We start from the raw sequence: 72089 nt of genomic DNA on the forward strand, positions 1-72089 counted from the left end.
TTCTGTAGGCTAAAGTGCTATCAAAATGAAAAGCAGACTTCAGGTGTGTGATTTGTATTTACTTGTTTTATTACATTTTCTCAACGATAGTAAATTATTAGTGTTTAAAGATGTATTATTTAGGTTTTATCCCAGTACTTCAAAGGGAATGGGCACAAGAAAGAGAGAAAAAAAAAGAAAGATGTTGCAATTGAACACAGAGAAAGAAATAAAACAACTACATATCATGTAATGTACATTCAAATTAACAGATTTGTAAAACGAAAAAATCAACGAAATCATCAAGTGAGACAAATGTGAGCTTTCAATTAATAATTTTCCAAACATTCTACTAAACAACTGGAGGCAAAGTTTTTTTTTTTTTAACTGTTTTTTATCCTCTGAAATTGGTTTGTAAGTGAGAACGTTATGGTGTTTTTATTAAGTAAAAACCGCAGCTCCCCCGTTTACTTTCATTTGTTTTAAGGCAGTCTTGCCCTCACTAACATGGCGGACGCGTTGACGTATCGCGGCAACGGCTCAAAGCGGCCAATGAGGCGTCTAGGTATTTATATGTCTATGGTTTTTGACACTTTAACGCCGTCGAAGACAACCAAGAAACTGGCATTCTAAGTAATGTATTATATTTAAGTTAGTCATGTTCGCTACTGTTTTCTGGCAAATTAGCTTTTTGAAATTGAGTCAATAGAAAAAAAAAAAAAAATCAGCATATCGAATGAATCAAACAGTATATGTGATGCAAGTTAGTATGTTTGGGAAAATAATAACTCATAACTGATTTCACCTCTAGCACTCTCTAAACTAATTATATTGCCACTTTTAGACCTGCACTCTTTTCATTTACTAATTGCTTTTCTAAAAAAAAAAAAAACTATTCTTTTTGTATTCTATTGGTTTTCTTTTCATTTATTATACAACCCTTGCTATTTCTGGGTCCTATTGATCTGAGTGCTCTGTTAGGTTTATATTCAGTGAACATATCTGCTATGTATTTAGGTCCTAGGGCATTGATTGATTTATAAACGAGTAAAAGTACTTCAAAATCCACCCTAAGGACCTGAAGACTATAATGATTTATTTACTGCTTTGACATGACTACTGAAACCTGTATCTGTACCTGAATTCCTGACTTGATTTTTAGTTTTTAGACTAGAGTCAAGGTATGCATTCACCTTGAGAACTTCATCTTTGTTTCCAAATGCAATTTTAGTAAGACTTCGGTTTTCTTTAACTAGAAGCTTAACTGTTAATTTCATTCACATAGAGACACGTTATAACATGCATGATTAAGATGATCAAGGTAAATAAAAAGTAAATTTTACAAAATCACACACAAATAATAATTATAATAAGTACATAAATATGCAGAATAAAAAAACACAAATAATAATTATAATAACTACATAAATATGCAGAATAAAAAAAAATCTATGTAAGCTATCTGGACCCCCCCAAAAAAAGTAGTATAATTTTAGGGATCTGGGTCTTTTTTGACCCATGAGGAAAATATTTGTTATAAAATTTGCGGGAAGGAGAAAGGGTACATATTAAATTGTCACATGGTAAATTCTAATTAAATAAGCCAAATGATGTCAGACATTGAGCTCCATTACCCCTAAAAATTCCTGTTTTAAGACAAAATCTCAACACCTTACATATATTTATATATTCCACTTTAAAAAAAAAAAAGTTACATCCCCCTTTCAGAATCTACAAAAAGTTAATTATTTTACAAAAATAAGAGGGATCGTACAAAATGCATGTTATTGTTTAATTAGTACTGACCTAAATACGATTTTTCACATAAAAGAGGTTTATATTTTATTTTAGGTTTATTTGACAAGGACAGTGACCATCAATAATTAAGAAATAAAATTATTTTGCATCTGCAGTCCCTGCACTGATAATGTCACCCAAAAAATATAAAGAATTAATCAATACATTTTATTTACATACTCTAAAATACATATACCATTCACACGATACCTAAAAAAAAAAAACATCTGCTTAAAAGTTATACAGAACCAACAAATCAATATCAGCTCACTCATACAATCCAACTGTCAAACAAAATGACAAACAATGAATCAGTAATATCATAATACAAACAAAGATAATGTAAGCATACAGACAAGTAGCCCTAATCATTTAGTCAGACCGAAACCATACAACCTCATATACATAACATAAAATCTCATACCAGCAGAGCAGAAATGACAAGACAGCAGCAGAGTTTAATTCATAAAACTAATGTTGACAATGCTGACTCTCAGTTAACCACTTCTTTAAGTAAAACTTAAAGGAAACATACGCATTGAAATTTGTAATGTAAGTTGGGATGGAGTTCCACTCTCGTGCAGCCCTAACTGAAAACACTTTTTGACTAAATGCACTTTTTCTAAAAGGGACTATGCCATCACCTCTTTTTACAGTTCTTGTTAATCTGTAACCAGACGGTGATAGGTTTACAAACTGGTTCAATACAGGAGGAGCCAGTCCATGTGTGATTTCATACATTAGATATGTATATATTTTACAAATTTCCCAACTTAAAATATTGTATTTTTTATTGTAAAATATAGTCCAGAAGAGAAAATAGTTGAATTTATAAAATGACCTTGTTCAAAAGTTTACATACACTTCACTCGTAATGTGTTTTTACCTGAATGATCAACAGATGTTTTTTTTGTTTTTTTTGTGTAGTGATGGTTTATCATGAGTCCCTTGTTTGTTCTGAACAGTTAAAACTGTCTGCTGTTCTTCAGAAAAATCCCTCAGGTCCCACACATTAGTTTTTCCAGCATTTTTGTGTATTTTAACCCTTTCCAGTAGTAACTGTATCATTTTGAGATCTATCTTTTAACACGGAGCACAACGAAGGGACCCACATGAAACTATTACAGAAGGTTCAAATGCTCATTGATGCTCCAGAAAAAAAAAACATGAATTAAGAGCCGGGGGTGAAAAAAAAATCCCAGAATGGCGACAATGACCGTATTTTATCACAAACAACATTTTCCAGTTGACACTCAAGAGTCTTAAGGTCTAGCTCATCCAATACAACGGCAACACATGGACCCTGTTCTGACTGGCACTTGAAGGAGGTTGCAATACAGACTCAGGCAGATGGATTCATTTACACATAGACTTCTAGTAGGTTTACATAATCTGATACTTCAGGCCAGCCAGACTATTTTGTGTGGGGTGTACCTCAGGGTTATAGTTTAGGACCACTTTGTTCTTGTTCTGAGAGAAATGTATTTGGGTGAACCTCACAAAACCTTCTAACTCGATTTCTTTGGGGTGTACCTCATGGTTATAGTTTAGGACCACTTTCATTCTTGTTTTGCGAAAAATGTATTTGGGACAAGAACAAATCCAAGTCATATATTATATTAAAATCAAAATGTTATTAGTGTTTTTTTTTTTGTTTTTTTTTACTATTTTCATGACATTTAAGCACATTTTGCTACAAACTCCCATTACCGTAATGCAAAAAACCTGGGAAGACCTGGACACATTTTTGTGAGATACACCGATTTAAGCTGTCAATTGATTCAGGCATGGCTGCCGTTGGTCCATCACTGGGCATGACGTACGTGGACCCCACCCCAAAAGCAAGTCACACAACCATCAAGAGTGAGTACACAATATGAACTACCCGCTTTACGTCTGAATAACCCTGAACACATTAATATTTCTTCCATGTTAACATGCTATGATGGCATAGCCCTACCATTTCTGCACTCAACAACATGTCGCGGCAGCAGTTAGATCTCACTAGAGCATTAATTGACTCCACCACACGTCATTACACGTCAGTGATTGAGTCACTAGGACACGCTGATTATAAATACACCACACTAGAGGATACTAAAGAGATAAGAATTCGACAGGGAACGAAAATGAGGCTGTGAGGGTTAGACGTTCAATGATTGTTGTTTATATATCAAAATGTTTTTAGATTTCTTCAATATCTTTAGTGTTTACAAGCAGGAATTTTTTTTCCTTCTAGTTTATTAGTGCTCACAGGCGACCCAAGACCCACGCAATAGAGGAAGTTCTAGAGGAAATGAGAGACCATCATTAATTGAAAGAACAGATGATCAACATTTTGGATGCATAGTCTACAAATCATAAACAGCCAACATCTTTCAAATCCTTGTTCATGGAATAAGGTGCCTAAATAAACCAGCATTTTTCAGCATTTGTTGTATTTCACTTCAATCATTCATAAATGAAAGTTTGTATAAACACGGTGCCCTTTTCAAAGCATCTTTATTTTGCTTGGACAGTCTCTGGGATTAATCAAAGGAAACATTTGCAATGACGTTGACACCTCTGTAAGTTACAATATGATGCTTGGATGAATTTTTCACTTTCAATAAAACTAAACAAGGGCAAGATAAAATGTCCAACCAAATGTGAAAAACAGCTTTATGACTTCTACAAGAAAAATACAGACCACGTGTGATGGGTGATCACTCTGTGCTGGAGGGATCCTGTGGGTCTCTGCTTACTGAGGATTAAAAACAAAAAAACAAAACAATTTATACTTGGTCATAATACAGAGTTTAATTATTAGGGTTAATAGTTTGAATAAACCCGTAACCCTAAGTATTAGCATCAATATTAGTGATGTTTTACTGGGCAAACAGGCTTCTGCTAACATTAGGATCTCCATTTTACAAAGACAAACACCTTTTTCTCGTGCTTTCATCTTTGTGGCAAAATCGTTGCTTTTGTTTTTCCTGAAGTTCATGTATGGGTCATCCAATGAGACTCCCACTCCTTTATACTGGTCCCACTTATCCCGGACTTCACCTCCTTTGATGGGGTCTTGAATGCCCTGTTCTTTAGCACCAAGACCTCCTGATCCGCTCCAGCCTGCAGGATGAACAGGTGAAGAGTTAGTGCTGCATCAACAGAAAGAGTTGTTCATGCAGTGTTCATTGATCACTTACCCATCTTCATGAGCATCTGATAGCCCTTGTTTTCTTCGCCCAACCTGAGGTCGGCTGGTAACGTAGCAGGGCCTGAACCCAAACCAGATGTGGAGCTGCAGAGAGACCATATATCATGTAAATCGCTATTTATTTATTGTATCAGTTTATTTACATTTATTAGGTGAATTTATCATTATCAGGCAAAATCTGCATTCATTTTTATGCATTTATAAAAAAATTTAATAAATGTTATTTTTATGTCAGAGAATTTCACAAAATAAAAAAAGTCACACTCTTTAAAAAATTTTTTTTTAAATAATCAAAATTATAAAACACAATAAAACTAAATAATCTATAAAATATTAAAATATCAAGAACATAAAAGAAAAAAACGGGTGCAGACAGGATCACACGCACACAAAAAAAAAAATCTGCTTTTCAAATGCGAACTGGATTTGGGTAACAAAGCAGATCATCTTACGGTGGTGTTGGACTGCGTGATTTTACAGTGTGAACATGCTTGTCTGGAGATCGTGACTTAGAGCGAGATCTGGTGCGACTTTGGGACCCGGATCTGGACTGACTCCTGCTTCTCCGGGAGAAAGTCAAAAATGAGTGATTTTTTTTTTATAAAAACAGTGCAACAAATAAAGTAAATGATCAAATCATAAAATATCAAATAAACGTAACAAAAAAATGTTCAAATGTTCAAATGCAAACTGGATTTGGATAAAAGCAGAATATCTTACGGTGGCGCTGGACTGCATGATTTTGCAACGTCAAGATGCTTGTCTGGAGATCGTGATCTGGAGCGACTACGGGTCCTGGATCTGGAGTGACTCCTGCTTCTCCAGGAGAAAGTCAAAAATGTGCGAAACAATTATAAAAACACAATTATACAAATAAAATAAACAAAAAAATATATAACAAAAGCAGATCATCTTACAGTAGCATTGGACTGCAAGATTTTGCAGTGTCAAGATGCTTGTCTGGAGATTGTGACTTGGAGCCAGATCTGGAATGACTCCTACTTCTCCAGGAGAGGGTCAAAAATATGTAAGAAAAAAAAGAGAATAAATAAATAAAAACACAGTAAAACTGATATAATAAGCTATGAAATAAACAAATGTAACAAAAAAACTGATACAGACAGGATTACAACAAAAAGTGGGTTTCAAATGCGAACAGGTTTTGGGAAACAAAAGCAGATGGTCTTACAGTGGTGTTGGACTGCAAGATTTTGCAGTGTCAAGATGCTTGTCTGGAGATTGTGATCTGGAGCAGGAGCGACTTCGGGACCCGGATCTGGAGTCACTCCTGTTTCTCCGGGAGAAGGTCAGTAAAATGTAATTTAATTTTAAAAATTCAATTTAAACAAATAAAATATACTATCAAATAATAAAATCAAAAATAAATAAAAACTGATGCAAACAGGATAACAAAACAAAAAAAGTCCTTTTCAAATGCGAACTAAATTTGTAACAAAAGTAGATCGTCTTACGGTGGTGTTGGACTGCGTGATTTTGCAGCTTCAAGATGCTTGTTTGGAGATTGTGACTCTGAACGAGATCTGGAGTGGGAGCGATTTCGTGACCCGGATCTGGAGTGACTCCTGCTTCTCCGCGAGAAAGTCAAAAATGTATTAAAACGACAACAACAAAATTACAAAAAAAAGGGCTTTTCAAATGAGAACTGAATTTGTAACAAAAGCAGATTGTCTTACGGTGGCGCTGGACTGCGTGATTTTCCAACGTCAAGATGCTTGTCTGGAGATTGTGATCTGGAGCGACTTCGGGATCTGGATCGAGAGTGACTCCTGCTTCTCCGGATGAAGTCAAAAATGTGTAATTTTTAAAATAAAAATACAATTTAAACAAATAAAATACACTATCAAATAATAAAATATCAAAAAAAAATTATGCAAACAGGATAACAATACAAAAAAAAAGGGCTTTTCAAATGTGAACTGAATTTGTAACAAAAGCAGATCGTCTTACGGTGGCACTGGACTGCTAGATTTTACAACGTCAAGATCCTTGTCTGGAGATCGTGATCTGGCGCGATGTCTGTAACGGGAGCGACTTCGGGACCCGGATCTGGAGTGACTCCTGCTGCTCCGGGAGAAAGTCAAAAATGTGTAAAAAAAAATAGTAAGAGAATGAATAAAATAAAAAAAATACAGTGAAACAAATTAAATAAGCTATCAAATAAAAAAAATTAACAAAAAAAAGTGCTTTTCAAATGCAAACTGAATTTGTAACAAAAGCAGATTGTCTTACGGTGGTGCTGGACTGCGTGGTTTTGCAACGTCAAGATGCTTGTCTGGAGATCGTGATCTGGCACGATGTCTGTAGCGTGAGCGACCTCGGGACCCGGATCTGGAGTGACTCCTGCTGCTCCGGGAAAAAGTAAAAAATTAGTAATTAAAAAAAAAAAAAAAAAAATACAATTTAAACAAATTAAAAATACTATCAATTAATAAAATATATTTTTTTTAAAAACGCCACAAACAGGATAACAAAACAACAAAAAAATGCTTTTCAAATGTGAACTGAATTTGTAACAAAAGCAGATCGTCTTACGGTGGCGCTGGACTGCGAGATTTTGCAGAGTGGCGACGCTTATCTGGTGATCGTGATCTGGCGCGATGTCTGGAGCGGGATCGACTTCGGGACCCGGATCTGGAGCGACTCCTGCTCCTCCGGGATAAAGTCAAAAATGTGTTCAACAACAATGTCAAAGCAGATATATTTTTGGGATGGTTAGAGCGAGATCTGGAGTAGGAGCGAGAACGAGAGTGAGATCTGGAGTAGGAGCGAGAGCGGGATCTGGATCGGGATCTGGACCGAGAGTATTTGGAAGATCTGGAGCTAGAACTTGAGATAGATCGCCCTCGGCTGCATGACCGGCTGCCCGAAGGACTCCGTGTGCTGCAAAAAAAAAAATTAATTACATGAAATATTACTGAGGAAATAATGGGAATTACTTTTTTTTTTTTTTTTTGGTTGCATCTGAATTCAGGTGTTATTTTAGAATTAAAAGTTTAATAAATAGTATTTATTAATATTTTATAATATCTTTATAATATCTTTATATTTTCAGTTTTCAATTGAATTTTAGTTTAAAGTTTTACCAATGTTGTGTTTTGTATTTAAATATATTAAGAAATATATTCGATTTTATTTTTCTTCGTCATTCATTTATATTTTAGTTTTCATTCTTTTTTTACATTTTTATTAGTTTGTATATTTATATACAGTTTTTATTTCAGATTTCAGCTAAGCATACTATTATGGCATTTATTTGTATTTAAAAAAATAATTCTAGATTTTAAATTTAATGTTAAAATTGTAACCGTTATGTTCTGTAGGGTTTTTTTTAGCATATACTGTATTTATGTCCATTTTAGTTGTAATGATTTCAGCTTTCATTTTAATTTTAGTTTTAAGTTATGTCTAAATTATGTTGTGTTTTGTTGTTTTTATATTTATATTTAGAATGTTTTTTATTTATTAATATTTTGAATTAGGTTTGATTTTCTGCTTTCATTTAAATTTTCACAAAATTTGCTGATTTGTCTTTAAAATTATTTAGGTTTTGTATTTATATCGATTTTTTTTTTTTCATTTTATTTCAGTTTTAGCAATTTTTGCACACTATTAAAGTATTAATTTAGCTTTTATTTTAGTTTCAGAAATTCTGTTGTGTTTTTGTTTTTATTAGTTTTTTTTATATTAAGCTTTTATTTCAGTTTTAGTCTTAGTAATTTTAGCACTTCAACTTATTTTCAACAGTTTCCCTTCTTCCTTTCATTGCAAAAACACTTGAACGAGCTGTGATCAACCAAGTCTCTGCATTTCTCACACAGAACCACCTTGACAGCAACCAATCTGGCTTCAGAAGTGGACATTCAACTGAGACTGCCTTGCTCTCAGTTGTTGAAGCTCTAAGACTGGCAAGAGCGGAATCCAAATCTTCAGTACTTATCCTGCTTGATCTGTCCGCTGTTTTTGACACTGTTAACCACCAGATCTTCCTATCAACCCTACTGGCAAAAGGCATCTCAGGAACCACACTTCAATGGTTTGAGTCTTACCTATCAGATTGGTCCTTCAAAGTATCTTGGAGAGGTGAGGTGTCCCAAGTCACAACATCTAACTTCTGGGGTGCCTCAGGGCTCAGTTCTTGGACCACTTCTCTTCTCTGTCTACATGGCATCATTAGGTTCTGTCATTCATATACATGGCTTTTCATACCACTGCTATGCTGATGACACTCAACTCTACATCTCATTCCATCCTGATCATCCGACGGTAGCTGTTCGCATCTCAGCTTGTCTAACAGACATTTCTTGCTGGATGATGGACCATCACCTTCAACTCAACCTTGCCAAGACAGAACTGCTTGTGGTTTCAGCAAAACCATCGTTTCATCACAGTTTCACTATCAAGTTAGGCACATCAACCATAACTCCTTCAAAAACAGCTAGAAGCCTTTTAGTTATGATTGATGATCAGCTGACTTTCTCTGACCACATTGCTAAAACTGTCCTATCCTGCAGATTTGCTTTATTCAACATCAAGAAGATCAAGCCCTTTCTTTCGGAACATGCTGCACAACTCCTTGTTCAAGCTCTTGTTCTGTCCAGGCTGGACTATTGCAATGCCCTCTTGGCAGGTCTTCCAGCCAGTTCTATAAAACCTTTACAATTAATCCAGAACGCGGCAGCAAGATTCATTTTAAATGAGCCAAAAAGAATACACATCACACATCTGTTTATCAATTTGCACTGGCTACCAATAGCTGCTCGTATAAAATTCAAGCCATTGATGTTTGCCTACAAAACTACCACTGGCTCTGCACCCATTTACCTAAATTTGTTACTTCAGACTTAGGAGCCCTCTAGAAGCTTGCATTTTGCAAGTGAACGTCGCTTGATTGTGCCATCCCAAAGAAGCACAAAGTTACTTTTACGGACTTTTAAATTAAATGTCCCCTCCTGGTGGAATGACCTGACCAACTCAATCTTAGCAGCCGAGTCATTAGCCATCTTCAAGAATTGATGTAAAACCCATCTCTTCCATCTTTGACCCTCTACTTTTAGCACTCTCTATTCTAAAAAAAAAAAATAATCTAACTACTTTTATAATATTTTTTTGTATTCTATTTTCTTTTCATTTATTATACATTTATATATAAAAAAGACCTCTAACACTAGCTTGCTCTATTCTTTTTCTATTCTATCGGTTTTCTTTTTATTTATTATATTATTTAAAAGCCCTTGCTACGTGTACTGTGTTTAATCTAACTGAGACTGGTTATAGCACTTGTATATCATTGCTCTCTTGCGGTTTTTGATTGCTTCCATTGTCCTTATTTGTAAGTCGCTCTGGATAAAAGCGTCTGCTAAATGACTAAATGTAAATGTTAATGTAAATACAATATTAGAACAGTTCATTTTTTCCACACCTGTTGCGTTTGTCCCGTTCCTTTTTCCGCCTCGCTCGCATTTTGGCCCGGAAGAATTCATACAGACCATTCTGTTCCCAACCCTCACTGGAAAAATGATCAATTTCATATCATTGCAAATTAAATCTTGAATAAATACAGTGAAACAATCAAAAAACAACAACCCAAGACCAGTCACATTGGTGTTCACCTGTTTCTTGGTCTGTCGTGAGACGGTGGGATGTAAAACGCCTCCACCGCAGCCAGCACACGGTCACTGGGAGGCTTTACGGGCAGCAGACGGAGGTCTTTGGGGTCCAGAGGTTTAAAATCATAATCTTCAAGCTATTGGTAAGACAAAGTTTAATGTTACATTTGAGACTGTCAAAAACAAGCATCTACTTCCCAGCTGACATCGAATGTAAAATGACCTTCACAAGTGGCACCATAAGTCCTGCAGGAAGGTCGTAGTAGGGCTCATCGGGCACCAGGCTGGGGTCGTCCTGATTTACGTGAGAAGGGCTCTGACGATGTTTGTGTGACCGCTCGTGTGACCGCTCGTGTGACCGCTCGTGTGACCGCTTGTGTGACCGCTTGTGTGACCGCTTGTGTGACCGCTTGCGTGACGCTTGACCATTATAGCCATGAGGAGGCGACCCGGAATCAGGATGCTGATGTCCACCATACAGAGGAGAATCAGATATCCCAGGAGAAGGAGTCCTCTGGTTTGAGTGGTGATGAGGTGCCGAACTGATCTCTGGTAAAAAGAACAATATATATTACTGTATTTTCCATACTATAACTTGCACTTTTTTCATAGTTTGGCTGGTCCTGCGACTTATAGTCAGGTGCGACTTATTTTATCAAAATTTATTTAAAATGAACCGAGAGAAAAGGAACCAAGAGAAAACATTACCGTCTCCAGCCACGAGAGGGCGCTCTATGCTGCTTACTGCTCCTGTAGTCTACACTGAAATCATAGAGCTCCCTCTCGCGGCTGTAAACGGTAATTTTTTCTCTTGGTGCTTGGTTCTAAATAAATGCGACTTATAGTCCAGTGTGACTTATATATGTTTTTTTCCTCGTATTTTTGGGCTGATGCGACTTAGGTGCAACTTATATTACGAAAAATACAGTATGTCTGACATAAAGCAAGGACTAACCTGGGAATTTAAGTCCTTATTTTGGCAATTTATTTTTCTACCGTAGCATTCTATGGGTTTTTAGAATTTTTTTAAACTTTCAAAACGATCTTACACAATTTGAATGTTTTGTATAAAATAAAACATGCTCAACGAAAAATCAAAAAACTATTTGCCTAATTTAAGATGACTTTTTAGAGCAAAACAACTTTTTTTGTGTGTGTTGGTTTTCAATTTTTTTTTCTAATTAATTCAAGAATTTCAAGACTACAGAACTACAATAGCTACTAATAGTTATTAATATTCAAAATAGTATTTTATAATTTCATTCGTGAATAGTAAACCTCAGTAACGCAACATATTTCTATTACAATACCGTAAAATAAATAACTGTACTGTAAAATAAAAATGAGCAAAAAATTTGATCTGAACTGAAGTATTAATTAATACTTTTTTTAGAATGGCAAAATTACGCTAATAATAAAATACACCAACATTAATATTTACTGCCATCTTAATTTTTTTTCAAACATAAAAACTTGTATTTACGCAATACAGGATGGGATAACAATAATGTGTATAAATACAGAAAAAAAATAAAAATTTTCATGAAATCATAATTTTTGACTCAAGTAGTTTTGCCGATTGAAAAAGCAGAGGTCTCACCTCCAGGGAAGTCTTCCTGTAGGTAGTCGAATCGATGCGGCTGATACGACGACTGTTCGAAGGGATGCCGCGGAGGAAACTCGCCCTGCATGAAGTGTCCGAAGTTGTGTGGTGGTAGTGGCTGCTGAGGAGGAGGGAAGGGCCCGTGGCCCCATGGTAATGCTTGATCCGGCTGGCTACTCCAAGGTGGCTGGTTGAACTGACCGCTCCAGGGGCCTGCGGAGCCCCCGTCCCAAGGGCTGCTCCAGTTCCACATGCCCCCATGGCTGTTCCAGGGGGGCCAGGGGGGCGGGGCTTGATACGGGTCGAAAGGCGGCTGGAGGCAGAAACATATATTAGTATCAGTGCTGGATTGAATAATAATAATAAAAATAAACCTTTAAGAAGGTCAAAGAAAAATATTTTAATCTGAAAACAATGCAAAAAAAATGACACTGCAATAGGTGTCAATTTGATTTTTATTTGGAAAATAAACTCTAATCCATTACTAATTTCAAATAACGTTCCGAAAATAGTAATTAGTAATCTATTGCATCACTTTTCCGATTACATTTAGATATGGCTGGGCAATAAAAGGATAACGATAATTATCACACAATATAAATTCTCTCGATAAACGATAACAAGAGATCGATAAATGTTTGCAATACAAATTTCCTCAAACCATAAGAAGAGTTCGATAAATGTTCAATATAATGTTTATGAGGCAAAGGTGAAATGATAGAGCGCTAGTCGTTCGTGAGCGCATAACTGGGATTGTTTATCTGCTAGGTTCAGAGTGCGGCGTGAGATTCAATAGAGCCGATGCGTTCACTTACGTGAACGATAAACAGTGCTGTGAGATCCAGTGTAAAGCACTTGAATCTAAAGAGGAACACAAATAACTTTTTAAAGCCAGGTGAAACAGTGCTGCTAAAAAAAAACCCGAAAATGCGCAACAAGTCAGAAGACTTTTTGATCTACTAACTGCACAATGTATTATGCCAGAAATGTGGGTTTTCGCATTAAATTTTATTCTATTATTAATGTAGACATATTAAATGTATTGAAGGAGGTTTAAGCTGTATTGTTATATTTTGTAATTAAGCTAAGATATAGCATTTATACTAAATGTATTTAGTCTACTGTTTTTCATACACATAACAGCCATATTACATTTTTACCATGGTATTAAGGTGCTATATTTGTGGTTTTAACTGTGATTATCATAACCTAAATGTACGCTATTATAGAAGAACAATGGTTAAAAAAAACAGCTCAAATAGTCAGAATAATGAAATTTTAGCATATGAAAATGAGATTGCTACAATTTTTAAAGATATTACTGATTTTGATATTGAACATTAATCTGCATCTGAATTTAAGCTACTATCAAATGTGTATTTCTAAAAGACAACTTTTTTATATTATTAATATTATCAGGCAACACAATCCTGTTTCTTGATTTGAAACAATAACACTCATTAGAACATGCAGAACTTAATAAATATTTTTTTTCTATAAGATATTTATTTTGTTAACCTAAAATGACTGGAAAAGTGTAAACGATTAAAAACAAAGTGTTTGTCATGTTCTGGCCATAAAGAACAGTGTAAAACTACAATTAACCATCTGGTTTTTACCACTTCCACATTGGAGCAAAAATCTGCCTTTAAACTTAAAAGAAATAAAAATCGTAATGATTATTGATATCGACTGATATGAAAAACAAAAATTACCGTGAACAATTTTTGCCCAATTCACCCAGCCCTTACTTTGACTTCTGACCTAATTTGTTCATCATATAGTTTTGAACATGATAATCTTGTGTATTAAACATTACAGCGGGTTGGTGAAGAAACAACAGAGGGTTTAAAAGCGGTTTAACTTAAATTGTAAAACTGTAAATATAACTATTTCTAAATAACACAAATATTTATAATATGAAAGGTGGATAATCTTTCAGAATGAAACATTTAAAAGACAGAAAAAAATCAATTACGGACAATTTACTAACATTACGAGTAAAATGTAGGCAATAACAGTCACAGTAATCCGATTATGAGTATTTTAAAACAAAGTATATTTTGATTTACAAATACCTAATATTGGGAATCGGAGTATGTAATCCAGATTTCATGTAATCAGTTACAGAGCTAGTATTAATCTAAGTACTGTAAGATATTCAAGTGTTTTTCCACTCACAGGTTGTTGCGGGTTCCACGCCAGCATGTTGTGCAGCGGATTGAACCAAACGGGCAATGGAGGATTTGGATCTCCTGGAGAAAATTAATAAATTAAATACACCTAATGCAAATGTAAATTTTGGAAAAATGCCGATATATCACATACACACAAAAAAAAATGCGCTCAATGATTCAGTAATTTGATTATATTGCAAAACTGCAATGGAATTCTTTTATAAAAAAACAAGCAATAACAGGAGTTAATGGAAATGCTGTACTTTTAATCAGCATTTATAAAATATTGCGCAAATCTGTAATGGAAATGCACCTATTGTGTTTCAATGTTTTGTCTATTTATGTGAAGCACCTCTGCAGTCATAACACATCACCTCATAAAGACTAATAAAGCTCTAAACTTGGGAATGATATCAAGACAGAAAATGATAAAAAGAAAGATGTTTGGAAATGATGTCACAAGACCACACTCATAAAATAATCATCACAACAAACTAGAGAATAAAAACACATTATGTAAAAACTGACATATGCAATATGGTGTTGGAAAGATGTTCTTTTTAAAAGGAGTCTTTTCTGCTCATCAAACCGACCAAAATTAAAGTCAAAACAGTAAATGTGAAATATTATTATATTTAAAAAAAATACAGTTTTGTAGGTTATGAGCCCGGGGCAGTTGGAAAGAACAATGTTTAATGAAATAGAAATCTCTTGTAACATTATAAATGGATTTTACTGTCACTTTCAATCAACTTGATGCACCCTCGCTGAATAAAAGCATTAAAATTCCTACCCCAAACATGTCAAATGTTTTTACAAAGCTGACCTAACACTTAAGATAATTAAAAAATGAAGACAAAAAAATATATAATTACATTATAATATTTTAAAAATAGATAATCAAATAGTAAAAACCTTATTAAAACATATTATTAAAAATATTATTAAAATTATTTTTTACCAAGCTGAGAGGTCACCGCTGCTGTCTGCTGCTGCTTCAGATTGTTCACGAACTCCTCGTGCTGTGTCTTCAGAGCCTGGATCTGCTGCTGGAAGGCCATCTGGATGGGCTGCACCACCGGAGCATACTCTGTGATGAGCGACGCCTGGACCAGACACATAAGAGACAGCATGAGGAACACATCCTCCAGAGTTAAGCAGAAAATAAACATTGACAGCAAAAGTTGCACCTGATATTGTCTCAGACCCAGGTCTGGACTCTGAAGCTGCTGAATCGTGATGTTATCAAAGTAACCGTTCTTCTCCCAGAGCACCAGCAGCTGAAAACATGAAGAGCAACCACTCGTTTTCTGCTACAAGTCAAATTGGCACCATAAAGAAAATGCAAAAAGGGAAGAAATGGGAATGATCTTACGCGGGTGATATTCTGCCGCTTTTCTTCCTCTACTTCCAGGAAGCTGGTGCAGTAAATGGGAACCACGACCTTCTGAAGAGCCGCCAACAGATCCTTCTGATTATTCCTCTGACTGTGGAGAAAAATTAAGGGTTTGCTCAATACAGCTTTATACAGAAACTGCTAAATTAAATTCCAGGACTTTCAAGACTTTCAAAGAGCTACATTTTTGGTCTCACTTGTTAAACAATATCGTTATTATCTTTAAAATGATTTATGTTAAATTAAACTAATAAAACTAAATGGTACAAATAAAACACAGCACAAAATCATGCAACGACTGTGGCAACTTTAACATTTGAAAAGATATTATGACAAAGTTATCGCTTTCCTTATTCAAACTGATCTATTTTTCATGAACATATGATTGGGGTGGAGTAACCCTTTAAGCATATTGTGTATCATAACAAATACGTTTAAATCCATGTAACTGTAATATTTGGCCACATGCAAACTCGGAGGAGTGTTTGAGCTTTTATTTTGATATCGCGATGTACAACAAATCACATATTTAGAAATATTGATCTATTCTCCTGTGTTGGCATTAGGGCTGCACGATATTGGGGAAAAAATTACATTGCGCTAATTTTTTGTTCTTCGATATATACTGCGATATGAAATCTAATTAAATGTTTTCTTACAAACAAAAATGGGTTGAGCACACTTACATTCTCATTTTAAATGATTTAAACATCGACACCATCGTGTCAATTGATTATTATGCGCGAGGGAGAGAGAGAAAGACAGCACTCGTGTTGTTTGAAGACAGTGAGCGTGCGGCCAGGGCTCGCTCGCTCGCTCTCTCTCTCTCTCTGTGTCTCGCGCACTCTCACTCAGCCCAGTTAAACTGACAGGACTTAAAAACACATGCAAATAATAAACTTTCACTCTATGATGGTTAAGCTGTGCAATTAATCCGCGAATCACATTCGTCAAGGGCCGGGGAGCAGCTGGCCCGTACAGTTAATGAATAACGGACTAACTACGACAGCCTACACCGCACATCCTGCGATGTGACTATTGTGGATTCGTACATCGCGATAACGATGCTTAAACGACACATCCTGCAGCCCTAGTTGGCATAGTTTTATACATGATTTACGTAATAAATCTAGTGAGATAATGCACACTGTTTTCCCAGATGAACATTAAGAAACCCAAATTCACAGCAGAGGAACAGTTTGTGAACTAAGAAATAATATAAATAAATATTTTCTATATTATATAAATATATGTAAATACTTATATGTAAATCTAAGAAAAATGGCACATGCATAAAATACAAAAACTAATTAAAAATATGAATGTTTTAATACTATCATAAAATAATAAAAATACTAAAATAAAACTTCCCAAACAAAAATATATTCAAAAAATGTATTCAAAATGCTTTATAATGTGACTAATTCAAAATATGAATGTTTTAGTACTATCATAAAATAATAAAAATACTAAAATAAAACTTCCCAAACAAAAATATATTCAAAAAATGTATTCAAAATGCTTTATAATGTGACTCAACAGTTCAGATAAAATCTCCATCTCTCACCAGTGATGCAGGACGCAATTGGTCAGATAGATGAGATGTAGGCGGAGCTCGAATTGAGCCCCGTCTGCAATGATGCGGTCTCTGAGATGCGACGCCATCAGCTCGCAGTGCGGCTGGGTTTTGGCATTACTGAGCATCCAGTCCTTTCCAGCCTGGGAACGAGAAATAACCAGATAATGACTAATCTGAGGCGTATCAGACAGAGCGGGCGTGCCCTGAGCGAAGCAAGTTTCCTGGCTCGTACCGCTATGACTTCTTTGGTGCAGGTGTCTATGATGGGTTGCAGCAGGTTATCAAACTCGTTCATGTCCAGCTGTGTCTCCACCTGCAGCTTCTGCATCTGCTGCTCCATCGCCAAAGAGATGGCTGCCGTCACTTGCTCCTGAAACCCCAAAACACATTTACTTAACCCTTGTGCATTGTTCAAATTCACTACCCTTTCGTAATGTTCGGGATGAAAACATACACTCAATTAAACTGCTATAAAATTTGTGTCAGATTCATAATTTTTCTCAATTTGTTTTGCCTAAATCTGTTAATCAACCTTAGTCCTGATCAAAAACACCAAATCTTTTTTTAAAAATCCAAGATTTTAACTCTTTAATTGCCAAGTTCCTAAATGATGTCACTGATTTGGAGGGGGGGGCACACAAAATGACTTATTTTCAATATAAAAGTAATTCTGGCTGGATTTTTTTTTACTTTTTATAACAGTCTTGGGCATGTCAAAGATTAGTAGCAACATTGGCTTTGATGCAATTTTAGTTTTTGTGCAGATTGGGGTTTGATTGTTTAAATCTAATGCTGCAAAAAAACTAACAATGCAACAAAGCCAATCTTGTTACTAATCTTTGAGATGCCCAAGACTGCAATAAAAGGTAAAAAAAAAAAATCCAGTCCACAATCACATGGATATGTAATTTGTGTTTTTTTTCCCACATCAGCGACATCATTTATGAACTTGGTAATTAAAGAGTTAAAATCTTGCATTTTTTTTTAAACATTTGGTAGTTTTGATCAGGACTGAAGTTGATTAATAGATTTATGCAAAAAAAAAAAAAAAAAAAAATTTGTCTGATACATTTTTACATCAGTTTAATTTAGTGGATGTTTTCATCCACGAACATAACGAAAGGGTAGTGAATTTGCCAGAGTGTACCGTTGAGTTTTTGAAAAATTTCAAAGCATTTTCCCAAAATATGGGTAAAAATAAGATTTGTCACCAAAAATCATTCCATTAGCTCAAACACAGAGAAAGTTGTGACCAAAATAAGACTCAACTTTACCCCCTAGTGGACGAAAACGTCCCCAACAATGCATAAGGGTTAAAATATATCAATGTGCAATAGTATGGGATCAGTAAGACTATTTTTGGGTACGAAACTAAAGGGGTCATCGGATGCTCATTTTCATTTTCATGCTCAAGTTAAAGGTTGATGATTCTTTAGGGTTTAATGAAAAGTCTATAACATACTTTGTTATGTTTCTCCTCTATGACCCGCATTTCTGAAACGCGTTGATTTTTAGAAAGCTCATCGGTCTGAAATGTGAGGTGTGCTCTGATTGGCCAGCTATCCAGTGCTTTGTGATTGGCCGAATACCTCAAGCATGTGACGGAAATAATTGGCGTGATGTTACTCCTACTGACTTTGCGTGAAGATTTAGGCGGCGTTATGCAAATCTTCCCACATCGTGATGTAGACATTTGGAGGCATGTTAGAACGAGCCGTTTTGGGGAATGAGCCATTTTGACTTTTATCAGGAAAAGAAAACAGATCTTCTTTATGCACCAAGAGCTTGTAACACTCCATAAATCGCACATCTTATGAACACTTTCAAAACAAAAACAACAAGTGAATTTTGCATCCGATGACCCCTTAATACTCTTATAATACTCTTAAAAAAAAGTGACAGTAAAAGACATTTAAATTGATTTCTATTTTAAATAAATAGTGTTCTTTTTAAACGTTCTGTTCATCAAAGAATCCTGAAAAACAATTGTATCACAGTTTTTACAAAAATATTCAGCAGCACAACTGCCTTCGCCAATCAGAGACGGAATAACGGTACTCAGTATCGGCGAATACCAAAAATAAAAGTATCGTATCGGACGAGTACTGGTAAAAGTGGTATCGGTGCATTCCTACTAAAAATAAGATTAAAGAGTGCACACACCTGTCCGAGGCTGAGCAGGTGTTGCTCCTGCTGCTGCAGGTTACACTGGCTCTGCTGGATCAGCTCCTCCACAGACGGCGTGGACGGCGGCGGGAGCATCGGCACAGGAACATCTGCGACCTCATTATCTAGCATGGGGATATGACATATTGAACTGCCTGCAAATAACTGAGGGGAAATGAAATCAAGTAAAGAAATTAAAGGAAAAACTGCTTGCTTGTGGCTTCCTTAGATTGAAAATGAAACAAAGTTTGAATCAAGATTTATACAGAACATTTGCATACAAAAGTAAACCAAAGTCAAATAAGCTGCACAAGTTTAGATATCACGTATGCAGCAAAAAAAAAGTCAGGGAAGTAACGTTCTCAGCTTTAAAGGAATAATTCAACCAAAAGTGAAAATTTGCTGAAAATATACTCACCAATATACGCAATATACTCTGCAGTGAATGGGTCTTCAGAATGAGAGTCCAAACAGCTGATAAAAATATCACAATAGTCCACAAGTAATCCACACCACTCCAGTCCATCAATTAATCTCTTGAGAAGCAAAAAGCTGCGTGTTGGAAACAAACCCAGTTGTTTTAACTTCATACTGTTGCTTCTGGTCAAAATATGAGTCCATATTAATCCATAAATCCTCCAGTGAAAAGGTCCATCTCCTGTTGTCTCTCACATTAAGAAGATCCACATATCTGTTTAGAGCTGTTTGGACTGTGCAGATTTCAGAGCAATTCAGACCAGACCACTTTTTAAATTCAGACAAGACTCTCTAGAAGTAAAAAAATGCATCGATGAGGGATTTGATGTTTGATGTTTATTGATTACTTGAGGATCTCTATCAGCTGTTTAGACTCATTCTGACGGCACCCATTCACTGCAGTGGATTCATTGCTGAGAAAGTGATGTAATGCTGTTTCTCCAAATCTGATGAAGAAACAAATATAATCGTATATATGACAATCACAGCTTCTGCCTAATCAGTATTTATCGCCTTTGCAATTTAATTTAGATTAATCGCACAGCCCTACATTGAATCAATAAAAGGAGTTTTATCTTCAGTTTATTCAGCAGCCATTATATGGATTTCCTGGTTTTCTTCTGTGAGGCGTATTTAGCTATTTAGTGTATTAAGAAGCCAATAGCTTCTGAAATTATTATATATACTTCAGCAATTTTGACAGCCCTAGAACAGTCATCTGGAAAAAGTTAAATCAGAGGATCCATTTCGCTGATATTAAAGGGTTAGTTCACCCAAAAACTGAGACCTCTCTGACCCTCCATAGACAGGAATACAACTGACATGTTCCCAGGTGCAGAAATTAGCAAGGACATCGGTAAAATAGACCATGTGATACCAGTGGTTCAGTTGTAATTTTACGAAGCTACGAGAATACTTTTGGTGCGCAAAGAAATCAATGATAACAAATCAGCGTTGTTTACGTTTAAAATTTACGATTTCATTTAAATTTATCAGGCAGCCCTAATATTAGGGCTGGGCGATATATCTAACAATATGATCATGTACATTTGGGCTTTATGTTATTATCTTCTGTTGTTTAATGAAAGCTTATTGCATTAAGTATCATGTGCGTTACCATAATGGTGTTTTGTGTTTGCATGAATAACTCTGCGCCCCTTCTATAAATTAATATGTGCTTCTGCTTGTGGCGAAGCAACTAATGGTGAGCTTTGATTCTTCATGTGGCTTTCTCTTTTACCACCTAATGCTGATTGTCAGTATGTTAAAGATACAAAGCAGATTTTGATAGTAGTGTGAGTTGTAGAATTTACTGGTTTCCATTCAAATTTTCTTGTTTGCAAATTACAGCTTTATACTGTAAAATTAACAGTTTTCGACGTGAATGTGTTTACCTTTTTTCTGTTTTTTTTTATTTTTTTTTTATTCTGGCAACCACAGTTTTTTCCAAATAATTTGTAATGGTTTTACTGTTTGTAATAATCATTGTATCGGGTGACTGTAATGGCGTCTGTTGGTCTCTACTAGTAATTGGTAACCTTCTATTCATGGCTTTTGTTAAAGCCACTAAATCCTAACACTGATAGCACACATACATCTCAGAGACATCTATTTGACGTATGCATTTACATCTACAAGACGTATTTTTTACGGTGTCTGCTCATCTGCAGTACGTCTATAGGATGTTTCCTTTTAGATGTCAAATAGATGTCTATCAGATATTTTTAAGATGTTTATGATTTAGAATGTATGTAAAACTGACATCTGACAGACGTCTGTCAGACTTTTGACAGCAGATGCTTTTCCAAAAGCATAGTTGCTAACCTGTTAGCAACTTGGTTGGCAATGGGAAATTGTATTGCAACCAACAAAGTTGCTAACTTAGTTAGCAAATATGCTTTTGGGAAATGCACCCCAGATCAAGAGATCTTTAACAGACATCTTGCAGACGTATGTGTGCTATCCGGGAATGTAATATGTCCCAAAACACACCTGGGTGATTCTCACGAAATTGTCGTTTCAAAGGTTTCATATATGACATTTTAAAAAATGTTTGTATCAACAAATTTTCTTTTTAAGCATTAAGAGCCAGGTCTGAAGTGTCGGTGATCATAAATTGAAATAAGTTTTACTGACAATTTAACAATTTTTTAAACATATTTTCCAAAACATGTCGTTAAAAATCTCATTACCGTAACACTCTGAAAAGTCCAGTGCCATTGGGAAAAATAATACATTTTCACATTTTTAAAAATGGTTTATTAACAGTCATGCACAGTTACTTGAAACTTTGGTATAAAATATATTTTTATAATAACATTTTTATGTGTTTTTCAATTATTTCTCTCATTACCGCAACACTTTCTGCATTTTGCAACCCATTTTTATAATTTTTTACATTAAAAACTGAAATATTTTCAAAATGATGTGGCAAACCTGAAAGAACATAATGTATAGATTCTGCACATACATTTAAAAGCAGACTACTATTTTTCAATTTCTTAAATAAATCTTAAAAGAATGCATGTTGCGGTAATGATACATAGGTTACGGAAATGAGGTTCATGATTTCGGTAATGATAATAGGCATATTAAGTATGTGGTATAGTCAAACAAATAATATTTAATGTAGAAAATAATATTGGCATAAATTATTTTGCAGTGCTTCATAACTAGATAACATAGGGTAAAAACACCAGGGGCCATTTTCACAAAAGTTAAGTGAAACTAAATGTTGCTCCTAACTCCACATCTTTAGGACTCTTTGACTCTTCTTCAAGTACTTCATAAAGTGTTTTTATGTAAAAATCAGCTCTTAAATCTGTGAAAAGTTAGTGGTAGTCAAGAGGACAGCTAAATCACAAAGACCAAATCATACACAATCCTAAAATGGCTGTTTCCACAACAATCCAGTTTGGATTTATTTTACCTTTGTACTAAATCTTACTGTCATATCAGCCATAATAATTCTAGTCTGTTAATTAAAAGGCTGCTTATACATATAACAATTATTTATAAGATGCAGACATGTAGAGGCTGACAATTAGCTGAACATATGCTTGTTTAATTAGTGACACTCTAGTTCAAACTTTATTAGAATATTGCAACTTTTTTATTTTAAAATCTTTATTTGATTATGGCAACATGATATATCATCCTACAATATTTCTATTATAAAATAACTGACAGAGACCCATCCCTTATCAGCCAATCACTGTGGGTGTAGTTAGTAATCATGCTGACATCATCCATACCAAAAAGGTCGACCTCACTCTTTTTCTTGGCTTAAGATTTCTCCCCATTCCTTAGTAAAATTCTGTCACAGCTGCTTTATGAATAAGTTTTAAGAGAAGCTGTTTAAAAGGGACCCTGTGGTTTTCCACAAAAATAAATACTTAGTGCAATGTTAGAAAACAAACAAGACTAATATTAGTTTTGTAATTTTAGTTTTATTATTAAAAAAATATTCACAATACATTATTACAAAATAATGTTTCTTATTTTATTGTATATTTTATGTAATAATCATATAATTGTGTAATAACTATTTATTAATTGTCATTGACAGTGGGAATGTAGTCTTTGATTTTTTTTCTTTCTACTGAAAGAGTTGGTTCTGGTAAAGAGTACACCCAAGTGTTTACCTAAAGTTTTTCCAAAATCGCTCATTCCTAAAAAGATGGTTCACAATATATTTTTCTTTTTTCCATAAAGATGTTCTCCTTCAATTTAACCCTAACCATTCTTTAATAATTGTTTTTGAATTAGAATTTAAAACTGCTGCATTTTGTCATATCTAAATACACTGCCATTCAAAAGTTTAGCATCAATAATAAAAAATAATAAAAGTTTTTTTAAAGCCTCTTCTGCTCATCAAGGCTGCATTTATTTGATCAGAACTACAGTAAAAACAGTAATATTATGATAAAGTGATGGTTATCTTTTTAATATACTTTAAACCAGAATTTTATTTCTGTGGTGACAAAGCTGAATTTTCAGCATCATTACTCCAGGTTTCAGTGTCAAATGATCCTTTAGAAATTATTCCAATATGACATACAGCCATATGTGCTCTGCATTTAACCCATCCAAAGTGCACACACACAGCAGTGCGCGCACACACACACATGCACACACACACACACACACACACACAAACACACACAAAGTTCTGTTGCTCAGTATAAAAATCATTACACTTATAGAAAGTCCTCATAATGATAGATGCACCAACATTTGTGTAGGCTTCCCAACTATTTTTGATAACTACTCCTGCTGTAACCTCTAACCCACAATGTCTCTCTCCTTCCTGGGGTTTGGTGGGTTGGTATAAACGTTTTCTCTGAAATTGGTCACCCTAGCCTTTGCTTAAGCTTTTTTGTTTTGTTATTAAATAATATTTAATTTAATAACTAATTTTATACATTTAAAAATAGTCTGTATGATTAAATTCTCATTACCGAAAAAGAGGTTCTCTCTACCGCAACTGGCCTTAAATTGTTGCGGTGAGTGAAAATGGTGTTGCGGAGGATGAGGTGTCTTAGCATGTTTTGCTAACAACAGAGAAACCATGATGATTTAGCAAATTTTTTACTCAGTAGATATAATCAGGCATTAATTAAGTATATTTTCATAGAAAATTTGTAATCTAATATTTTTTCTAAATGTGGAAAACTACCCGTTTCGGTGATGATAATCAATTTGTCGTGTAGACGTTCTGACAAGAGAATTTTACACTTTTAACTGGAACAATATGAAGATATCTGCCTACCTTGTTGGTATTTTGAAGGTTCTGCCTCATGTGTTGCTTAATTTAAAATCAAGATATATATTTAAAAAAAATTTGTGTGCATAAATGACCCTCAAAAAATATTGCGGAGGATGAGAACATTAGTCATGGACACTTTATATTTCCACTATTGTATCATTATTATTGTACATGAATATTCAATCTGTCATTTTTCTGTCATGTGAAAAATTATAGAAGAATATCCATTTACTTTTTTCAGAATATTTTTATTGTAATTTGTTTAAATTACAACATAACATAAGTTAAGATACAGCTGGACGCATTGCGGTAATGAGAATTTCAGCAGAAAACGCAATAAAATGCAAAAATAATTCATTCCTATGTTGAAATTACTCTTTGTGCAAGGTAGAGAACAGTATTGTCTTTATTATGGTGTTTTTATATATTACTAAATTGCATGTTTAATATCTAAAATCACTAGTGACATGGCGTTTCAACAGTTTCGTGAGAATGACCCACCTTTTAATGGTTTTAGTGGTTAAAAGTTGATGGTTTGTGATGTTTGTTATGGAAATCATTTGAATTTCTGTGATGGTTTGTTTTGGTTAGCGGAGTCACCGCGATATTTGTGATGTTATCTGCCATAAATACAGTATGATTGCTGTAATATTGTGGAATAGTAGTGACTGTCTGTAGTTGTGGTGGGTCTAACGTTATTCGGGAGAACATCCAGGGCCGTTTAAGACACCCAGTCCATCACTGGGGATGAACAATTAATGAAAGAATTTTCACTTTTGGGTGAACTTTCCCTTTAAGCCAGGTTTCAGAAAGAAACAACATCCAAATCACGTTGTTGTCATTTAAAACAAACGCCTTATTTGACAGCAATGCCTTCTGTACTGTACCAGACTCCAATGGGAGCGATGGAGTCCCATTCGAGAACACATCCGATTCGATATAACTCAGATTGGTGAGATGTATTCCTCTCGGAGGCCTGTTTCGTCGAGCCGCCTGGTTCCTCTCGAGCACCTCCGCCGCTTTCGCTTTAATATACTTCCCTCCTTTGCTGCCACGCTTTCGCCGACGATCAGTCCCAGGCTGCTGCGAGGACAAAGTCCTTTTTTTGCTCCGAGTGACATCTGCCATCAGTGCACGAATTTGAATCAAAGTTTTGCAGTCGTAAATCCAAAGAGAGCACTTTGGGTTGATAAAACATACAAATATTAGCAGGAACTGTAAAATAGACAACACCAAGTGAAGGCCAGCCAACACTATACACGGTGCCATCTTGAATTGTTTATCAATTCATGAGCACAGAAAGCCGCCTGGGTTGCCATGTCCCAGAAAAAAAATCCACCCTAAAAAAATTTAATTAGCCCAATTTTTGACAGCTACTTTATATTCCATTAATGCACTTTAAAATAGCCTAAACCTTTTAATTTTATCTATTTAAATGTCTTTCAATTTTGCGAGGATGTTTATAATTAGTATGCATTTTTAATTTTTTTAATTTATTAGGGCTGGGCAATATGGCCTGAAATATTCTGACTTAGTCATAGTCATACTATGTCACTATTTATATCCATTAATATGAAAGGAAATGCCCCCCACATGTTTGTTAGACCTTGAGAATGAATGTAAACTTTTTTTTTAAGCCACCTTTTAATTTAGGGCCTTATGTGATCTGTTTTATTTTCCCCTAAATTCTGACTTTTCCATTTTAAGTATTTTATGATTATACACGTCATCAAAAACCATGTCTGATGAAATGGATTAATACAACTTTTTAAAACAATTTAGTTTATCTTAAGAATATAAAGTAAAATACAAGATAATACAAAACAATTAATTTACAACAAAACGTTGCATTTTTATTTTTGTAAAGGAAGATCCTGCACAAGACAAAAACATTTTGTGTGATAAAAAACATGGATGAAAAATAACAATAATAGTATATGTTGTTAAATAATCCGTGGCGGAGGGAAATTTTTCCTGTGACTGCATTTTCAAAATAGCCCAATAAGAGTAGTGGAACTGTGATGCAGGGTTGCCAGGTTTTCACAACAAAACCCACCCAATTGCTACTCAAAACTAGCCCAAAACTAAGTATATTTAAATGACAAGCATTCTGAAGGGTTAAATACAATTTTATTTTTTTTTTTTGGTGGGATCTGCTGGTAAAAATGTGCATTTCAGGGGAAAAATATCACGTTTTTGGGGTCTCTTCAATCCGCGGACATTCAAAACAACCCGTGGCAGCCTAAAAGTAGCCCAATTTTGCAGGAAAACCCTTCATGTGCACTTTATGGCTTGCATACTCAAATGAACACTCAAAATAGGCAAATTAATAAATAAATTGGTAAATAGACTACCATTGGAAGTTAGCCGGGGGGGATATTTTCAAGCGCCGCGTAATATCATTGCGCCTGCTGCACCAATGGCAGCAAAGTTCCTTGATTATTACACTGGAAGGAGAGTACAGTTCCTAGCCATATCGGCCTAGAAAATCATAACTTTTCATTTTCCGTCGTTCTCAGTATATGATGTAACTAAAGAAGAGTCGAGTTTTAAATAGGAAAGATATTTTTGATTCTATCTATCTATCTATCTATCTATCTATCTATCTATCTATCTATCTGTCTATCTGTCTGTCTGTCTGTCTGTCTGTCTGTCTGTCTGTCTGTCTGTCTGTCTGTCTGTCTGTCTGTCGCTGACAGACTTTATTGCTTTCAAAACATTCAAACTTTCAGCTTTTAAAACTCCTTTAAACTATTTTAGACTGAAAAGCATCAAATTTAAAACGTTATAAAATTCTTAAACTTTTCAAACTTTCTCAAACCAACTTAAAGTTTAGGATTATTACCAGATTAGTTTAACGACACGTGTGTAGGATAGAAAAGAAAAAGTAATATTCTCTTGGCTTCTTTCACTAAGGCCCCCATAAAACAAGCCAAACAAGCCACATTAATAAAATAACATTTAATTAAAAACATATTATATATCACCTTAATATTAAATGGTATGATTGTGCATTGACCACACTTTCAACAAAACCAAATGGTTTCTAAACAAGTGTTTTTAGGCATGTTTGCCTGAGTTTGTGTTGCACTACACACTTCTGACCAGCAGGCGTCAGCAGCGCGAGGAGTTTGGAGCGATTCAAAACAGTGAATCGTTTTCAATTGATTCAAAACTACTCCATTAGATGGCGCGAACTTTGTTAATGAGTGAGTCGTTCAGTTGACCAAGAATATCGTTAGCGTTAATGTGTATGTATGTATACTTGAACAGAAACTGCTGGTGGCTCTTCAAAATTAGGTCAGTCTATCAGTGCACTGGACACACAGAAAAATATATCTTCATTTTTGGGATGATTTCACATGTAATCTTGTTATAGACCAGGGTGGCATGCATTCTGTTTTTAGCAGTGGGTGTTTCTGGTAGTATCTGGAGCCGTTCTCTCATGCAAATTGCATCTGTGACTAGATTATAGGCATGCTGGTGCTTTGATTGATTCACCCTGATTTGTGTTTGTGTGAGTACTAAACAGACAGGTCACACGCTTTACTCCAGTGAACATTTATCAGGAGACGTGTTTAATAAGGAAACAGTGCTGGGGCATGTTGTCACACGGAGCGGGAAATATGAAATACATTCATTTTCCTCAACACATCTGGAATTAAAATGTATAACTGCCTATTTAATGGCTTTTAAGATCAATTTAAGGAGCAAAACGAGCATAATTCAACAGGAAAATTGAAAAGCATTAAAAAAATTGTCCAATAGAAACAATAACACCATGCATAAAGGATATGTTGCAATTTGCCTCAATCTGACAATTAAAACATAAGATACCACTTTTAATCATAGTTCTTGTGCTAAATAAATAAATAGGGCAAAGTAGAATTTCTGATTGTAAATCCTGCCAGCTTCCCAATATAAAAGTTTCATAGCTAGCACACCTTTTATGATTAACAACTACCTTTAAGTTGACCTTTAATGTAAAGTAATTGAAGAATCACCCATATAATGTCTCTAAATGATGCATTCCCAACTGTCCCACTAATCATCAGCATTCCCCATGTTTACAAATGATGACAAAAACAAAACCTTTTCACGTCCACTGACGAGAAGAATACTGGCGCCAGGCCTCAAATCTAGCCCAGCACGTCCCACCCATTCTCCATGACCTCTAATTATGTCATGCGAAAAGAGCCATGTCCCATTGAAAACCTGGCTTAATCAAACCCCATTAATTCCGCTGGCTTCCCATATTATCCCCATCAGCCTGTTAACTTCAGCCTGCGCCGTGTCGAGGGAGCAAAATAATAGATTACGCAATTAATTTAGTCGTTAGAGACTTAATTGTTCTCAATGAATACAGTAACTCTGTGGGGGTGTCCTGTGATTCAGAGCGTTGGGATTTTCCCTCAATAAACATAGGATCCCTCTACAAAATATACTTTTTATTTCCAAATCCATTTTTTTTCCCCAGCATTTTACAGTACTTTTAAACTTTAGTTTCACAGCATAATCATGTTTTAATGTCCGTAAAATGAGAAAAGCAAAGGAAATTGTTTAGTAGCTGGGGTCACGGATTAACCCTTGGTTTACTTTATATATTTTGTTACCAGATGTCTTACTAAAGGAATTGGTGCAGTATTTTTCCAGTCAGTTCATGTAGGGATTTTTTAACAGATGATCTTGAGAAAAACTTTATGCATTCATAAAAAATTTTTTTTACATTTCAGTCCTGGATGATATGTCACCAGGACTGTGTTATGAAAGCTTCTAACCTACTAAAAAAAAAAAAAACCTGTGAACCGAATGTGAGGTTATAAAATGGACATTAAACCCAACAGACTGACCCACATTCAAAGCATGAGAGTGGAAAAGCTGCATACTTCCCTCAGCCTGGCGAACAAAGCTTTTCGCAGTGGCTGAACTTCTGCTTTCCCATGATTCCTTTGTGCCAGTCCAGCTGAACGCATGCCTACCCTCAACCCAGCCGCCCGTCTGCCAAGATGTGCAGCGGTCAGTGGCTGCTCGGTCTCGGCCTGGCCACTAATCCTCGCACTGAACTCATCCTGGCCTGCGGGAAAAAGCTCTAATTGGGGGATTTTCTCCATCATTAACCTTGATGAGCAGCCTTCCCACCCTCCGTTCCCATCCGCGCAATCGCTAATACTTCCTACCTTGATCACTGCAAAGTTCAGCCACAGTACTAATATATATTTTACTATGTATAGTGTGTTTACAAGAGCAAAACAGATGGTAAGGAGCATATATTTTCCCACAATTCCAAAAAGTCTAATGCAACCTGAAAACTATTTTAACATTAGCATTGCTACGCAAGTGTTAGTCTTAACACATTACCATGTGGTTCCTAGGGCATTGCTATGTGGAAAGCAGAAAGTTTTTGTAGCATGTTGATACAATATGTGATTTTAGTTTGTAATTGGTGGTTGATAAGGTGTTGCTATGTTTTTTGGGGTAAACTTTACCTTGAAGGTTTATGGAATTTTTGTCTGTTTCTTTCACTCCCTAAATGTAAACTCTGGACCAAAGCAAGTCCACACCTTCTGCACTGTGGTAATCATCATATGAAACTGTACCACATGAAAGAGCACACATTCACACCCCTTTGCTCTTTTCCCAGCACATGTTTTTTGGGGCCCCAGATGGCCCTCATAGTGTCCCATCTGTCCAAGAGCATTGCTCACACATCATGAATACAGCCGAGCACCAGGCACTCCGAACATGTGCCTGAACAGCAGCGTCAGGAGGCAATTAGGGAACAGCGTACCCTGGGGCCGATGCCCCCTCCTGGGCCTGGCTGATTGACTGGAACCTCATCTTACTAACGGGCTGGCTCGCCGCCACAGGTCAGGAGAAAAAGAGGCAGGAGGGGCTGTGAAAAAGACCATTTTTCCTTTAGTTCAACCAGAGCCTTAGACGTCCAAACAACAAGTTGACAGCAAATCTCTGAGAAACTAGATTTGTTTATTCTTAAGAATGTTTGTGGGCATTCATTGTTCGGCATGATTCAAATGTTATCGTGAAAACATCTAGGACGCATTACAAACATAGGGACCACATCCATATTCTTGGACAAAAACATCATCATACACTCGTATTAATTACCCATGATTGTCATATTGCTGTCTAACTTTGGCTTTTCAATTGATCGAACTGTGCAAGTCATCTAAAAAAAAAAGTAGATTCAGTTTGTAAACTAATGGTTGGCCTAAAAGAGCCCAGAACTGTGGAAACCAAAATTAAACAAAAAAGAACAACTTACTTACACAGTTTAACCACCTGTATATACTCATAACATCTACAAAGTCTTCATCCTTGACATCCTTAAACAGCTAAAACATTATTAGTAAGCATAGTTTGTTCAAATGAATAATTCAAATCATCCTGAAGGTTTAATACCTTTCCTGACAGGAGTCAGTATCTAGCTGTCTAGAACTTCATTAGTCAAATACAACTACACATGATTTATTGCTACAAAAACTCTGGCAACATGAACTGAGTGAGTTTCCTTTCAAAAATAAGCAGCGAATCCCACTTGCATGTTTGTGGAACATGACATTGGTCCTTTGAAACCAGGTCTGTTTTGAAGGTCAGTTGTTCTCAGAGTCATCAAAAATGACTCTTAAAGCACAATGATGGTGTTTTATCTAAAAAAACTTTCTGATTTTGATTGGTGTCTTATAGTGAGTCTCTGACAGTCTTTCCCTCTAAAGGAGCTGAAACAAAACGATCGGACTTGGATTCACTGGCCCAAACAAAGGGGCAGTCACGATGGGGTGATGACAGATAGTTTCCCCTTCTGCTCTTCTGCACGTACAGGAGATTGGTCTGCCAATAAGCGTTTGCCTCTAATGAACACTGAGGCATACAAACTTCTCCCCCAAAACCAATCAGTTCTGCCCCTTGTCCTTGCCATTGTGATCAAAATGAGGGGTTTTGATGAAATCAGCTGTCTGTGTAAGAGGTCCTTTCTAACCACCGACCATATTTATCTTCTGTTTAAACCCAAAACATCTGGACCAGTCCTTCAGGAGGAAGTGTGAATTTGCAGACAGAGGTCATGTGATGCAAAACACACCCTCATATTCACATTTCAGTAACTCTGGTTTTAAAATCCTCTCAAAAACCAATTAAACCTGTTAGGACAGTGAAAGATGTATAAAACGCCAATGTGTGCCTTACAAATACATACATGGAACATGCTAAACAAAATTTTTTTCTTCATCCAAACTCAGCAGTTATTATATCCAGTTGCCAAAAAAATAAATAAATGGCACACAACTAATTTAACGCCTACATTTTGCCGCCCCAACGTTTTCTGACCTGGAGAATAGACAAGAAGCAAGGTTCTTGAGTAGCCTTAAGTACCAATTAGTAACCAAGAAATATGAAGGCCTGCAGTCAAAGAGAGATGTCTTAGCACATGGGTTGCCAGGTTTTGTCCATGGACTGGATGTGCTCCTTAGCTTTCATTCTCAGAGCTGCAATGCTTGAACTGCGCTGATCTACATCCTCCAGAGGGTATTTGTCGGTGAAGGGAGGAGGGCATTGGTATGGAGGTGGCGCCATGGGCTGCATGCTTTGGGCCATGGTTTGGGATGGACTGAGGAAACTGTGACTGGCGTAGCCTGCTTGCAGTCCTTGTGTAGGACCCATGAACCCTGGGATGCTGTGCACTGGAGTGGCACTAGATAGAGGGGAGGGCAGCCAAGGGTCAAGGGGCAGAGTGTTGTTCATGGGCCCCATGGTGGGGTGCATTGGCGGCCGGTTGAAGGAGAGCATGGGGGAGTCATGGAGCTTCATAGTGCTGGCGTCTATTTTCTCCTGTCGCCTCCATTTAGCTCTGCGATTCTGGAACCAAACCTGGGCAAACACATACACCTCAAATAATCAATCTGTGATGGCAATCCTATGCTTGTAAGATGGTGTTTCACAAAAAGCATCTGTGCAATAAGACCGTTTGTTCTCCAAACTTACTGGGAACCAACCAAAGTTGGATTTGTCATGGATCATGCTTAGAAACCCTACTGAAAAGATCAGCTGAGGCTGAATGTTGGTTAGTGCTGCTTGTTCTTTTGCTGAAGCTGCTTGAACAAGGTGGTCTTGCAAAATAAGGCATTTCTTTTTAAAAGTGGTCAATTTATGTGGACTTGCTTGTTAAGACGTTTAAGCAAGTTGGTTTCAGCAAGTCTGTGGTTGAGCAACCAGGTGAGGAGAAACCAGAGCTTCAGCCTATCAAGTTAGGAACCAGCATACCAGATCCAAAGCATAATGTTCACTGGAGACTGGTTTTATCAACATTGCATGATCTTCTCTACAAAAACGAATACTTTTAATTTCACAAAGAGATCGAAACACACCTGCACTCGAACTTCAGGGAGGTTGACTTTCATGGCCAACTCCTCTCGGCTGTAAACATCAGGGTAGTGGGACTTCTCAAAGGCTCGCTCAAGCTCATGGAGCTGGTACGTAGTGAAGGTTGTGCGGTTGCGGCGGTGCTTTTTCTTGGGTTGCTCCCCATCGGCCAAGTCAGGAGACTTGCTGTCACTCTCGATGGACTTCCGCAGTTCGCTCAAGTCCCCATCGCACTTGTTGGAGAACATGTCTGCGTCTAAAACCACAGGTGACAAAAGAACAAAAGACATGAATTGAGAGACCACTTTAGACAGATCTTTACATGATGTTTCTACAGAATTGTGTTATAAATATATTGTAAGAACAAGATGGGATTAAGAGCCATATACAAGGGCACAAAGTTCTTTTGGGATTGAAAAAAGCAACATTGCTATTGCCAATCGTGATTCTTGACCACTAACACCATACAACCTACTATTTTGCACTGCAGTAAAATTAAATTGTGACAATATATGATTAGTAATAGTGACTCATATGATCTCTGTTATTTACAGATAGTGCTTACATGTAAATTCATTATTGATATGGTATTTCCAAAACTGAGATTCTAATCCCATAATACTCCTGTCCAAAAGCTCTTGTAATACACAGGCTTCGACTAGAGCAGTTTTATTGTCACTGATGGTAGGCATGGCTTTCACTGAAGGTTTCCCATCACGTAATCCATGCAGTAACAGATGTAGTCTGTTAATTCCCCTTATGGTTTCCCTGTAGACCAGACCATAATCTACCTAAGGGCTTCATTTGATTCTACCTCATGTCCTCAACATAAGGTTGTTTCTAGGAAAACTTTACCTTGATTAACTGGAGAGACCCAATGGCAGTTGGCAAGCTAATTCAGTTAATTCCAGTATAATACTGGTCATCATGGCAAGTGGATTTGTGTACTGCACTCATAAGATGTAGCTGACATATTCTTCAAGTTGGTGCAGTCCAACTTTAAAAAAAAGCTCAGTACACATGCTGACTAAACAAGTGAACATTAACAATAGCTGCAAAGTTGTTATGTAATTGCAAGCCAAATAGCTGTTAACATTACATTGGCAATAGTATCATGAAGCTAGCAAGTCACAGATACGGCGCCAAGATGGAATCTACAGACATTTCCAGATTTTAAAAAAGATTTTAAAAGGTAATATGTGTTACCCATTGCCTTTAGCAGTGCAAAAGGTTGTGGGTTGGATTCCCAGGGGAAAACATGTTAGGTAAAAAAAAAGTTTGCCTGAATGCACTGTATGTTGCTTTGGATAAAGGTGTCTGCTAAATGCATTTCATTAGCAATTAAATGCTGCAGGTTCTAGTAACTTAGACACTGCAGGTACAATCCCAGATAAGATCAACCAATGAACTGGACTTGAAGTGAACCCTTATCATTACGGTGTCCTTGAGGACACTTAACTGCAGATTTAAGCTTCCTGGGGTGAGTGTCCTTGCAATCAGCACATGGTAAGTTCACGCTTTGGGGAAAGCATATGCTAATGAGCACAGACTTTCTGACTACCTGAATACACTTATCCAATAAAATGCATAATCTCAATGTGGGTTAGCTAGAATGGATAAAACTCCTTAAAACAGCAATTACATGAAAACAAAGTATGAAATCAACTCTGAAGAACAAGGTTTAATTATCAGGCAGGAACAAGCGTTCTGGGTTAGCGGAGCTAGCATCATTAACACGCAATAGACTGAACTCACACAATGGTAGGGGGTCAATCCTGGTTCAAGGATCAGCACACCGCCTGTCTGATTTAAGACAGTCCAATAAAAACGCTCAGACTTGCTGGCAACTCATGTTAAATGAGGACAATCGATCTCAAAGGTTCAAACCGTTCAAAACCCTTTTGAGTCACAATAACAGACAAGACAACTCTGGGTCATGCGAGAGATTCTCTTATCACAGGACTAAAAAGCATGATGGATTATGAGCCCAATGGAAAAAAAAATTGGAGCAGAATGGAAAAATGATTATGCTGGCATGCACAGTTTTTCAATCTTGTTTAAGATAGGAGAAGATTATAAGAATTCCACAAGGGGATGAGAACAAGGGATGAGCCCCATTGCCAAATTATTTTCAGGTTTGAAAGGTCCTTGTAAAGACTTGAAAATTCAATCGTTCTTTTATATTTAGACTCGATTAAACCTAGCATATTACCACTGCCAAAAAACACACCATAAAAACAAGGTCTCTTTAAAATTTCAAGAGTTTCTCAAGCTTTAATGCTCAACAAATGGATGTCCCAATTCTCGTCAACCAAAGTCTGAGGTGTCAACCATTTCTCAAGATTTTTCCAAGACCAAATTATCTTATTGTCTTAATGCATGTCAAGAAATCTTCTAATTAGGAATTTTATATTAAACATCTGAGGCAACTTTGAAGTGTACAACACTATAAAAGAACAACTTAGCAAAACAATCATCCTCTAGGAGGGTCCATCTTTCAACAGAATGCATTTAGGTAACTGTGCCGTCGGTTACATAAAAGTTACATAAAAGAAGCGTCAGACTTTCGTTTAGGTCTCTTAAGGTGATACTTGATGCTAATGTCCTGGTGAGCTGCCACTAGATATGTTTCCATCCAAAGATGCAAATTTAACTCATGGGCAAAACTGGAATATCCCATAAAAAATTTGCGAATAAAGCACCAAGTTTAAGAGAACAAAATGGTAACTTCCTGATAAACTCGCACTAAACATCTCTAAGAGAACTAGTATGTAATAAATTACTTGCGCTTCAAGAGAGTGTAGACGTAACACAATAAATGCGGTCATTGCTTTTAGTGGTGGATTCCTGCTGTTTGGGAACGCAGCCATGTAAGACAGTAATTATACAGAAATACTTTGATGACAGACTTTCCTCAGGCATTTTCATAGCGCAGTCAAATGACTTTTTCAGTGCGCATGGTGGAATTTATTCGGTAACTGTGTTTCCATCATAGTTTATGTTATTTTTTCTTATTGGATAAAAAGTTTACCCTACTCAGTTGTGTGCATACATTTTTTTTAAGCGCATTTTTAGAATGTATACTCATCTTGGCGTTTTCATCCAGCATTTTTTTATGTGATAATTCAAAATATGCATAAAAATAGGTGGATAGAAACATAGCTACTGTCACCTTAAAATCAACAGGAGGGCTCAGAATAAGAAGTCTCTGGGTTTTAGTTTTTAACAGTGTGTGTAAATGTCCTAATCTTCACAGGAGGCTAGTTAGGCAGTAATTGCAAGAAACACTTGATATTTGACCTATGAAGAACTTACCATGAAATGCAGGTTGCTCCGAGCCGTCCCTAAGGGGTGGCAGATGCCCGAAGGGTTGCACCCGCTGGTCCTGCTTCCCTGGATCTCCAAGACTTTCACCTCCAACTTTGTGTGCTATTGCATTGCCGCCAGGGCTGAGCAAAGGATCCTGGTCCTTGTTGAAGCCCAGGATGACATCTATGCTGTGGACCCGGGTGCCCACCGCCGTGCCTCCCGCTTTGACCATCTCGTGGAAGTTACTGGGTGAAAGACAGCGGTCATCCACCATGTTCATGGTGTCCAGTGACAAATGCATTCGAAAGCTGGGATGAGGCCGTCCAACTAATGAAACCACTTGATCTTGATCTGATGGAGGAATCCAAAGTAGACTGGTTTTACCTAGTTGGAGATTTCAAAAACAGACTAAAATCAACAAATGCACTAAAATAACGCACTAGAAGAATATTTCTTTATAAGTAGCTTAAGTTCTAATTTCTATGACTATTTATAGAATAAGCAAGTTATTCTCCAGGCATTACAAGTTTGGCTAAGCAAGTTCAAATAAGCTCTTCAATTTTTTTTTTACAGATAAGGTAAAATTATAAAAATAAAAACATAATGTATATATATATATATATATATATATATATATATATATACATTATGTTTTTATAAATATATATCTATATATATATATATTTAAATGTATATATAGTCAAGCATATATAGTCTTTTTTTCTTATACAATAATTGATTGACACACCAAAAAAGAATCTAAAATCAACAGGTGTGCAAAATAAAAATGCATTTCAGATCAATTTCTTCATTAAAATTACGTTAAAAGTATCTTAATGAGGTCTTGTGTCTATAAATATTCATAGTTTAATCGGCTAAACAAGTTCAAATAAAGTCTGCTCTCATTTTGTACTATACGTTTTAGAGATAATGTAAAACAAGTTTACAGACTAATCTATTTGTGATGAATAAATATCACACCACATTACAACACACAATATAATATCTGCATTCACAGAAAATCAGATGATCTAGACATGACAAAGACATTTATTTGAACAATAACATAACATTCATACTTGTAATGACTGATAATCTAAAAACAGCAAGATTTAAATGTTTTCTTCTATAAATCCAAATATATAACCAGATTCAAATAATATCTAAACCTTCAAAATTCAGCTTAATGTTAAATATTAAAATAAATATATTTACTTTAAAATTATACATTTATGTAAATTTATATGCATGGATTATATAAATATTATTAAAGTATTTATTACATTTATTACAGCTACATGAACGTATATAATAGTATATTTAAATATTATACCAATTCTATATATTTTAATATGTAATATCTGTGCATCATGTCTATTATCAAAACCCAAGACTCTCAGATAATTCAAATAAAAATATCTAAAAATTATTAACATTTTTCCTGTGCATGTGTTTTTTTAAGAAAGTTTCCCCAGGACAGAGTGACTGCAGTATGGGACGTACCTCTGACTCGAGATGCTCCGTGTGCTTTCTGTCTCCAGACTGACCCGCATCCACCTGTTTCTCCCTGCAGCGGGTCACATGTGGGTGATGAGCACGCCTCCGTCTGCTACTGTACGCCCTGACCGACCTCGACCGCTCTCGCTTTAAACATGAAATCATACACGAATGCACAGAAGTTCTCCAGTGGATTCCGCTGGACAGAGAGCTTGTATGTGTGTGTCTCTTCAGAAGGGAAATAATAGCAAGGGATTACAGGAGCTCATTAATTGGGACTCTTCCCCCTTAAGAATGATTGACAGACGGTTTCTGCTCAAGTAATTGCTCTAAATGGAGCTTGAATTCACCCCACAGGAGGAGGGCGACACTAATGAAGCCATTTCTCCTTCCTCTTACAAAAATCAATTGTTTTAGAGACAAAAGGATGAACTGAAAGTTTTCACTGATGCTTGTACTATTAAAACTAAATGATCTTTCACCAAAAACTGACATAAATATGTAAAAATATGTCTACTGGTAGAACATCATTGGCCTTAAAAATGATAGACCCATTACTAATTTTCATCATTATTACACAATATCCATATATTACTTTTTTTTTTAAATCATATATACATATATATATATATATATATGTATATATATATATATATATATATATATATATATATATATATATATACATTTTAATTTGCTATAAATAAGTATAAATAATGTGATTAAATACAATTCGCAATTTTTATAAAATGTGAAAAATATGACATTTAAATAATTCTGTATATTAACATAGGCCGATGACATGTAGAGCATGTCTTGGCGTGAACTGCACGCTTCACAGAAGGTATTACAGTAAATACTCAATACGGTCACCCGTTGAATAATTAGCGGAGTAATTAAAGCAAACGACATGAGCGCAGACTCATTTAACAACTCATTAAAGAGTTAACCTAGTCAAACTCATGAGTGATCATTGCTTAAGAGATATGACCTCAGAACAAGATTAACTTGTTCACGTTCAAATGAATCCATGTAAATGATACTACTGCTTCCACCAATACGACTGTATTTGCTCATTTCTTCTATATCTGTGTAAAATTTAGTACAAACTGCAATTTTTAATAAAGTTACAACAGAAACATTAATTTTCTGGCTTGAAGACACTTATTGTCTTGTGTTTGTATGATGGAATCACTGGGAGAAGTCTAAAACTTTGATGGGCTAATGTAGGTTGATCAGTAACACCCCAAATGAGGCTAAAGACACTGAAGATTTCCTCTGACCTCAATGAAGTCTTAAGATACTTTGAAGACGCTCACTTACTGTATTTGTTTTGGGTCGGTGTTAGAGTAAAGAAGTGAGACGAAACATGAAGAGTAAAGACATGGTCTGAAATTGCATGACTGCCTTAAAATATGTCTTCCAAATACCTCTCAAATATCATGAAATCTACAATAACCTTGGCTCAGCCAAATGTTGCAGCCAGTGCAATTGGCTAAAACCAGCCAACACAAAAGATCTCCAGGAAAGATTGACTTTAACAGTATGCTTGCATACATGTTGCCAGATTGATGTCTAAGTCTCGTGATCCAGAGTCAATTATCAAAGGACAAGGTTGAAGATAGAAAATCCCTGGAAAGCTTAAAGTTTCATTGTAGAGCTGCATCTCACGTGCATGGGATCCCTGTTGGCTCGTGAGGCATTTGAGGATAATGGGAGTTCCTAGAAAAGAATGGGAATCTATCCATCTATACATCCTCCAATCCTCCTACTTAGCAGAATCTGTTTTCCCAAATATTTTGAGGCAATGTGTCCAGTCAAACGGTAAGGTATTTTAGCGATATTTGTTTTTATTTGGTGGAAGCTAGTAAAACATTTACATGCTGAGAACATTTCACTTGTCCAACCATGACTAACTTCTCAAAAGCAACACCAAATTGCATTAAAATACTCTAGAGTTTGATTGGGCTAATATGCAAATATGTCAGAATTCAATTTTGTACAGTAAACAATTGCGTTTTCGAGTGTCAACTCTCGATTCAACCAGCTGGGAGCCACTGACTGGACTGTTGATCAAACCACTCAGGAATTAACAAGACTATTGGTACAACCAGCTGGGAACCACACAATAGACCATTGGTCCAACAAGTTGGGAACCACTGATTAGACTACTGGTCCAACCAGCTGGGAACCACCATCTAGACTATAGGTCCAACCAGCTGGGAACCGTAGAATAGACCACTGGGGTCAAACCGGTTGGGAGCCACCGACTGGACTCTTGGATCAAACCAGTTGTGAATCAACAACAAGACTACTGGTCCAACCAGCTGGGAACCATAGAATAGACCATTGGTCCAACAATTTGGGAACCACTGACTAGACTACTGGTCCAACCACCTGGGAACCACCATCTAGACTAATGGTCCAACCAGCTGGGAACCATAGAATAGACCACTGGTCCAACCAGCTGGTAGCCTCTGACTGGACTGTTGGATCAAACCAGTTGTGAATCAACAACAAGACTACTGGTCCAAACAGCTGGAAACCATAGAATAGACCACTGGTCCAACCAGCTAGGAGCAACCGACTGGACTGTTGGATCAAACCAGTTGGGAATCAACAACAAGACTCTTGATCCAACCAGCTAAGAAACCACTAACTAGACTAGTAGTCCAACCAGTTGAGAACCACTAACTAGACTAGTAGTCCAACCAGTTGAGAACCACTGACTACACTATTTGTCCTAAAAGTTGGGAACCAAAACTAGACTTCTGGTCCAACGATTTGGGAATCTATCTTGTTCATAGAGTCATCTTGGGAGAAAGGTCACTTCTTGTCAACAATTTGAGTTCTCGGTTTGATTTTTGATGGGATTGGACGAGAGACAGCGCAATTATTCGATCACGCTGATGTATTTCCTGAAGCTCTGCGCTTGTTTCCTCATTACACTAATTGAGTACAAATTGGCTCAGAAGGTGCAGCGCAGCTATCAAGAGGATTAGGTTTATCAGATGACAACGTAAAGCCCTCTGATCCTATTAGACGCAAAGCAGCTAACGCAGAGGAGCTGTGTCAGCTCACCGGGGGGAAGCAAGGAGAAACACAAGAGCCAGAAAGTTGGCTATTGTACACAATGTTTTGTAAACGGAAAGCATTTTATGCAATTCAGCTTATCACCATGACAACTAGCTCTGCTCTTTATATGCACAATCATGAGTAAAATGGGCTCGGTGAATCCTACATTTTAAGAAAATGAATACCTGGTCATACCAAAGACAATAATTATATAGTTTAACAGTAACGATATAGTTTTGATTGAATCATTTCAAATTTAGTAGAGTCTAGACCACAAACATAATCGTCGACAACAACGTCATTGGAATTAGTTTCAAAATGTTTTTTGTTTTTGTTTAGTTTTTTTTTTTCAGCTGATGAATGATAAAAACGTTGACAGCCAATCAGAATCCATTATGCTTTAATGAGCTCAAGCATTTAAAGTATCAGACAACATAACTGAAGGGTCCAAATGTAATAAACAGGGTGTTATGGTGCATTGGTGTGCATCCTTATATAGTTATCATTCTTAGTGTGAACGGCATTAAGGCCCTATGATTCTTCTGAGTGTAGTTTTTGGGTTGTTTATAGTTAATAGCTTTTGCTTTAAATCCCAGCCATTAAGATGATTTGCCATTTGTAAGATGCGACTTCATCTAGATTTCAAGCAACAAATCATTTGTTTGCCCAAGCAAACAAGAGAACTCTTTGAAATACACTATCTACAATTTCGCCAACTTTTATGATCACATTAGGATACAAATACTAGCCTCAGAGCTAACGGAGATGGACTAAAGTCCACAAAAATTGAATTCCGATTTAATGTTGTCCTTAAATGGTGACATTAAAAGTCTTCACAGATGTGCAAATATGATCCGTAAATAAGATTAATTGGAACAAATGAGAATACGAAGGAAAAGTTAGCAATATAGCTTGTGATAGTTTTGCTTAATGATGTTATAGCATAAATAGCAAATCTTAGTATTATTGGTGATTTTTACTAGTAAAAAGGAAGCTATTGAGTTAAAAGTTTCCAGCTCATGCTTGCCCCCATTAGGAAACCCACTCAATGAAAAGTAAAATAGCATTTAATGGGCTAGTTTGCCCAAAATCTAAAACTCATCATTGTTTACTCGCCCTCAGAGTTGGTTCCTTCTCTTTAACACAAAATAAGGTCTTTTGAAGAATCTAGGTGACCAAATAGTTGTTGGTCCCCACTGACTTTCATAGTATGGAGAAGAAGAAAAAATCCTATTAAAGTCAATGTGGTCCAGAAACCTTTTGGGAAAATTGTGAAAGGTGAGGATTTAGTAGTAAAATATGAGGAAAAAATCTGCACCTTTAAAACAATATTTGGCCTCAACTGTACTATTGCATGGCATGTTGGGTAGGTCTCTAAAAATGGACCAATCCTGTTCAGAGTGACTTGCATGTATTTATCCTGCAGTGTTGTCCTCCCCGGTCTCCTGACATCTTTTAGTAATCTGTAGATTAGTGTGTAAGACCCTCTGTCGACCAAGTGAATGCACGACTGTGTGCAGTTTACCTGTACAGCGATTAACCCAACAACCATATGGAGGCTCACACTGGAGCTCAGCATCGAAGCAACCAACGCAATTATTAGCGGTCAATTGCATAATGTGTAGAAAGATGCGTCACAACTGCTAAACTAATCATCATCAAGGTGGTTCTGTAATATGTGGCTCTTGATGAGTCAAGTAGTAGTGGTCTGATCAAACATCTTACAGTAAGTACTAAATATATACTGTGCTCCAGACATGAATGATTTCTCGAATCTGCACAATGTGACTGCATAGCACCCCAACTTTTGCATCGGTAAACATCACATGCCATAAAAAAATAAAAAAATTAAAATCTTGCTTTTGTTAGTAACATACTACTGATTAGTAATGCTTTTTTAAACCTCTTTCAGAGGTTTGTGCTGCATCGGTGACTGTATTATGCCCTTAATTTGTGTTTTTGGCCCCGTTTGCCCCTGCAGGATCAAAAGACAGTTTATGCGCTTCACAGCCCAGAAAGAACAAGGTTAAACTTTCCTCCTTAACACTTAATCTGATACTCTTAACGTTGTTAAAGCTGATATTCCTCTGGAGACGCTGACGTGCTTCGGCCTTTAATCGGCTGATTAGATGCTTCATCTGTCAATCAAATGGTCTACTCCGCCCCTTATTCTAAAAGGGTCCGCAGGCTCCTCCCACTCTGACATCACTGAGTAAATCTTTCCATGACTGGGAGAGATAAATTAAAGCATGAGGCACGTATACCCATAAAAACAAGCACGCAAACAGACACTTATAGCTCTTTCCCACGCTACAATATTTCATAGTGATGACTATCAAGCACCATAAATAGCAAAAGCATTAAAGTATTATTACAGTACTTCACATGGCTAACCGTATTCCAAGTCTTCTGAAGCCATCTGATAGCTTTATGTGAGAAGCATTTTCAAATTCATAATACATACACAAACACATTATGTAATACCTGTAGAAGAAGACACTGGCAAAGAGTAACTGATGTTGGTTGTTTTAACAGGATTAAATTAGATCAATTAATATTTGGTTTCTAAAAACATCCCTCTGCACTGGATGTGGTCTCACTTTTGCTCTAAAAATTTCAAAAATTAACCCATAAGTATGAGGAACAGTAATGCTGTGTTCACACCAAATGCGAATAGAGCTTCAAATTTGCGTCTACCGCGTCTAGTTTGCCGCTTGAACATTTTAAGTGCATTCGCTCTATTCGCGTTTGGTGTGAACACAGCATAACAGTCATGCTGGACTTAAATCAGAATATTACATCCATAAAAATACAATTTTTTTGAAAATTAAAATCAAAATTTACTAATTTAAATGAGCAAAAAGTAAATTATGATGAAAAGTCGATTATGATTAAAAATTCCACAATTACAAAATCAACAGTCAAAATGATGACAAAAACCATTTAAGAGATAAGGCAGCAAGATTTATGAGAGTTATAATTATGAGAAGTTAATTATGACATATTTATAGCACAAAAATTATAATTATGAAATACAAAGTCAATTTTGTAATAAAAAAAAATCTAAATCATGACAAAGTCATTTATGATGCAAAGAATAATCGTAATCTAGTTAATTATGAGACAAAAAGTCAAAATTATGACAGTCATACACTTAAATTAAGATAAAAATTCATAAACTTATGATGTAAATAGTGGAAACTATGAAATAATTCATCATAATTATGAAATACTAAGTCAATTTTGAGATAGAAAACATTCCAATAAGTCAAAATTGACAAAAAGTGTATTTTATGTAAAAAAAAATATATAAAGTGTTATAATTTTAAAATACAAAGCAAATTATGAGATAAAAAGTCTAAAACTGTGACAAAAACAATTTAGAGATAAGTCAAAATCATGACAATCATGATTATAGGTTTAAAAATTTTCAGTCAGTTATGGAACACTAACTCAACTATGAGATATTGGAATCTTGGAACATCTAAATTGGCGAAACGGAATTATGGTAAAAACAAAAAATAAAAAAACTTTATGACTAAAAGTCAATTGCGAAGTTGGAATAATGATTAAAAAGTGGGAATTATGAGAAAACTAAATTGATAAAGTTAGTATTGTGAAATAAATCGACATGTCAATAATCTCTATTTATGTACATTTGGACTTTATCTCATTATTATGGCAGTCATTTACTTCCATACGCAAAACATCACTGCTGGCAAGTATTTTTGGGTTGATATTTTTATATTGGGTCAAAACTGTAATTAATGCTACTGTACATCTAATATGGTTTCTACATGAATCAAATCCACAGCACAGAAGAAAAACTGACTCATCATATCAATTCCTTCAAGAAATCACCCTTAGTTTGAAATACGTGAAATACGTAATAAATAGAGCAAACGTGACTGAGCCGAATCTGAAATGATGAGCATAGATTTGAGATTTCCCAAACATAAAGGACCAGAGGCCTTTATTATCATCTTGAGGAATTACACATCATCCTATCGGAGGATTTATAAAACAGAATAAAGACGGGAAACTCAATCTGCTGCGGTCTCATGGGTGACAGATAAACACAACCGACGAATCAACGCAATGAGAATAAATCCCATGAACCTTTGGGAAATGTTTTTTTAGCATGTTTCTAAGTGGTTTCTTCCTGTCTACAGCACAAAACCAGCAGATACGAGTGTCCCAGGAGCTAATCCCAGATAAACAGGATGTTTCATCAGTCTAACACGCTTTCATCCTTCTCTTTCTTAAGAACGAGTGATTCAGAAAGACGACTTCCTGTAGAAAATCCATTTCCTGATGGGTTTATTACTGTTGTCACAATAAATACATTTCTCATTGCATGTACAACATAAGCAGAAAGCCTGTTTTTTACAAAACCTCACAGAGGACTGAAGCACATACTAATAATAATAATAATAATAATAATAATAATAATAATAATAATAATAATAATAAAGCATGTGCAATAATGAATTTCATCATTTGGGAAAAACCTGTCAGGAATATTTCCACCCCAAAATCAAAACAAACGGCTGAAATAAAATAAACTAAAGCCTAATTAATAATAAAAAAAAAAATTAATAATAATAATGTGTCTGGACACATTGTGTCTTGTTTTAATTTCCGAATACAGTGATATTAAATAATATTTGCACTTCAGTAATGAGAATTAATTTAGATTTTATTTATGCATATTGTGACTGTAGTCAAAGGTGTGACATTATTTCAATAACAAATAAGCACAAAAAAACATTTAAGTATTAAATATATACCAAGTTATAGGTATTTCATCATGGTATTATATACTATATTGTTTTAATTTGTACTGATTAAATTTTTTAAATTATTATAAACAACAATAAAATAAGAAAGATTTTATTTCTTACAACCCTAAAAATTTGAGAGCAACATTACATTATTTTCCATGACAAATAAGCACATTTTCTACCAAATTCACATTATAATTAATGCAAAAATTTTTTAAATAAAAGGTATTTCGTGTTATTACATGCTGTATTGTTTATATCGATTTTTATTATACCATTTTAATAAAAATAAAAACAATAAAATAAATCAGTAGATGAGAACCACTTATAATAAGTTATACAATGCAACAAATACAATTAAATTAAGGTCCTAAACCAGGCTTTACCTTCATGCAATAGTTTAATCTGACTTTCCCCATCTTGAGGCGAAACACTTCGGTGTGTTTTCAAGATCCACTCAAAAACCCCTAAATACAGAGTGTGATGAATAATAAATTAATTGTACATTATAGACACATGCGGAGGTCAGTGTGTGCCGAGCTCTTTCTCCAGCCGCTCTCGGAGCTTGTGGAAGGACGGTCTCCTCTTGGGCTCCGTCTCCCAGCAGGACGTCATGATGCCGTAGACGTCAGGAGGACATCCGTCCGGAGGCTCCATGCGGTAACCCTGATCCACTCGCTCCCGCACCTCACTCACCGACTGCAACAAACACCAGAAACACAACATCACACCTGCAGCAGGGTGAGAGCAAACCACACAGTTACGGTGAGAAAAACGCACCATTTTGGGATACGGCTGTCTGCCGTATGAGAAGATCTCCCAGAGGAGGACTCCGTAGCTCCAAACGTCTGACTGAGTGGAGAACTTCTGCTGGGACAGAGACGTCACGGTGAGTTTGAGCTGATTCAGGTGTGAGGAGTGAGCTCGTGGTGTTTCCTCACCTTGTTGTTCAAGGCTTCGGGCGCCGTCCACTTGACGGGTAACTTGGAGTTGTCGGTAGCCGTCGAACTGACTTGGGCCAGACCGAAGTCGCTGATTTTGGCGACGCTGTCTTCAGACACGAGGATGTTGCGTCCGGCGAGATCTCGGTGCAGGAGTTTCTTCGACTCCAGGTGCTCCATTCCTTCACAAACGTCTCTGGGAAAAGAGAAGCGCAGGAGAAAAAAAACTTCTTGATTGACGCACGTTGGATTTCAAATGTTCAAAAAAATCTTTGATTCTTACTAATACATAAATAAATAAAACTTCTAAAATAAATACAGTTATTCTTACTATGATGATAAAAAAATAAAACCTACTTGTTATTTTATTAATTTTTTTAAATGTCATTTACATAAAACAAAATAATAATATGAATCCTGTTTTTTTTTCAAACATTTGAAATAATTCTTAAAAATAGTACAAAATACGGGGAAAAATCTATTTAAAAAAATGTATAATAAAATGTCATTGACATAATATAAAATGATAACATGAAGCCTTTTTTTAAACAAATTAAATAATTCTTGAAAACAGCACAAAATATGAAAAAATAAACTATTTTAAAAAATAATAATAAAATGTCATTAACAGAATACAAAGTTATATTAAGTAATATGAAGCCTCTTTTCTTAAACAAATGTAATAATTCTTAAATATAGCACAAAATACAGAAAGAAAAACTATTTAAAAAAGTATAATAAAATGGCATTAACGTAATACAAAATGATATTAAATAACACGAAGCCTGTTTTTTAACAAATTACATAATTTTTTAAAATAATACAAAATAAGGGGAAAAAAGCTATTTAAAAAAAATATAATAAAATGTAATTAATGTATAACAAATTATATTAAATAAAATTAAGCTTTTTTCTTTTATTTCTTGAAATAAATTATCATTATATACCACATGAATGAATGAACCTTAAATAAATTAAAAATATAATAACTTTATTATATTTTATTTTATTAAATCAAATTCTTACTACTATACCAAAAACAACACAAAATATAAACACATAATTTTTTTAAATAAATAAAAGCTTTTTTAATTAAAAATAATCTAATGTCTTTTTTTTTCAATTATAACTATCAATGATTCTTATTCAATTTAAACACTATTTACAGTGTGGTTATGAAAATTAAGGGGACAAATGGGTTTAATTTCTCTTTCTTTTGATTTTTTATTAAAATATGACATGGACTATAATTAAAAGAATGCATTGGTTTTCTGCGTTAAAATGAAGGGCAACTTGACTTTAACACCTAAAATAACTATCAGTCAGTGTATATTCGTGAGCTCTTACAGTGAAAAGCGCAGCAGCTGCGTCACACTGATGGCGAAGCGTCCTCGTGTGCGAAGAAAATTCACCAGATTCCCCTGTGACGACACACACACACACACTTTTTAGTCAATGAATAAACGTGATCACATCCGTCCCTTGGTCTGAAACCTGTACCTTGGCCATGAGCTCTGTGACGATGTGCAGGCCGTTGTGAAGAATCACTCCCAATAACCGCACCAGATTCTTATGATGGAGATTCCTGGAGAAGAGGAGATGGTGAACATGTGTAATAGAGACACAGAGCAGGTAACGGAGGAGGAAGTGCTCTCACGTCATGACAGACGTCTCCTCCAGGAAGGCTTGAGCGGTTACGTCACACTTGATGTTCTTAACAGCCACCCGCTGCCCGGCGTATTCACCCTCGAACACGGCTGAAACGTTAACATATTCATCTTATAACACATAACCATCAAGTATATAGGACTTGTATGGATCATATAATTTGCACACGTCATCGAGAGAAAAAAAAAAGCAATAAGTTCATTAGTTATAGACAATTTTGTTTACCGCCGAACTCTCCTTCTCCGATGATCTCTCCTAGCTTCAGCTTGGACAGATCTAGAAGCCAGCCGGCTGTAAAAACAGAGCCAGATTTGGCGTGTTAAACTACTTGAGAGCAATCCTCAGGTATCTTTGGAGCTCTTTCGAGTCACGCTTACATTTCAACAGCTTGGTCTCGGCGGATTTAGTGCCTTCCATCTTCTTGGGCTTCAGCAGGAGCGAAGCTAGGGCGCCTTGATGTACTCTGTAAAACTGTCAAACCAACACGGCGTTTATAAAAGCAGCTGTGACCACAAAACACAGCAGAATTTAATTCCCCTTTAATTCCCAATGTGTGGTGTGATGCAATGTCTATAAGAGGGAGTTGAGGACAAGCGTTAGGCTAGATAATAAAAATAACAACAACGATATGTTGTCACACCCAACGCTATCTCACGACCAATTCGTACGTATTTAACAAGGTGGCTTAAATTTTTACGACCTCACTCGTACGATATTATATACGATTTGTCTAAACCCCAGTGACAGTTAGGTTAAGGGGCGGGGTTAGGTGTAGCTCATTCGTACAAATTCATACATTGTGCAACTCGTAAAATACGTATGATTTGGCAAAAATCGTATTTGTACAAGTTTGGTCGTACAAATTCGTACTAATAAGCCACTTAGTAAAATATGTAGGAATTGTCGTGAGATCGGGTTATCACACCACACAGAATGATTAATAAATATATTATTATTATTAAGTAATAATAAATCACATTTTAAAAAGCATACCACACAGACACTTTAAAAAAAAAAAAGTTGGCTTGAGAAAGCCGGACCAGAAATTTTTAAAAAAATATTTAAAAGTATACAGTTTGAATGATTGAAGGCAATACAGTCTGTCTGAGATGGATGGATGGATGGAGGGGAAGGATGGATGGATGGAAGAAAGGAAGGATGGATGGAAAGATGGATGATGGATGGAAGGAAGGAAGGATGGATGGATGGATGGAAGGAAGGAAGGAAGGAAGGAAGGAAGGAAGGAAGGAAGGAAGGATGGAAGGATGGATGGAAGGAATGATGGATGGAAGGAAGGAAGGAAGGAAGGATGGATGGAAGGAATGATGGATGGATGGATGGATGGAAGGAAGGATGATGGAAGGAAGGAAGGAAGGATGGAAGGAATGATGGATGGATGGATGGGGGGAGGAAGGGAGGGAGGGAGGGATGGAGAGGAAGGATGGATGGAAGGAAGGAGGGATAGATGGATGATGGATGGATGAATGGATAGATGGATGGAAAGATGGATGATGGATGGATGGAAGGAAGGAAGGAAGGAAGTAATGATGGATGGATGGATGGATGGATGGATGGATGATGGAAGGAAGGAAGGATGATGGAAGGATGGATGGAAGGAAGGATGGATGGAATGTTGGGTGGATGGATGGATGGAAGGAAGGAAGGAAGGAAGGAAGGAAGGAAGGAAGGATGGAAGGATGGCTGGCTGGCTGGCTGGATGGATGGATGGATGGATGGATGGATGGATGGAAGGAAGGATGGATGGAATGTTGGGTGGGTGGATGGATGGAAGGAATGATGGATGGATGGAGTGATGGAAGGAAGGATGGATGGAATGTTGGGTGGGTGGATGGATGGAAGGAATGATGGATGGATGGAGTGATGGAAGGAAGAAGGGAAGGAAGGAAGGAAGGAAGGAAGGAAGGAAGGAAGGAAGGATGGAAGGATGGCTGGATGGATGGATGGAAGGAAGGAAGGAAGGAAGGAAGGATGGAAGGATGGCTGGATGGATGGATGGAAGGAAGGAAGGAAGGAAGGAAGGATGGCTGCATGGATGGAAGGATGAATGGAAGGATAGATTGATGTCTGTGGGAGGGCCAGAGAGCTCTCGGAATTCATCAGAAATATCTTAATGTGTGTTCTGAGGATGAAAAGAGGAATTACAGGTTTAGAACGACACAAGGGTGAGTCATTAATGACAGAATTTTCATTTTTGGACAAGCTAACCCTTTAAGTGTGACAAATATGCGCCAAAAAAAAAACAACAACTGTGAGGGGGCCAAAAAACTTTTCATAGCACTGAGTAAAAGTGTAAAAAAAAAAGACAAAAAAACTGAAAAACTAGAGGCTTAACAAACGAGTGCCCCAGTTCTCATTTCCCCTCGAAAACCACAGGACGCTAGCAGCCCGGATGTGTGACTGGAAAAGTGAGATAAATGTAGAAACAAACATACGCGCGCTAAAATTAGCCACGGGCTGGACACACCTCGATCATGTCGATGAGGTTGTAGAAGAACTGCTTGTTGTCGATGCTCAGCTTGCTGTCTTTGAAGATGACTCTGTAGTGGAAGACCTTCTGACTGAAGCAGAGGCACAGCACGAAGTCGCCGGGATGCCGAACCGACTCCCGCACCAAGAACAGCCCGTCCTCCAGGGGCTTGAGTTTGCAGACGGCTTGCGGTCCAGATATTTTACCGTGAAACCATCTGAGAAGATTGTAGACAACGTCAGGGCTTAAATAACCCCTCTGACATAAACTAACCACATCCTGTCCTTCTGTGGAGTAAGTGCTACAACAGCACGAGCTTGTTCCCCAATGCAGTTCTTCAGAATTCAGATTTCTGCTCACTTACGGCATCAGACTCAATTTGGGGTCGATACGGAGGGCTTCCCTTTCTCTGAGTTTCGAACCTGAAACAATTCCTTCCTCCCCTGTGGTGTTATGTCGGGCTCTGTATTCTCCATTCCTCTGAAAACAAAAAAAAGTATTTTTTTTTTAAAGTCAGGCCCTGGTGGGTTTATATGGGAGAAAGTATTTGGGAAGCATGCTTAATTTTACCGTCCCAGGTCCAATGATCATCAAGATGTCGCCTTTGTGATACGCTATTTCACCAGCTTTGGGTTTGCAGTGCTGCTTTTTGGCGACACACTGTGTACCTGCCGTCCAACTCTTCTGAGTAACAGTAGGGTGGATAAAGATAGAGCAATGATAATAGAGTAGATGAGAAGTGAGGTGTGAAAACATCTCAAGGTGCTGGCTAATATTTAGCTGTAAGTCTTGCCTACCATCGCCATGTTTCTATTGAGCACTGAACATCTGAAGATCTTCAGACCTTCAACCTGATGGAAAAACTGATTGGACATGATGTTTTAGCATGTTATATATAGTAACAATTTATACATCATCTAAATTAGCCCAAGAAAAAGTTAAAAAGAAAATTTAAAAAAAGTTTAAAAAGTTCCAAAATTCATTCCAAAAACTCAAAACACATGATTTAAATATAAATTTTCTACATTTGTCAATGAAAAAACTGATTAGAGTAGTAATACGGCCAAAAGAACACAATGGCAAAAAAAAAACCAAGTAAAATATTACACATTAATTTAATAGTAATATAAAGACACAAAGCAATAAAAAATGTCTAAAAACGGCAAAAGGCAATCAAAAATGGTCCAAAAAAAAAAAAAAAACTCAATATACATATGAATCAAATAAAATTGTTGCATCACAAAAACTGATTAAAATGGTGAATGATGGAGAAAAAATAAACCAGTATGAATTGAAAAATAAGTAAAGTGAACATAACGTCGTATTGGCACTTCAAAAACGTTAAACAAAAAAAAATCCTTAATATACACACGCTTAATAACAGTTAAAAAATAAGTCGCACCGCATGACACCATGACTGCAAAAAAGTACAACGTGATTAATACGGGCAAAAAGGTTAACAAGTTACATGTAAAATAAATAAATAAATAAAAACACATTCAAAACTTAAGGTTAACCATTTTGCATAAACCCTTGCCTCGAAAATGTTAAAAAATGTCATTTAAAATGTTCCACAAAAATCAAATACAATAAAAAATAAAAAAGACAACTGAACAAGAAAATTCTTTAGAAAGACGCTTTGAATACACATATGAGTGTTTGAATACACATATGAGTGTTGGTAGTTTCAAAAAAATGTCTTTGAAACTCTTTTAGGTTATGAAAAATCAACTAAAATCCTTATACACAAGACATAAACATTAAACTAGTAGCTCTGTGAGCCCAGAGCAGTAAAAAATGAAAACAAACAAACAATACTCTTGATATTTTTGAGATTGGTGTCACTCACCAGTACGAGTTTGTTTGTGAACCATGGGTGTCACTTCATGTGAATGGTCACACACCCGTCAAGAGGTTTATTACACATGCACCACTTCCTCCAGATATTCGTGCTGTGCCTCTGACGTGTTTTCCACCCCTATTTATGACCATATATGATAGCAAAAATATAAAGCAACAACAAAAAAAAGGCTTCGACTTGAACCAAAACAGACACAGAGTGGCTCAGTAGCCTGATCGTTTTCTCCGTTTATTTAGTGAAGCAGCACTACACAGATATTCCAACTGAAAGAAAGAAAGATCACACTACAATTATTCACAGTCCCACAAAACCAGAACAAACACTCAACAGGAACATTTAAAAACGCCGGCATACGTTCGCATTGTACGTAGAAACAGCTGGCAGAGCGCAAACTCAGGCGACACGAATAATCAGTTCGATATACGCTCAGCAACCTTTCTACCGAACTGCGCATCTCTCGTTAGATTTTACTCTTTTGTATAAAAATGTAAGAATAGAGAGGTATTAGATTATATTATATTGCAATATGAAGAACCGTAAATTCACCTCCTCGTTCACATTTCAAGTACTTTAAGTCTTTACCGCAGGCACGTGTGAAGAACCACAGACTTTACCGTTGTGTTTTCGCGTCGTTCGCTAGATAACGACGACTCGAAACCCTGTCGAAACGCCAGCTTCGCGCTGTGAAATGAGCAATTAATCGGTATGCAAATAAAAATAATGACCGCAGAGGAGTAATAAATCTAAATATTTTATTCGATTTTCTTATTTCCTCTGATCTGATGCCTAAGCGTGTATAAATCCAGTGTCGGGTTAATAAACAACCACACAAAGCTGAATCGTGTCGCTTATTAGTGAATACTATACTATGTGTTTTAAAAAATTTTTTTTTTTTTTTAAAGATACAGAGTAGAGAAACTAATTAATTTGCAATAATATCATACATGATATTATTATATAGTACATTATAATAATATTACATAGAACAGATTTATATTTCTAAATATATCTAAATATTTTGTGTTTATACAGTGGGATCCAAAAGTCTGAGAATTCATTTTTTTCCATGAAAAATAAATAAAATGTATTTAAAAAAAAATTTTTTTCAAGGAATCTTTTTTTTTATTATTATTATCTTTCCAGAAAAAAAATATATATAATATTTTAATAATTTTTCCAGAAAAAAAAAACAAATTTAAATTGTATTTTCTGCCAAAAAATTTGACAGCAATGTCCATCTGCTTACATATTGCACTGTCACTAAATTACCGTATTTTTATTAGTAATTGATTCGTATAAATTTTTTGCTATGATGGTCATTTTAGATTTTTCAAAATAATACAACATTTATTTTTAAAATGTCTGGGAAATAAAAATGTCAATGTGGACATAAGAGTTTTGGGCCCCACTGTAAAAATAAAATAAAAATTATATATATATATATATATATATATATATATATATATATATATATATATATATATATATATATGATGTAAACAAAAAAGACTGGCCTGTGTCTGGATAATTAAAGCTTTTAATTAAGTGCCATTAATATGTCAAAGTGCCTAATAGAGCTGATGTGACGTTCAGTAACTTTATATATTATTATTTTGGTCACTGATTGTCAGCGACGTTCACTCATCATCTGATGTTCTGACAAAGGGGTGCGGCTGCTGCATTTGGGCCTATTTTCAGCTCAAATGTAATAGAAAAACGTATTGCATCATTAAAAGAGGAACGACTACGTTTTTTTCCATCTCTTGTCCTTTTGAAAAAAGGAACCATCGGATGTTGTGTTTTTTCCCCTTCGAGTGATATTTATACATTTCTTAAGGACATAACAGCTTGCGAGGATTACGCAGAGGTCTCAAGGGATGTGAGAATCATCTTTTTTATCCTTCTTTCCGTCGGCTTCTCCCTCGCCGGTGTCGCTGCCGTCGCGCCGTCTCTTGCGGTTTCGAGCTCCAGTCTTGGAGACCGGCAGCGAGCCCATGCCGAGGACTTTATGGATCTGACGGAAAGCCAGCAGTCGCAGCGCATGCTGAAACACAACAAGACGTGCTTTCAGAATAAGCATGGATCATGCACATGGAAATGTTTGTTAGAAAAACACTGTTTAGTACCTGGGCACTGGCAGTCACATCCTCCCGAGCTTGTTTCGAAACGCTTCCCAGAGCATCTGTTTGACCTTTCTCACACGGGTCGAGAAGACCTGGACCATCTGAGGAGGGCACAGACATATAAAGACTGACTTAAATATAAATATATGTTTAAATGGGTTATGAAACATGTAGCAAGAAAAAAAAGTAGTTTTTTCATTTAAAAACAAAGCTGAAATAAAACAAAATATACTACATTTCAACTATAAAACTTGAAATGTTTAAATTTCCTTGGCAACTTATTGAAATAAAATGAGTTTAAGTAATAAATTTACTATTGAAAACTAAAAGTGACATAAAAATTTTATCTAAATAGAAATATCCAGAAAAAAAACAAAACTAATAAAATGACAGAACACATGACAAAATGACTTTCTTATCCCAGTGTTGTTACTGTCAATTAAAACTAATAAAAAATAAAGCTTAAATAAAATAAAACGTATCAAATGAACAAGTTTTAAGTTATTTGCAAGTGTATTTAATTTTTTAAAACATAAACCAGAAAATGAAAGCAAAACTAATCTGGCATGTCAACTTGGAAAGTAACCAAAAGTAAAGTTGAAGTACTAAAACTGAAATAGAAATAATGGTAAAAAGAAATGTAGCGTAAAATGAAAACTAATAAAAATGACTAAAGCACATAACATTTATATATATATATATATATATATATATATATATATACATTTCTATATATATATATATATATATATATATATATATATATATATATATACATTTCTATATATATATATATATATATATATATATATATATATATACATTTCTATATATATATATATATATATATATATATATATATATATATATATATATATATATTTATACACACACATACACACACACACACACACACACACACACACACACATATATTAGGGCTGTCAATTAATTAAAATTTTTAATTAATTCCACCTTTTTCTGTGATTAATCGCACACTTCATGAAATTAAGCATAGACCATTTAATCTTGTTTCAAATGTTTATTTTGTCAAAATTTGCTATATCCAGCAAAGTAAACCAAATTATTAAAGGGTGATTCTCAAAAATCTGTTTTTAGATGTATATGAATTTAGATATGTTTACAAAAAAGGACACTTACAAACTCCAAAAGGACACCAAAGGAGCCCATATAAGCACATATGAAAGGGAAAAAATCCGGATATTATAGTATGTATACAGCGCAACAGCCAAGAGCCTTTTACATTTCAAAGTCAAGTTGCGAAACTGAACAAAACCAGACAAAGATGCCAAAAAAAAAAAAACTAACCAGCTGCTGATTGCATATATAGACACATTCATTAATTTTCGTCAATGTGTGTGGAAACAACGTGAATGTGTGGAAAGTACCTTTGCATTAATGCAATGTGCAATCAGTGTGTCAACAGCATTCATACACGCATTATTATAACGGACTAATACATTATTACATGACTCACACGTGTTTATTGTACTGTATGATTAAAATCCTAAAATAACATAGGTCATACCTGGCAGGAGAACCCCGGTGGCGATGCATTCGAGGACCCTCCGCAGAGCTTCTCCAGGACTGATTGGACCCGATGCACTGCTAATAACTTTTTCAACAAGCAGCTCCATGGCCTTTGCAAAAGAAAACCCGGCACGTTAGTTAACGCGACCATTATTAGCTAAAACTCAAATCACTGTTAGCAAACAAAGCTAACTGACCCAGTCAGGCATCTTGCCCCAGGTAGGTACACGCTGACAGAGATCCCGCAGAACCCGAATAACGATGACGCAAGACTGAAGACCGTTTGCTCGAGCCTGTAGACGAAACTCGTTAATTTGCAATAGTCACAGATAACTACAGTACTTCAGTTAAAGACACAAATGTAAATGCTAATTGATCATGCTAATGCTACCAAAATTATCCATGGTCGATTCTAAGAACAGAAACATACTCTACGTAAGTACGCAAACACTTTGCCAATGTATCGCAATTGCAAAGTTCCACTGTTTACACATTTAGCTACAATGTATTTAAGTAATTTGCTAGCTTATATGCTAACCAGTTGACAATAAACTTAGCTGACTTGCTCTATGATATTTTTACACACTGTTGCTCCTGAAAATTAAAATTAGTCGTAGAAGAAGAAAAAACGTAATAAAAAAAACGTATAATTAGCGTAAATTATAGTGCCCCTTGTGACAATACTGAAAATAAGGCATAATAGCGTGCTGACATATTTAGGAATATAGCTATTGAATGAAATCGAATACGCGTTGCTAGACGAAATAAAAACTTGCGCAGAGTATTTTTGGGGTTTAATCGAAAGTCAGTTCCATGTCATTTTGATAAGTGTAGCTTTCCAAATTGTGTTTTTTTTTTCGTAAATTTAGTGCCTAAATACATCCTTAATTTTTTTTCTGTATTTAGCTGTTTTGCTAGTAACATGTAGAATGACAATTATTTGTTCAAAAATATGTTTACATTTTCACATTGTCTAACTTTGTTATAATTTACTGTAGTAATCCAAAGCATAATGTAATGATGTAAGACTAAAGTGCAAGTCTGTGCATAAAACTCATTAATAGGCAATAAAAATCTAAGCGAACAACAGCTAATGCTAAAATGTTACTAAACTAAAACAAATAATCGCTGAGTCTAAGACCAAAAACATACTCTACACAAGTACGTAAACACACAATTCCATTGTACAAACTTAACTACAGATTATTATCAGGTAGTTAGCTAGCTAACATGCTAACCAGTTATCATTAAAAATTAACTAACTTGATCTGCAAGATTCTTTTCAAATGGTTGTTCCTGAACAAAAAATGGATCTTAGAAAAAGTATGTTAACAATAATTTCAATTACAGCGCTCCTTGTGGAAATACTAAAAATAAAGTACTAACGGTACTTATTGTGTTTAGGAACATAACTATGAATGAATCAGAAGTCAAACTTGCGCTGATAAGAGCGTTACTTACGTAGAGTATGTTTCAAATTTAGGCTAAAGTCGGTAGCATGGTAGCTAAATTAAGCTCTCTCAATAACTGTTTCTTAGCTATCGAGTCAATTTAGTTTATATAATGTGTATAAAAATTCACTATATTCAGATACTTTCCGCTAGTACATTTGTAGTAGTTATTACTTTTTCAGATTTTTTTTATTGTTATTCCTAATGCAAAAATGTTACAATTTAACAACGTTGACAACTATGTTGAATTAATAGTTGCTAGTAATGTAAGCGAAAAGGTCATTTTAAAGTAGCTTCTCCAATGCTTTTTAACAAGTTTACAGATTTAGTGTCTACTGTCCTAAAAGTACTACTACAACCTATCCTAAACTATTTTAATTTAGTTTTTTTTTTTTACCTGAAACCATTTAGCATGTCGCAGAGCTGCTAAATTCTCAAGGCACTTGGTCCTGCTGAGAACATCCAGAGGGTCTTTTTCTGACACTGAAAGGACACATGTAAGAAACATCGTCAACTGTATTTAATGTTTAGCTTTTATTTGAAAATAGTAAGTAGATCTCATTAATATATAAAAGTATTGTTGATTAAATGACAAAAATATTTTAGGGAATTTGTGACACTAGGCTGTGTTAATGTGATCATTACAACACAAGTCAAAACAAAGTGACCACACCGAAATGTCACAATACTAGGGGTTTTCCGCACGTCCAGGTTCCTAAAAAAGCTGTTGCAATGATATGCAAAAGATGTAAATGGAAAATATTATTAATTGGGTCTGTTAATGCATGATTAACAAACCCAAACAGGACAAGTGTGGAGAACCACTTTGGGTTTTGGTTGTTTGAAAGAAATAGAATTGAGAATTATTGTTAACAAAATAAAAACAACAGTGACCTCAGGTTACAAGTCAGAATTACAGAGGCTTTTGAGGTCAAAACTTCAGTATGAGAGGATGAGTTTGTTTTAGGCCACAATAAACAATAACAATAAAATTCATATTCACTCACATTCTAATAGTTTAGGTCTCAACTTAAAGACAAGTCTATTGTAAACTACCATACATTGTCAGTCCCAAAATATTGCAGTGGCCACATAGGTTTATGAGCTACAGGAGTGATGTATTTTTCTACTGAATTCTTGTATGAAGAAATAGATTGTTTTTGCGCAGTTATTTTTGTATACAAGAAAATATAAATTTTTAAAAAGCTGTAATTACAAGCAAATTAGTTTTAGCTTCAGACATCACGCCCAAGGATCGTTGGCTAAACGTCTGATGCATATGGGACACAAAAGTGGAAATGCTTCAGGAGTGTTGAAAGTCGTGATCGGATTGGTTGAATTCTACAGAATTTCCGCAAAACACGTGTGTGTAGCGTTCTTTAAAATTCTGCCTATAAACAAAGATACCATGGCGACAAACCCTCTCACTTATCTCGATCAACTCAAAGCTGAATTTTTGAAAGTATGTGAAATATTTAAAGTTCGCGGCATTTAATTTTTTTAATATGTCAGTTTTACACTCCGGTCTGGTAATGTGGCGACATTTCTACACCTCGTAACGTGACGCTGAAATGAAATGAACTGTAATTGGTTGTTGGACATGTCGGTCAAATGGCCTTCATGGGCGGGGCTTGGAAAATGAAAGCTGGCATGAATTCCAGACCTTTTGCCGTCAGTCAGTAAATTGTAAATTGACATTCAATTTGCATCTCGTGCACAAAAATAAGCCAAAAGCCAAATAGTTATGAATGGATGCAGTGAAGTAATTATGACAAAAGTGGCTGTTTAAATAAACATAAACAAACAAGGTAAAATATAAATTGATATTTACAATTAATAATACAAATAAATTCATAAATAATTTGTTACTAAAACAATATTAGCCACTGTTTTGATGAAACGGATCATATTAGTTATTAAAAACTTAATTTTGACATGAAAATGGCAAGAATCTCAAAGTTGTGTGATGTAGGATCCTGTTTCTGTACGCGCACAAAAATGAATGCAATTGTCACTCCCAAATCTTTACACCATTCACCACCACTTTATATGAACGACTAACTTGGCCTGAAAAGGTCAGTGGTGAAAGCCATAAATCTCTCTCATGCTGAAGTGCTCATGTATCTTACAACACAACTTGTACAATATTGCACCACAATGGTAAAGAAAGGTCAGAGATCCTGTTTTTGATTCCTTAAAAAAGCTTTCAGGAAGCAATGCAAAACCGAGGGCGAATAATGGACCGAACCAAGAAAAAAAAAAGGAAAGTGAAGAAGGGGAAGGGGGGTAACAAATGAACAGGAAAGCCAATTGACTGATGGAAAATTCAATTCTGTATGGAAATATCCGTATTTTTTGTGAACCAAGGGAACACATATAGGGCTGCTGAGGGAAAGCACGGGTTCTCTAACCTTTCTCCATGTTGGGGACGGGGTCTTCGCGCATCACTGGCGAGGTAAGAGAGATGGTGACCTGCATTTTTGGTTCCTTGCTTGAAAAAATGACGATGTTGGCTTCCTCAGGGTGTACCTGCACCTCATACTGATCTTCAGAAAAGGTCTGCCGGTTAAAAGGACACTGTATTACTACAGAGGAGATGGTGGGGGTCAATACAGGGGCCATAATTTGTCCCTTATAATCCCAGTGGTAAATGCCACACTCAAAGTCTTGGCTGGATAATGCAGGGGTTAATGGGATATAATGCATAAGGAAATGAAGTACATGCCCCAGTCTCTCTCTGTAGGTGTCTTAACCAGGCAGTGGAACTAAAGATCAGTTAAAGATACATGGACCACAACAGCAGCAGAAAGAGTCAAAAGCTCATTCGCAGTTATTTTGAATTATATATTGGTAGGTCACACAATCAACCACCAGAAATATGTCTGGGTCATATTTCATTCCAAAAATCCGTATATTTCGCATCAAGTAAATAAAGTATATTTTTTAAGATCAAAGATTTTGCATTACTTTCCTTACACAAATAGTCTTTACCGCAATGCACAACCATCTCATTTTCATTACTGTGATGTGAAAAGGAAAAAAAAAATGTATGCTAATGATTGAATAAGTAAGAATGTTTTTAAGATTATAAAGATTCAAAATTATTTTCATGACTCATAGCACATTTTCCCCATGCAATAAGTCATTACCGCAATGGACAATCTCAAGTTTCATTAATGTGAAAAATTGATAATAAAAAAAGGGTCATTAAAAAGTATTAATGCATGATGGTTGTATCACACTGAATTTATTCTTATTTTAATAAAGAAAATGTTGGAAGGAACGATTTTCTGTATGTTACTGATTGCATCAAGTAAATGGAGTACATTTTTTAAGATCACAAAGAAATTTGTGCACTTTTACATTATTTTCATTTAGCACATTTTTCCCATGCAAAAGTCATCACAACAAGGTTCAACCATCCCAATCTCATTGCTGTAATGTGAAAAATATATATATAATAAATAAAGATTTTAAAAAGTATTTTTATATTGTAATAAAGATGTACTGAATTTAATTCCAATTTTAATAAAGAAAAATCTGGGTGGGGGGGGGGTATATATATATACTTCTATAATGAGTTTTTGTTGTTGCATTATAGTAATGACATTTTAGGAAATTAATTTAATTTACATGAAAGTAATATTTTCTTATAATTCCATGTATGTTACGGTAATGATTTATTTGCAGCATTATAGTAAATACAATTTTGAAAACATGTTAATCTAACATTTTCTGCATGTTTACAGTGAGGTTTTGTGTCATGAAAATTATTTTCTTCTTGCTATGATTTTCTGTCAAGAAAATACATTTTGGTAATGTTTTTGCCAAATCATAGTAAAGACAATTTTTTGACAGTATGTTTAATTGTAATCAAAATAATAATTTTCTACAAGTTTCCGTAATGAGGTTCTGTACTGCAGTAATGACATTTAAGGAATTATCTTCACTTGTCATGAAAATAATTTAGGAAATATGTCAAACTGTGATAAAAATATTTTCTATATATAATTTTCTGCATGTTACGGTAAATACGTTTAAAATGCTTCTTTTTTTAATTAAATTGCAATGGAATAAAACAATTCGGTATGATTTTCTGTTTTACCATAGTGAGTAATTATTGCTGAATTGTGGTAAATATATATAAATGGGCTTTAAAATACTCACTTGCTTGATGCAAAATATAATAAATGTTAATTGTAATATTTTTGAATAAATGTAAACATCATATCAAACTTTTCTATTTTTTTTTATTTAAATTTGAAGTACAACCCGGAAATTTCTTAGAGAGAATCACACATAATCCTAATCCAAGCCAAGCTTTAGGCCTACTTTAAGAAATTGCAAAATGTTAAGCACACATCCAGCTACATGTTGCTGTATCTAAACTTAACACCTGGGATCATGTGATTTCTTATGTGGGCGATTTCCATCATGTAGCAGCCAGAACAAAATGAAACGTGGTGATAAAACCACAAGTGGAAAGTTTTGAGCATAGGCAGGTCAGAAGTCAATAATGGTTTTCAGCAGCTTCAACATAAACATTTGACACATGCATAGCAACTCCGCAAATAAAGACAAGCTTACCGCTAGCTGTTTGGGCAGTTGTTCTGCAACGGTTCTCAACAGAGAGGCGGTGGGTTTCTTGGCCGCCAACAAGATGAGCTGGACATTGCGGTCGCCACGCAGGAGGAGACCTTTAGCCAGGATTCCCACACGCATGACTCCTTTGAGAACACGAGCCTGAGACTCCGACCTGTCCAAGAGGAAGCATGTAAATTTACACCATTTCCCACGTCTATTCGATGGCATAAACACAAAGCTAGCTGGCAAGAGTCCTCACTGTTTGTCCGCCACGTCGTTGTCGTCGTCCGCAGCACACGCCTCCTTCTCCAGCAGCGAATCGGACACCAGTTTGAGAGCGCGCTCAGAATGCGACACGATTCGCTGGACGGCCTGAAGCTCCTCCTCCACGGGGTAGATGGCCGAGTGTTTGGCCATGATGTGGCGGTCGTCGGGCGAATCAGGACGCCGCACGGGCTAAAGATAAATAAGAGAATTGTTGCTGTTTACAATTTGATAAGTAACTTGCAACAGTTTTGGTTTGTTTGAAATGTGATTGCGTGTACTTACCAATAGGGGAGGCACCGGGATGCTGGGCCGGCCCATGAGAGGGGGCGGAGCCATTCTGTGCCTCATCTCCACCCAGTATAACTGCTCATCCTCCATCCTCCTCCAGTACATGTCCTCCTCGTACCTCCTGCTGGACCACACAAAGAAATTAAGACTATAAAAAAACGCCTAGTGAAATGTGCAATAAAGGTTTTAGCGTTAGAAAAGATAAATAAAACCGAAATGGTGTGAATGTTGAGAAAGACCTCATTTCTGTGTACCAGCGTTGTTCGTCCTCTTGTTGTCTCTTCAGCACAGATTTCTGTTTCTGCTTTCGCAGTTTGACTTCCAGAAGTTTCCGCGCTCGATTGCTGGGCTTGATCTCCACTGGGAGGTCTGGGTTCACTTTTTTCTGAAAAACAAGACAAATATTGGTCAATAATTGCAGCCCTGGGTGATTTCAAGTCTTTACTGTTTTATAATTGTCTTGTGTTTTTAACTCAAGTGTCTCAAAAAGTGAAGCTGGATTGAAGTCTGCACTGATGTCAGACTTTTAAATATTTTGTTATCAATAATCTGATCTGTCACTTGCAAGTTCATGAGTTCATGAAATGAGAAGCTAATCAACCCTTAATGTGTCAAATGGGTAATTTGCTAGATAAGATATTTCAGTTTATTACAATAACTATACTTATATACAAGCTTTTAGTCAAAGCAATGAAATTTGCATACATTCATTCACAACAACAAAAAAACTCATATTTGGTGTACGTTTCAGAAAGGCGATACATAAAAGATAAACAATAATGTGCAGTATGTTTTTTATTTTTTTTTTACCTTAAACCGCATTACACCAAATAATGTCATTTTCTAGCAACGTCATATGTAATTAAAGTAATTTCAATTAAAATTACTCAGTTTAATAATTATATCAATACACAAAAACATACATAAATATATTGAAGTACAAAAATGGCTATTTACTGACAGCTATATCATGAAAAAAATATTTTATTCCATCAAGTCCATCAAGTTAAAAAAAATAAGAAAATATAATTATATGAAGCAGTTTTCATTGGGCAAGTATTTAATTTACTTATTTATTTTACAAACTCATGTTTATTATATAAATAATTATTTAATGAATTTTATACTAATTAATATACACATTTACTTCCAGAGAGACATCTCACCTTGTACTGCAGTCGGTGTCTCCGTCCCTTCAGGTGCATGTCTTTAGCATTGGGATCATTGAAACTGCATTCACACAGCTTACAGTGAAAGCGAATCACCTTTCCGTCATCATTTCGAACCTGAAGAGAAAAAAACAAGTTAAGAATAAAAACACAAGAATCTGAGATTTAAACCCCTCAAAGGACTGATTCGCAAATACATATGATTCATGAATCAATTTGACTGATTCACTGACAAAAAGACAGATTCACTCGTTTTGATCAAGCTTAACTGAACACAAATAGAGCTGTATGGTCTCACTTCTTCAACATAATCGTGTCCCACGGGCTGAATGTCTCCTTGAGCTCCAGTCCCGTCACCGTCCTCATCGTCGCTCAAAGTGTCCGTCTTCACCACAGTTGGCTTCACCTCCTCCAGTTTTACCGGAGCTGGTGTGGACGTTCTGCTGCCTGGACAGAAATGGATATTAGGGAATTCACTTCATTTCATGTTTCTGCAAGATGGCTGTTCGTAACGTAACCATGCTACCAACATGTTTAAGATGTGCAGGGTTCGTTGCGTGATTACTCATAGATCTATTAGCTCATAACCTGCTGAGCAGCATTATCTGGTATGAATAACACAACTATATAAAGCAAAAAGACTTAGCAAGACTTCTGTGTTGATGTCATGTTACAATCTGAAAGATGCATTGCATCAACATAACGACTGAAATGTTTGCAAGGAGCTTTTTCTTCTTCAAGGCAGGATGTAAATCATATATTCCAATCATGTGGGTATTGTGAGTGAAGCACTAAAGAGGAAATATCTATTTCTGTGATCAGTGCGAAACCGCTGGTGAAATTACGGTGAAGTGACACACATAGCACAACTATAATCCCAACACTGAAAACATCAGGCATTTATGACTTTTTTTTTTACTTTGTGACTAAAACTGAGCTTAAACTAAAAATGTTACACATGTTGGGCCTCATTTAGTGAAAAAAAGTGAAAAAAGTTTAGGAGACACGAGTTGAACAAAATTGTGTGAAAACAGGTCTTTTAAACATTCGTACATAAACTGTCACAAATGTAAACAAATTTAGGTGTAAATCATGCATAAAACATTTAAAATTTGTTAATGCAATGATGAGTGTTACATTTATTAACTTTTGTTCATCACGAATGGAAACAAATTCATTTTATTCACTTTATTCATACTTGTGCGACTGTTAAAATACTAAGTTAATAATTCGCAAAACCATTCTTTTTTAAATTTTTCTAACTGAAAACTAAATCTGTAAAATCAATTGTTTTGAAAACAAACAGTATTCCAAATTATTTACACCAAAATTCAAAAAGGCCTAAATTGTTATGTACACTGTTGCAACAGCAAACAAATTCATGATAAATTCACATAATCTCCAATGTAAATGTCACAATTGCAGAAAAAAATTTTTTTTAGTCATGCAGAAAACATCTTTTATACTACAAACTTCTGCAATTGTGATGACTACGTAAATAATTCGGAAAAGCATTCTTGTGTAAATTCACATAATTGCAAAAAAACGTCCGTGCAAGTCATTCATAAAATTAATTTTGAAAACAAATAGTAGTCTAAATGTTTTACGCCAAAATTTAGTTCTGCTCATATTTCACCAAAAATGCCCTAAATCATCATGTGAAGTCATGTAAGTTTATAATAAGTTCCAATGCAAATGTCGCGAAAGCAAACAAATTCCATTTAATCATTCAGAAATCTAGTTTTATATTAAGTTTATAGTAAAAAATTATAACTCACAAACTACTTGTGCAAATTTGTCTTACGGTTCAAAAAACAAAGTTGACGCTGAAAGTGATATTTATACGTTAATCTGGTCGTTATTCCAATTTTAAATATCCATTTTCTGGAGTCTTTTTCAGATCTAAAGTGTGAAAGACCAGTGCGTAAACATGGGGGTGTTTTACGATACTTTAGTGAAAATGCCTGGTAAAGTCGCTTACCGATAATGGCAACTTTAGCAGTGGCAGGTTTCTCGGCAGGAGACGCCACAGGTTTGGAAAGAGTCACCGCCGGAGTCTTCTGCGCAACCGATGTTGGGGTAGGAGTGGTTTTCACCGCTGTCTTGCTAGTAGTCATCGTCACAGTAGCAGGGGCAGAGTTCACGAAAACGGGCTCCGTGGAAGGGATGGGTTTGCCAAGTTTGGTGTGCAACTTCACCACCTGAGGAAAAGTTCGATAGCAGGTGCATTTCAACCCCAAAATACATTGAAAAGCCCAAGAGTGCTGAAAATGGCATTTAACATTTAATAAACCTTCTGGTGCTTGGATCCCCGGATGTGTGCGGCGTATGCATCGGCGCCGGTGCATGAGACATCACACAGTTCACAGCGCAGCTGCGTCTGGACACCGCGAGGTCCGTTAGTCACCTGACTGCCACTCTTCTGAGCCGCCTCTTTCTTCTTGTGCTTCTGTCCTTCCAGATGTTCTCGATACGTCTGCAGAAGAGCACAAGAACACAAGTCAACGAAAAAGATGTTTTCTACCAATTTCCACTAAATTAGGGCAAGACACTATCAAGAAAAGGAATGGGGTTTTTTTTGGTGGGGGGGGGGGTGGATTGTCATAGCATGTTGTTGACTAGCGGTTAAGAAAACACCCCAAATACTTATTTTTGTACTTTTGTAGATCTATAGATTTCAATACATATCTTTAAAGTCAGTATTCTAAAAAAACAAAACAAAAATTCCATCAACTTTAGTAGAACTTCTATATGCAAAAGATTTGTTTAAAGTTTAAAAGTTTAAAGTTTTTAGTTTTTTAATCTATGTTCTGAAATTTTTACTGAGGGTTTTGTTCATTAAAACAATGAGCCCCAAGAAGCCATAGTTTACAGTGGATTTATAAAAGTTAATTGGTGTTGTTAGGCATGACACAAAGCAGAGTAACTAAAACCCTGTTAGCTGTTATAAATTCACGGTAAACCACAGCTTTGCAGAGCTTATTGCTTTTATTAAACGGTTATTCCGTTTATGAAGTAAGGTTTCACAAAATAAAACAGAGCAAATAAAGTGTATTGATATTAATAAAAACAGTATTCTTCCACCAAACAATGTAGTTCCTCAGAATCAGTTGTGGTTCAAAGAATGTGGTTGCCGAGCAACACAAGAACACAGAGGTAAACAAAGGTGTTTGTAGAGTAATTTACAACAGCTTGGAACATGGCTCAACCAATCAGAATCAAGGACCGGAACTCTCCGTTTTATAAATATAATCTTATTCCTACAAAGATGGTAGAATGAGAGAAACGATATCATGGGAATCACTTTCAGAACAATTCGTTTTTCTGATGAATGATTAAAAACATTGACAGCCAATCAGTACCAATCCTGCTGTAATGAGCTCAGGAATTTAAAGCGACAGCACACGTGCACTCAGAATAAACAAACAATATTGTTTGCTGGTGTGGACGCTAATATCATTATCTTTATAGTTATCTTTATAGTTATCGTTCTCTCGATTGGAACAACATGAGGATGAGTAATTAATGACAGAATTGCAACAGAATTTTTGGGTGAACTATCCCTTTAAGTTCTCTTCGGCTGAAGAATGAAAGATCTTGGATGGCCTGAAGGCGAGGAAATAAGATTTATTTAATTTTTTGGGGTGAAGTTGAATGTGGATTTAATGTAATTGCTCACCTGTGGACCAGCACAGCTAATCTTGCAGATATCGCAATAGTGCAGCTGTGGCTGTTTAGGTGGACCTTTGGGCTTCTGGATCTTGTTCTGATGGAAAACGGGTTTCTTGTACGTGTTGACGGTGGAGCTGGTGAGTGCGCCGCTGCCCTTGTTGCTCCAGGAGGAGTTGGAGAGCTGTTTGGGAGGTTGTTGTGTCTGCTGTGGTGGTGGAGGCTGTTGTGGCTGCTGGAGGGGCGGTTGAGGCTGTGCCTGTTGGGGCGCCAACTGCGCCGGCTGGAAGTACGAAGGCGTGGATGTGTAAATGCTAGACTCATAGTTGGAATAGCTGAGACCGGCTGAAGCAACAAAGACAGAGACACCATTAGATGATTCGCCGGTGGCTATTTGTGGCGTATAAATCTCAATCGGATGCATACCGGAGTAGGATGTCGCAGCTGTGGAGTTGAAGGAAGAACTAGGGGTGTAAGTGGATATGGGGGCTGGAGTTTGCTGCACGCTGGTTGATGTGGGGTAGATGGTGTAGCTAGAGGACACAGAGCTCACAGCGGGAGGGGGTTTGAGAGCGGTGACCTGCCGTTGAACAGGCGGCTGACTGTACGCTGTACTCGTGGGGCTGTAGCCACTTTTCAGCCCTGAAAAGGCAAAGATGTTCTCATTTGAAACCTAAAAACTGGAAGCTATAGATGAGCAATATAGCTTGATTTAAAAAAACTATATATATATATATATATATATATATATATATATATATATATATATATATATATATATATATATATGCATACCAATTGCTCTGAAATGTCTTAGATGGGCCGGTTGTTTATTTGTTCTGTTTTTCAATCAAACATCATTCAGAATGTTTAATGGAAGACATAAAAAGTTCACATGGTTTCTCACCAAAAGAACATGAATATTGAATTATTGTCATTTATAAACACCTCTAACACAATGCATAACACATAACAATAATCTAAACAAGCAATGCATTGATTTAGATACTACTGTATTGATTAACATTTTGAATTCATATTTTAAACTTAAATTTCGATTTTTTCAATTTAAGTTCTAGTATTGTTTGTTTTTAATTAAATCGTTTTATTTTATTTTATGTGCATTAAAATCAATGCAATAATCACAAAATTGGTATAATATTCAAATAATTCAATTTAATATTAATATTTAACATAACTTATATATATATATATATATATATATATATATATATATATATATATATATATATATATACACACACACATGGACCTAGACCAATTCAATTCAATTCAAGTTTATTTGTATAGCGCTTTTTACAATACAAATCGGTACAAAGCAACTTTACAGAAAATTACGTATCTACAATATTTATAAGTAGCTTATCAGTTTGAATTGAATTGAAACACCCTGGACCACAAAACCAATCTTATGTCACTGGGGTATATTTGTAGCAATAGCCACAAAAAAAACATTGTATGGGTAAACATTATCGATTTTTCTTTTATCCCAAAAACCATGTTCCATTAATATTTTTTGTCAATTTCCTACCGTAAATATATCAAAAAGATTAGTAATATTTTATTATTAATATTAGTTCAAGAATAAAAAAAAAATATCAGATTTATATCGTAATCGGCAAATAGCCAAACTGCGGCATCGGTATCGGTGACGGAAGTGAAAAAGTGGTATCGGGACATCCCTGATTGTTACATCTCTAACAGCATTCAAAGACGACTGAAAGAGAAAGCAGCTTCACCTGTCTGGAAGTAGGCCTCGGTCACGGTTCTCTGCGCGGGTGCGATGCTCGTTTGAAAGTACTGCTTGTTCTCAAAGCTGCTGACTGGTGGTGGTCGACCGTAGCTATAATTCTCCTGTATAACCAATTAAATTGGGAATAAGTAAGTGAGCGCACTTGAGATGCGTCATTAATAAGAATGATGCAAAACAAAGACTTACCGGTTCAGCCAACACCTGGTAAGTTTGAGGGGTGGGCGTCAGTTGTGGGGATGTTTCGGGCTGTCGGTAGCCGTAGTTGGGGGCGGGATGGGGCTGGTACGTGGGGTAAGGGGCAGTTACAACGGGACTCACCGGTTGGGCGGTGGCAGAAGGGTACGAGGCTGTCACCGCATGGGCCACTGCAGGGACGGGCTGGACACTATAGCTGCCCGTGGTTGGGTGGGAATACACAGGAGGCGGCTGGGCACTGGATGGGAATTTTGGGATTCAAAATGAATGATGTTTATATACCCTTCCATTTTGAAAATTAACCATGGTTTTACCACACATTAGTGCTGTCAACCGATTAATCGCATCCATAATAAGTTTTTAGTTTACATAATATAATATTTACTAGGGCTGGGTGATGTATCTAATGATATGCCAATGCACACCTAGTCAGTAAATCTGGTTCCATGATTACTAAATCCCCATCACTTACTTTCAAATGGAGCGCCATTTAATAGACAGAGCTGTAGATCATTAACAAGCTATGCAATATCCCGTTCATTATCCCAGATGAATCGCCTTTGATTTACAGACTAGATGCGCAGGATCATATCGTCAGATATATCGCCCAGCCCTAGTATATATATACATGTAAATATTTCCAAAATATATACTGTTTTTGTGTGTATTTATATATTAATAAATAATAAATAAACACAGGACACGTAAATATATTACGTAAATAAAAACTTTTATTTATATCACGATTAATCATTTGACAGCACTACTACAAATTAAACCAAAAAAACATGGTTACTATAGTTAAATCATGGTAATCACGGATTAATCATGGTTTTACACTAACCCTAGTTTAACCAAGTTATTTGTAGTAAAACTGAGGTTGTGCAAATGTGACACTGGAGCACAAAACCAGTCTTAAGTAGCAAAGGTATATTTGTAGCTAAAGCCGAAAACATAACATACATTGTATGGGTCAAAATTAAAGAGTTTTCTATAATCAAAGTCAAAAAACATTAGGATATTACGTAAAGATCATGTTCCATGAAGATTTTTTGTACATTTCCTACCGTAAATATATAAAAACTTAGTAATTAGTGATTAGTAATATGCATTGTTAAGGACTTCATTAAGACATCTTTCAAAGATGATTTTCTCAATATTTATATTAATTTTCGTCTCTCGAAAATATATAAATTTATATTTATTTATTTTTTTTGCACCCTCAGATTCCAGTTTTTCAAATATTGTCCTATCCCAGCTATCCTGAGCTTATTTATTCACAAGGCAACTACACTTTTATTACAATAAACCCATGGGTAATTTTCCTAAGGGTTACAAGTGAGCAAAATACAATGGTAATAGTATTTACTTTAAAGAACAGGCTACCAAAATGCAGGACTTTGTGTAAGCATATGCAAATTTTTAATACAGTGCAATGGTAAAGCCACAGAATTATAGGTAAAAGCATAGTTCCAAATGTTTACCATGGTATAAGCATGGTACTACGAGTCATAAAGGATGGCAGCACCGCGGTATTTACATTAGCACACATACGGTATTTACATATTTCCCGTGAACACATATAATAATAACAAGCAAGCATCAGTAAACACCAGCAGCAGCAGCAGCAGCTCGTGAGATCTTTGCGCCCTGTCCGTCAGCATCTCTTTTAAATATACTGTCTGTCATCCTGACTGCAGTAATGTGTTCGTGCGCACGTGTGTTGCTGTGGTACCTGTACTGCGGGCCGGCGGCGGCAGCGGCTGCTGCATGCGTGAATCCATAATAATTACTGGCCGCCATCATAGAAACTTCAGCAGCAGCAGCAGTGACAGCGGCGGGGGCGTGTCCTGCGACCACGTGACAGACACGTGTGCGTGACGTCAACTGTCACCTTCGCGCCGCTGACCCCCTCGGAGCCTCAGAATAAAACCGTTATGATGTAAAGTTTCATTTATATATGTGTATTATACAGTTATAAATAGTGTGTTTCTATCAGTGATGTGGGCCAAGGCGGCGCTCTGAAATGATGAGAAAGTCAGTGAGTTGTTGATTATTTTTAGATTCATACGAAAACAGAATAAACGTCAGGTTTCGTCTTATGTTCAGCTATTACTTTTAATAGTATTTTTTTCGTCACTTTACACGTCAAATGCTTAAAACATACTTAAAATAGTATGTTAGTTCAGGTCAGTTAATGTTTAATTTGAAAGTGACAAAAACTGAGTTTTGATTAAAACTTTGGTAGGCT

At 35.9% G+C, this 72089-nt stretch overlaps 4 protein-coding genes across 59 annotated transcripts; all 4 read right to left on the reverse strand.

The window, feature by feature from the left end:
- Window positions 1-1925: 1925 nt before the first annotated feature.
- LOC127987882 (calcium homeostasis endoplasmic reticulum protein) lies at window positions 1926-26043 on the reverse strand. Of its 50 annotated transcripts, none has more exons than XM_052590266.1 (25): window positions 25656-26043; window positions 19521-19648; window positions 17590-17727; window positions 17346-17497; window positions 15758-15869; window positions 15573-15662; window positions 15344-15488; window positions 14387-14460; window positions 12203-12518; window positions 10826-11151; window positions 10606-10739; window positions 10416-10502; window positions 7529-7876; window positions 7226-7339; window positions 6944-7057; window positions 6670-6768; window positions 6448-6564; window positions 6165-6269; window positions 5893-5979; window positions 5696-5794; window positions 5428-5538; window positions 4965-5059; window positions 4702-4887; window positions 4466-4519; window positions 1926-4063 (listed from the first exon to the last, which is right to left on the reverse strand). In XM_052590266.1, exons 1-24 carry the CDS (start codon window positions 26035-26037, stop codon window positions 4482-4484), a joined length of 3597 nt encoding a protein of 1198 aa, XP_052446226.1. In that variant the 5' UTR covers window positions 26038-26043; the 3' UTR covers window positions 1926-4063; window positions 4466-4481. The 50 variants fall into 50 exon arrangements, with proteins under 50 accessions (XP_052446226.1, XP_052446273.1, XP_052446234.1 ...); XM_052590313.1 differs by lacking the exon at window positions 1926-4063 and adding an exon at window positions 19942-20446 and having other exon boundaries at window positions 4262-4519; XM_052590274.1 differs by lacking the exon at window positions 1926-4063 and having other exon boundaries at window positions 4262-4519; window positions 14387-14457.
- Window positions 26044-30734: 4691 nt separating this feature from the next.
- On the reverse strand, window positions 30735-38213 carry LOC127987344 (retinal homeobox protein Rx1). Its single transcript, XM_052589635.1, has 4 exons — window positions 37957-38213; window positions 36460-36837; window positions 33150-33400; window positions 30735-32652 (listed from the first exon to the last, which is right to left on the reverse strand). The coding sequence occupies exons 2-4, from the start codon at window positions 36752-36754 to the stop codon at window positions 32206-32208; spliced, it is 993 nt and encodes a 330-aa protein (XP_052445595.1). The 5' UTR covers window positions 36755-36837; window positions 37957-38213; the 3' UTR covers window positions 30735-32205.
- A 7115-nt stretch (window positions 38214-45328) lies between these two features.
- On the reverse strand, window positions 45329-52894 carry matk (megakaryocyte-associated tyrosine kinase). 4 transcript variants are annotated; one of them, XM_052589770.1, is made up of 13 exons: window positions 52756-52894; window positions 51704-51769; window positions 51477-51587; window positions 51271-51386; window positions 50904-51123; window positions 48796-48889; window positions 48644-48709; window positions 48408-48507; window positions 48251-48335; window positions 48098-48171; window positions 46751-46946; window positions 46590-46676; window positions 45329-46508 (listed from the first exon to the last, which is right to left on the reverse strand). In XM_052589770.1, the coding sequence occupies exons 2-13, from the start codon at window positions 51710-51712 to the stop codon at window positions 46335-46337; spliced, it is 1332 nt and encodes a 443-aa protein (XP_052445730.1). In that variant the 5' UTR covers window positions 51713-51769; window positions 52756-52894; the 3' UTR covers window positions 45329-46334. The 4 variants fall into 4 exon arrangements, with proteins under 4 accessions (XP_052445730.1, XP_052445729.1, XP_052445728.1 ...); XM_052589769.1 differs by having other exon boundaries at window positions 51477-51590; XM_052589768.1 differs by lacking the exon at window positions 52756-52894 and having other exon boundaries at window positions 51704-52739.
- Window positions 52895-52982: 88 nt separating this feature from the next.
- On the reverse strand, window positions 52983-71722 carry LOC127987438 (zinc finger RNA-binding protein). Of its 4 annotated transcripts, none has more exons than XM_052589766.1 (19): window positions 71574-71722; window positions 69830-70076; window positions 69630-69744; window positions 68296-68511; window positions 67880-68214; window positions 66494-66676; window positions 66182-66401; window positions 64499-64647; window positions 64198-64317; window positions 63286-63416; window positions 63026-63152; window positions 62736-62932; window positions 62480-62648; window positions 60304-60451; window positions 58290-58375; window positions 56639-56734; window positions 56440-56551; window positions 54894-54991; window positions 52983-54811 (listed from the first exon to the last, which is right to left on the reverse strand). In XM_052589766.1, exons 1-19 carry the CDS (start codon window positions 71642-71644, stop codon window positions 54638-54640), a joined length of 2994 nt encoding a protein of 997 aa, XP_052445726.1. In that variant the 5' UTR covers window positions 71645-71722; the 3' UTR covers window positions 52983-54637. The 4 variants fall into 4 exon arrangements, with proteins under 4 accessions (XP_052445726.1, XP_052445725.1, XP_052445724.1 ...); XM_052589765.1 differs by having other exon boundaries at window positions 63026-63155; XM_052589764.1 differs by having other exon boundaries at window positions 63271-63416.
- Window positions 71723-72089: the final 367 nt, after the last annotated feature.

The sequence above is a fragment of the Carassius gibelio genome, chromosome B22, assembly GCF_023724105.1.
Source record: "Carassius gibelio isolate Cgi1373 ecotype wild population from Czech Republic chromosome B22, carGib1.2-hapl.c, whole genome shotgun sequence".
NCBI lineage: Eukaryota > Metazoa > Chordata > Actinopteri > Cypriniformes > Cyprinidae > Carassius > Carassius gibelio.

What these genes read in the sequence shown, in the direction of transcription:
- LOC127987344 (XM_052589635.1), bottom strand. Translation starts at nt 36,754, where the DNA reads ATGCATTTGTCACTGGACACCATGAACATGGTGGATGACCGCTGTCTT. An exon ending in GGAGCAACCTGCATTTCATG is followed by an intron (nt 33,401 to 36,459) that starts GTAAGTTCTTCA and finishes CTGTGGTTTTAG; the next exon opens with ACGCAGACATGTTCTCCAAC. An exon ending in TCCCTGAAGTTCGAGTGCAG is followed by an intron (nt 32,653 to 33,149) that starts GTGTGTTTCGAT and finishes GTGTTTGCCCAG; the next exon opens with GTTTGGTTCCAGAATCGCAG.
- LOC127987438 (XM_052589763.1), bottom strand. Translation starts at nt 71,644, where the DNA reads ATGATGGCGGCCAGTAATTATTATGGATTCACGCATGCAGCAGCCGCT. An exon ending in GCCGCCGGCCCGCAGTACAG is followed by an intron (nt 70,077 to 71,573) that starts GTACCACAGCAA and finishes ATTCCCATCCAG; the next exon opens with TGCCCAGCCGCCTCCTGTGT. An exon ending in AACGACGTGGCGGACAAACA is followed by an intron (nt 62,649 to 62,735) that starts GTGAGGACTCTT and finishes CCTCTTGGACAG; the next exon opens with GTCGGAGTCTCAGGCTCGTG.
- LOC127987882 (XM_052590266.1), bottom strand. Translation starts at nt 26,037, where the DNA reads ATGGCACCGTGTATAGTGTTGGCTGGCCTTCACTTGGTGTTGTCTATT. An exon ending in ATCGCTCCCATTGGAGTCTG is followed by an intron (nt 19,649 to 25,655) that starts GTACAGTACAGA and finishes TCCCCATGCTAG; the next exon opens with ATAATGAGGTCGCAGATGTT. An exon ending in TCACGCAGTCCAGCGCCACC is followed by an intron (nt 6,565 to 6,669) that starts GTAAGACAATCT and finishes TTTCTCGCGGAG; the next exon opens with AAGCAGGAGTCACTCCAGAT.
- matk (XM_052589767.1), bottom strand. Translation starts at nt 51,781, where the DNA reads ATGTCCAATCAGTTTTTCCATCAGGTTGAAGGTCTGAAGATCTTCAGA. An exon ending in ACCTCATCGACATGATCGAG is followed by an intron (nt 48,890 to 50,903) that starts GTGTGTCCAGCC and finishes TTGGTTTGACAG; the next exon opens with TTTTACAGAGTACATCAAGG. An exon ending in CAGCTGCTGCGCTTTTCACT is followed by an intron (nt 46,947 to 48,097) that starts GTAAGAGCTCAC and finishes CTCTTTTCCCAG; the next exon opens with AGACGTTTGTGAAGGAATGG.